This window comes from Lolium rigidum, chromosome 1 (assembly GCF_022539505.1).
Source record: "Lolium rigidum isolate FL_2022 chromosome 1, APGP_CSIRO_Lrig_0.1, whole genome shotgun sequence".
Lineage (NCBI taxonomy): Eukaryota > Viridiplantae > Streptophyta > Magnoliopsida > Poales > Poaceae > Lolium > Lolium rigidum.
In genome coordinates this window covers 244,727,625-244,799,169 of record NC_061508.1, presented here as the reverse complement: position 1 = coordinate 244,799,169, position 71,545 = coordinate 244,727,625, and the positions used below count along the sequence as shown (strand labels likewise).

Sequence of the window (71,545 nt, the reverse complement as noted above, 5' to 3'; positions counted from 1 at the left end):
TATATCAAGAAGACTCAAGCGTCTAAGCTTGGGGATGCCCAAGGCATCCCCTTCTTCATCAACAAATTATCAGGTTCCTCCCCTGAAACTATATTTTTATTCGGCCACATCTTATGTGCTTTTTCTTGGAGCGTCAGTTGTTTTTGTTTTTGTTTTGTTTGAATAAAATGGATCCTAGCATTCACTTTATGGGAGAGATACACGCTCCGCTGTAGCATATGGACAAATATGTCCTTGGTTTCTACTCATAGTATTCATGGCGAAGTTTCTCCTTCGTTAAATTGTTATATGGTTGGAATTGGAAAATAATACATGTAGTAATTGCTATAAATGTTTTGGGTAATGAGATACTTGGCAGTTGTTGTGCTCATGTTTAAGCTCTTGCATCATATGCTTTGCACCCATTAATGAAGAAATACATAGAGCATGCTAAAATTTGGTTTGCATATTTGGTTTCTCTAAGGTCTAGATAATTTCTAGTATTGAGTTTGAACAACAAGGAAGACGGTGTAGAGTCTTATAATGTTTACAATATGTCTTTTATGTGAGTTTTGCTGTACCGTTCATCCTTGTGTTTGTTTCAAATAACCTTGCTAGCCTAAACCTTGTATCGAGAGGGAATACTTCTCATGCATCTAAAATACTTGAGCCAACCACTATGCCATTTGTGTCCACCATACCTACCTATACTACATGGTATTTTCCCGCCATTCCAAAGTAAATTGCTTGAGTGCTACCTTTAAAATTCCATCATTCACCTTTGCAATATATAGCTCATGGGACAAATAGCTTAAAAACTATTGTGGTATTGAATATGTAATTATGCACTTTATCTCTTATTAAGTTGCTCGTTGTGCGATAACCATGTTTCTTGGGGAACGCCATAAACTCATTGTTGAATTTCATGTGAGTTGCTATGCATGTTCGTCTTGTCTGAAGTAAGGGCGATCTACACTGAGTTGAATGGTTTGAGCATGCATATTGTGAGAGAAGAACATTGGGCCGCTAACTAAAGCCATGATTCATGGTGGAAGTTTCAGTTTTGGACAAACATCCTCAAATCTCTAATGAGAAAAGAATTAATTGTTGTCAAATGCTTAAAGCATTAAAAGAGGAGTCCATTATCTGTTGTCTATGTTGTCCCGGTATGGATGTCTAAGTTGAGAATAATCAAAAGCGAGAAATCCAAATGCGAGCTTTCTCCTTAGACCTTTGTACGAGGCGGCATAGCGGTACCCCTTTGTGAAACTTGGTTAAAGCATATGTATTGCGGTGATAATCCAGGTAGTCCAAGCTAATTAGGACAAGGTGCGAGCACTATTGGTACACTATGCATGAGGCTTGCAACTTATAAGATATAATTTACATGATGCATATGCTTTATTACTACCGTTGACAAAATTGTTTCATGTTTTCAAAATCAAAGCTCTAGCACAAATATAGCAATCGATGCTTTTCCTCTATGAGGACCATTCTTTTACTTTCAATGTTGAGTCAGTTCACCTATTTCTCTCCACCTCAAGAAGCAAACACTTGTGTGAACTGTGCATTGATTCCTACATACTTGCTTATTGCACTTATTATATTACTCTATGTTGACAATATCCATGAGATATACATGTTACAAGTTGAAAGCAACCGCTGAAACTTAATCTTCTTTTGTGTTGTTTCAATATCTTTACTTTGAATTATTGCTTTATGAGTTAACTCTTATGCAAGACTTATTGATGCTTGTCTTGAAGTGCTATTCATGAAAAGTCTTTGCTTTATGATTCACTTGTTTACTCATGTCATACACATTGTTTTGATCGCTGCATTCACTACATATGCTTTACAAATAGTATGATCAAGTTTATGATGGCATGTCACTCCAGAAATTATCTTTGTTATCGTTTTACCTGCTCGGGACGAGCGAGAACTAAGCTTGGGGATGCTGATACGTCTCCAACGTATCGATAATTTCTTGTGTTCCATGCCACATTATTGATGTTATCTACATGTTTTATGCACACTTTATGTCATATTCGTGCATTTTACGGAACTAACCTATTAACAAGATGCCGAAGTGCCGATTCTTTGTTTTCTGCTGTTTTTGGTTTCAGAAATCCTAGTAAAGAAATATTCTCGGAATTGGACGAAATAAAAGCCCGAGAGGCCTATTTTCTCACGAAGCTTCCGGAAGACCGAAGACGAGACGAAGAGGGGCCACGGGGTGGCCAAACCCTAGGGCGGCGCGGCCCCACCCCCGGCCGCGCCGGCCTATGGTGCGGGCCCCCGTGCCGCCTCTCGACTTGCCCTTCCGCCTACTTAAAGCCTCCGTGACGAAACTTCCCGATACGAGAGCCACGATACGGAAAACATTGCGAGACGCCGTCGCCGCCGATCCCATCTCGGGGGATCCCGGAGATCGCCTCCGGCACCCTGCCGGAGAGGGGAATCATCTCCCGGGAGGACTCTACACCGCCATGGTCGCCTCCGGAGTGATGAGTGAGTAGTCTACCCCTGGACTATGGGTCCATAGCGGTAGCTAGATGGTTGTCTTCTCCCCATTGTGCTATCATTGTCGGATCTTGTGAGCTGCCTATCATGATCAAGATCATCTATATGTAATTCTATATGTTGCGTTTGTTGGGATCCGATGAATAGAGAATACTTGTTATGTTGATTATCAAAGTTATGCTTATGTGTTGTTTATGATCTTGCATGCTCTCCGTTTCTAGTAGAGGCTCGGCCAAGTTTTTACTTTTAACTCCAAGAGGGAGTACTTATGCTCGATAGTGGGTTCATGCCGCATTGACACCAGGACGAGTGACGAAAGTTCTAAGGTTGTGTTGTCTTGTTGCCACTAGGGATAAAACATTGATGCTATGTCTAAGGATGTAGTTGTTGATTACATTACGCACCATACTTAATGCAATTGTCCGTTGCTTTGCAACTTAATGCTGGAGGGGTTCGGATGATAACCTGAAGGTGGACTTTTTAGGCATAGATGCGGTTGGATGGCGGTCTATGTACTTTGTCGTAATGCCCAATTAAATCTCACTATACTCATCATGATATGTATGTGCATTGTCATGCTCTCTTTATTTGTCAATTGCCCAATCGTAATTTGTTCACCCAACATGCTTGTTCGTCTTATGGGAGAGACACCTCTAGTGAACTGTGGACCCCGGTCCAATTCTCTTTACTTGAAATACAATCTACTTGCAATACTTGTTTTTACTATTTTCTCTGCAAACAATCATCTTCCACACAATACGGTTAATCCTTTGTTACGGCAAGCCGGTGAGATTGACAACCTCAGCTGTTTCGTTGGGGCAAAGTACTTTGGTTGTGTTGTGCAGGTTCCACGTTGGCGCCGGAATCTCTGGTGTTGCGCCGCACTACATCCCGCCGCCATCAACCTTCAACGTGCTTCTTGGCTCCTCCTGGTTCGATAAACCTTGGTTTCTTTATGAGGGAAAACTTCTCTGCTGTGCTCATCATACCTTCCTCTTGGGGTTGCCCAACGAACGTGTGAAATACACGCCATCAAGCATATTTTAAGGCGCCGTTGCCGGGGAGATCAAGACACGCTGCAAGGGAGTCTCCACTTCTCAATCTCTTTACTTTGTTTTTGTCTTGCTTAGTTTATTTACTACTTTGTTTGCTGCACTAAATCAAAATACAAAAAAATTAGTTGCTAGTTTTACTTTATTTGCTATCTTGTTCGCTATATCGAAAACACAAAAAAATTAGTTTACTTGCATTTACTTTATCTAATTTGCTTTATTTACTATCGCTAAAATGAGTAATCCCGAAGTTGAAGTTCGTTCATTTAAGCAACAAGGGGGAGAATGTTTAAAAGATGCTTGGTATAGAATTAGTGATGCCCATAATAGGTGCACTAAGAAACATTCCACTACTATCCTACTCGGGAATTTTTATGTTGGTATCTCTAGCTGGAATAGATATGTTCTTGATTGTCTCGCGGGAGGTAACTTCCTAGGCGCTCCCGCCTTAGAAGCTAGTTGCATTATTGAGAGTTTATTTGGAACACCACCTGTTAATGAAACTAAAATTGAAACCTCCCTTGAGGATGTTATGAAAAAATTGGAAACCATAGAGAAAAATTGTAGTGTTGAAACTAAATTGGAAATATTACTTGATAATACTGATAAACTTGATAAAATCCTAGGAGGAATTAATGAAAGAATTGCTACTCTAGAAACTTGCGCTATCCATGATAATCAAACCCATAGAATTGGTAAACTTGAAGAAGCTATGGGAAAATTGAGTTCAACTTTTTCTTCTTTTAAATTTAATGAGAAAGCTTATGTGGGTAAGGAGCAAAAATTCATGTATGTCTCTAAGGTGCCTAAACCAAAGAATTACTATAGGCCTAAAATTGATAAAACTCCCAATACCCCTGGTAATAATGTTGATGCTTCACCCTTTGATAATACTTGATATACACTTTCTGCGCCTAGGCTGAAAGGCGTTAAAAAAGCGCTTATGGGAGACAACCCATGTTTTTACCTACAGTACTTTGTTTTTATTTTGTGTCTTGGAAGTTGTTTACTACTGTAGCAACCTCTCCTTATCTTAGTTTTGAGTTTTGTTGTGCCAAGTTAAGCCGTTGATAGAAAAGTAAGTACTAGATTTGGATTACTGCGCAGTTCCAGATTTCTTTGCTGTCACGAATCTGAGCCCACTGCCCTGCAGGAAGCTCAGAAAATTATGCCAATTTACGTGCATGATCCTCAGATATGTACGCAACTTTCATTAAATTTGAGCATTTTCATTTGAGCAAGTCTGGTGCCATTTTAAAATTCGTCAATACGAACTGTTCTGTTTTGACAGATTCTGCCTTTTATTTCGCATTGCCTCTTTCGCTATGTTGGATGAATTTCTTTGATCCACTAATGTCCAGTAGCATTATGCAATGTCCAGAAGTGTTAAGAATGATTGTGTCACCTCTGAATATGTCAATTTATATTGTGCACTAACCCTCTAATGAGTTGTTTCGAGTTTGGTGTGGAGGAAGTTTTCAAGGATCAAGAGAGGAGTATCATGCAACATGATCAAGGAGAGTGAAAGCTCTAAGCTTGGGGATGCACCCGGTGGTTCACCCCTGCATATATCAAGAAGACTCAAGCGTCTAAGCTTGGGGATGCCCAAGGCATCCCCTTCTTCATCAACAAATTATCAGGTTCCTCCCCGAAACTATATTTTTATTCGGCCACATCTTATGTGCTTTTTCTTGGAGCGTCGGTTGTTTTTGTTTTTGTTTTGTTTGAATAAAATGGATCCTAGCATTCACTTTATGGGAGAGATACACGCTCCGCTGTAGCATATGGACAAATATGTCCTTGGTTTCTACTCATAGTATTCATGGCGAAGTTTCTCCTTCGTTAAATTGTTATATGGTTGGAATTGGAAAATAATACATGTAGTAATTGCTATAAATGTTTTGGGTAATGAGATACTTGGCAGTTGTTGTGCTCATGTTTAAGCTCTTGCATCATATGCTTTGCACCCATTAATGAAGAAATACATAGAGCATGCTAAAATTTGGTTTGCATATTTGGTTTCTCTAAGGTCTAGATAATTTCTAGTATTGAGTTTGAACAACAAGGAAGACGGTGTAGAGTCTTATAATGTTTACAATATGTCTTTTATGTGAGTTTTGCTGTACCGTTCATCCTTGTGTTTGTTTCAAATAACCTTGCTAGCCTAAACCTTGTATCGAGAGGGAATACTTCTCATGCATCCAAAATACTTGAGCCAACCACTATGCCATTTGTGTCCACCATACCTACCTATACTACATGGTATTTTCCCGCCATTCCAAAGTAAATTGCTTGAGTGCTACCTTTAAAATTCCATCATTCACCTTTGCAATATATAGCTCATGGGACAAATAGCTTAAAAACTATTGTGGTATTGAATATGTAATTATGCACTTTATCTCTTATTAAGTTGCTCGTTGTGCGATAACCATGTTTACTGGGGAACGCCATAAACTCATTGTTGAATTTCATGTGAGTTGCTATGCATGTTCGTCTTGTCTGAAGTAAGGGCGATCTACACTGAGTTGAATGGTTTGAGCATGCATATTGTGAGAGAAGAACATTGGGCCGCTAACTAAAGCCATGATTCATGGTGGAAGTTTCAGTTTTGGACAAACATCCTCAAATCTCTAATGAGAAAAGAATTAATTGTTGTCAAATGCTTAAAGCATTAAAAGAGGAGTCCATTATCTGTTGTCTATGTTGTCCCGGTATGGATGTCTAAGTTGAGAATAATCAAAAGCGAGAAATCCAAATGCGAGCTTTCTCCTTAGACCTTTGTACAGGCGGCATAGCGGTACCCCTTTGTGAAACTTGGTTAAAGCATATGTATTGCGGTGATAATCCAGGTAGTCCAAGCTAATTAGGACAAGGTGCGAGCACTATTGGTACACTATGCATGAGGCTTGCAACTTATAAGATATAATTTACATGATGCATATGCTTTATTACTACCGTTGACAAAATTGTTTCATGTTTTCAAAATCAAAGCTCTAGCACAAATATAGCAATCGATGCTTTTCCTCTATGAGGACCATTCTTTTACTTTCAATGTTGAGTCAGTTCACCTATTTCTCTCCACCTCAAGAAGCAAACACTTGTGTGAGCTGTGCATTGATTCCTACATACTTGCTTATTGCACTTATTATATTACTCTATGTTGACAATATCCATGAGATATACATGTTACAAGTTGAAAGCAACCGCTGAAACTTAATCTTCTTTTGTGTTGTTTCAATATCTTTACTTTGAATTATTGCTTTATGAGTTAACTCTTATGCAAGACTTATTGATGCTTGTCTTGAAGTGCTATTCATGAAAAGTCTTTGCTTTATGATTCACTTGTTTACTCATGTCATACACATTGTTTTGATCGCTGCATTCACTACATATGCTTTACAAATAGTATGATCAAGTTTATGATGGCATGTCACTCCAGAAATTATCTTTGTTATCGTTTTACCTGCTCGGGACGAGCGAGAACTAAGCTTGGGGATGCTGATACGTCTCCAACGTATCGATAATTTCTTGTGTTCCATGCCACATTATTGATGTTATCTACATGTTTTATGCACACTTTATGTCATATTCGTGCATTTTCTGGAACTAACCTATTAACAAGATGCCGAAGTGCCGATTCTTTGTTTTACTGCTGTTTTTGGTTTCAGAAATCCTAGTAAAGAAATATTCTCGGAATTGGACGAAATAAAAGCCCGGAGGCCTATTTTCTCACGAAGCTTCCAGAAGACCGAAGACGAGACGAAGAGGGGCCACGGGGTGGCCAAACCCTAGGGCGGCGCGGCCCCACCCCTGGCCGCGCCGGCCTGTGGTGCGGGCCCCCCGTGCCGCCTCTCGACTTGCCCTTCCGCCTACTTAAAGCCTCCGTGACGAAACTTCCGATGCGAGAGCCACGATACGGAAAACATTGCCGAGACGCCGTCGCCGCCGATCCCATCTCGGGGGATCACTGGAGATCGCCTCCGGCACCCTGCCGGAGAGGGGAATCATCTCCCGGAGGACTCTACACCGCCATGGTCGCCTCCGGAGTGATGAGTGAGTAGTCTACCCCTGGACTATGGGTCCATAGCGGTAGCTAGATGGTTGTCTTCTCCCCATTGTGCTATCATTGTCGGATCTTGTGAGCTGCCTATCATGATCAAGATCATCTATATGTAATTCTATATGTTGCGTTTGTTGGGATCCGATGAATAGAGAATACTTGTTATGTTGATTATCAAAGTTATGCTTATGTGTTGTTTATGATCTTGCATGCTCTCCGTTTCTAGTAGAGGCTCTGGCCAAGTTTTTACTTTTAACTCCAAGAGGGAGTACTTATGCTCGATAGTGGGTTCATGCCTGCATTGACACCGGGACGATGACGAGAAAGTTCTAAGGTTGTGTTGTCTTTGTTGCCACTAGGGATAAAACATTGATGCTATGTCTAAGGATGTAGTTGTTGATTACATTACGCACCATACTTAATGCAATTGTCTGTTGCTTTGCAACTTAATGCTGGAGGGGTTCGGATGATAACTCTGAAGGTGGACTTTTTAGGCATAGATGCAGTTGGATGGCGGTCTATGTACTTTGTCGTAATGCCCAATTAAATCTCACTATACTCATCATGATATGTATGTGCATTGTCATGCTCTCTTTATTTGTCAATTGCCCAAGCTGTAATTTGTTCACCCAACATGCTTGTTCGTCTTATGGGAGAGACACCTCTAGTGAACTGTGGACCCCGGTCCAATTCTCTTTCTTGAAATACAATCTACTGCAATACTTGTTTTTACTTGTTTTCTCTCGCAAACAATCATCTTCCACACAATACGGTTAATCCTTTGTTACAGCAAGCCGGTGAGATTGACAACCTCACTTTGTTTCGTTGGGGCAAAGTACTTTGGTTGTGTTGTGCGGGTTCCACGTTGGCGCGGAATCTCTGGTGTTGCGCCGCACTACATCCCGCCGCCATCAACCTTCAACGTGCTTCTTGGCTCCTCCTGGTTCGATAAACCTTGGTTTCTTTCTGAGGGAAAACTTGCTGCTGTGCTCATCATACCTTCCTCTTGGGGTTGCCCAACGAACGTGTGAAATACACGCCATCAGTGGTATTCCAAATCTTCCGGATAGGACATACTCCAAGATGTCCTATATGGTTCTTGAGTGTTCACTTCTTCCGCAGTATTGACCGTCAAGGCAAGGTTTGTACCTCTTGCCATTACAATAGCACAGTTGCGAGAATCTTGAGAGTTTTATTTGGCCACCTTGAGGGCTTGCAACTCGTGCACCACTTGTTGGGAGGTGAGAGAAGGATAGCTTTCTCTCCCAGGGAGACTCTTGACATCAATGGGTTCAAAAGGCATCATGCAATTAATATACTTGTCCTTGATCCAAAAGTCATCAATATGTTGGGCACCCACATCCCGAAAAGCATCGGTAACAGTGATAAGCCTTCTATACATCTCTTGATGATCTTCATCCGGCAACCTCATGAATCCTTCGGCTTGGTTCCAAACAACACTATACTTGTTTCTCTTCATTCTTTCACTTCCCAAGAAGCTTATGTCCAAACCCTCCCAAGCTTCCTTGGTGGTTGTGAATTTCCGAACAAGGGCCAAGTCCTTTGTCCCACACTAGTTTGAATCATGTGCAAGGCAATGGAGTTGAGTTGGTTATCAACTTCTTCTCTTCTAGTCAACCTGTCGGGGTTGTAAGGCTTGTAACCTTCCAAGATGATTCTCCAAAATTCATTGGAGGCACTGCAAACATGAGAGCGAAACTCAAATTTCCATGTACTAAAATCTTGATCATTGAACTTGGGTGGATCACCCCTAGTGTTTATATGAGGATGGGGAACCGGAATATCGGGAGAGCGGAAAAGTGGAGCAACAGTATTGTAGCTCGCACCCACACTTGTTTCCCTATGAGAAGCATTGGGGGTTTTATTTTTGTCTAAGTGATCACCATACAAGGGCTTGCTAGAGGAGGGTAATACCGAAGCATCTCCCTCTTGTAACGCGCCCTTGTACCTTTCCTCTATGACGGGGATGGCGGGGGGAACCGGCGACATAAGCCCGGAAATCATTATCTTTATACTTTCCATTTGAGCTTCCATGGAGGACCTCAAAGATGTTTCCATAGACTTGAGATCATCCATGGAGACCAGCTTAGCGGCCCCTTCCGCACCATCATTGTCTGGCATACTCTTAGGTGGTTAAGCCCGAAATAAGAGCCGAAACTCTGATACCAATTGAAAGGATCGTATGCCGCACCTAGGGGGGGAGGGTGAATAGGTGCTAACCAATTTGTAGTTCTTTTTAAATTTAGGCTTGACACAAAGGTAAATTCTCTAGATATGCAACTATATGAATTTACCTATATGACAAGGTCAACTACTAAGCAATATATAGCTAGACAATATATAGAGGAGATAATAAGGATAGAGGTAACCGAGAGTGGAGCACGCGGAGACACATAGATGATTCCCTAGTTCCTTCCTTTTGAGGGGAAGTACCTCTACGTTTGGAGGAGTGTGGTCGCCATGAAGGCCAGACCAACGCCACGGAGGCTTCACTCAGGTCTCCTATGAGCAACGTCACAAAGTCCTAGCCCACTTCCACTAAGGGATTTCCTCGAGGCGGAAATCGGGCCTTTACAAGGTTCTTGGGGCATACATCCAGAACCGAATTGGAGGCTCCCAGTATCTGTAACAACACAACAACAACAAGAACAAATCAACCACAAACAACTAGAGTTTCCAAAGAGGAATACTAGCAAAGGGGCCCTCAAGCATACGAGGGGGAAATGCAAATCGCTTCGGTGAAGATGTAGATCGGGGTCTTCTCCTTCGATTCTCCAAAGATCAAGAGCTTTGGATGGTTGGAGGAGGAGATCTTGTGATTCTTGTGTTTCTTGAGGTGGCTCTATTGGTGGATGAACTTGAGCAGGATTGAGCAACCTGAGCTGGAAGAAGAAGGGGGGTATTTATACCCCCACCAAATGTAGCCGTTGCTGACTTGTAAGGCCAGAATTTCCGGTGTAAGTTGGAGCCGTAATCCCCCCCCCCCCCCCCGGAATTTCCTCCCCGTCGACACAAATGTCTGGGCAAATTTCCAGGAGGTGTACTGCGTGTCTGGCCCTCTGGTCCTTAGCGAATTTTTGGGGCCCGGATATTTCGAGAAATGTCCGGCCCGGAATTTCCGCCCCCACCCCGAATTTCCGGCCCTTCGACAGAAATGTCCGGGCAAATTTCCGGGGGGGGGGATCCAGGGGCTCTGGACCTTAAGTCCTTAGCGAAAATTTGGGGGACCGGAAATTCTCAGAATTTCCGGCCTGGAAATTCCAACCTTCTTTCTTCCTTCTTCCTTTTCATCCACGACTTTCCCCTTTTTAATACTTCTCACCTCAAACCCTAATGAAGATCAAATCTACACACTAAGACACATTAGATCATTACATATGTTGTCATCAAACACACAAAATATAATTATGAAGAGTATTCTTTCAGTACCAAAACAGCTAAAATCCATCAAAAACATTCCAAGAAAACATGTTTAACCAGATATCTAAAACTGGTATTAGACGGTTTATATAGCGCATCAATCAAGTATCCCTGCAGCTTTCAGTTTTTGCTAATCGGACGGTTTAGAGATGGTTCGTTCGCTCGCACCGATTCAGTCGAGTTTAGGTTTTGTGGAGGGAGGCGAACTCACCAAACCAAGGGGAGGGACTGAATCAACGCTTGTTTTGTTGGGTACAGGTAGGACTTGCATGAAAAATGGATGAATTCCAACTGAAATGCACTTTTAATCCTAGGTGCTTATGCTCTCTTTACTAAAAAAATCGAAATTAAAAAATCATGGAAAAAATTCCTCGTAGATCTTCACATTCTATGTGCTTTCTTAAAATTCCGTAAAAAACTGATTTTTTTTATGGCATGTTCAAAAGGGACAAAAAGGCTCGCAAAAACCCTATTTTTACAACAGTTTTATCTTTTTTACACATGCCACATAAAAAATCGGGGTTTCTTGACACCACATAGTGAGCAGTAGATATGAAGATGTAGGCATAACATTTTCTTTAGAAATAGTAGAACACTTTTATTATGTTTAAAATGTATTCTAAATAAACAGAGCATATACATCCAAGAGCAAAAAAGGCCACTCATGAATTATAATCCAGTTTTACAATAAATTTCCTTTTGGCTTTGTGGGCAGCTTCTAAACGAGCTCTAATTAAATAAAGTAAAAGAATATCTTGGATCCAGGTGACCAAATCCATGCATCCATCGGTTGCGGGCAGCTGAGGCAACTAAGAGCAATTCCAATAGTATAGCCAACTGTTGGCTATAACAAGATGTCATATCATTTGTAGTCATCATATAGCTAACATGTACAATAGTTGGCTATAAGAATGTAGTACTTTACTAATATATGGCCCACCTTTCACTCTCACAAGGTGCCTAGGAGCACGTGCAAGAGCTGGCTATTGCATAGTAGCCCACCTCCCTTCTCTCTCCTCTTCTCTCTCCTCCAACTCATCTAAAATATATTATTTAATGTTTTATAGTCAGCTGACTGGATTTTATTGTACTTGCTCTAATCAATGCACTGCATCGTCACCCGAACCCACACAAGAATGTGGCTTTCTCTCTCCTAGGGTGAATGGCGTATTGCAGCCACTAGCCATATCCACGACGTCCAACACATCAGCGGCACGCGCGAGCAGCCTACTGGTTGTTGCTCCTCCTTCAATGTTGATCCTCCTCTACCGTCCTCATCTGTTGCCCCCTCCTCTTCCTCCACATAGAAGGATGCCTGCAATGATGGATGATCTCAAATCAAGGTTGATGTTAGTGTGGACCTCAAGAAAATGGGATTCCAAGCGGAATAGATTCAAGGTCGCTTGATCTGACTTTGGTGCTAACAAATTTAGTGGACTTTCTTGACACTATGGGTGGCTAAACTAGCATCTGAGAATGATTTTTTGATATTGTACTAGAAACCGCATACAGAGCATGCTAACGAATTTAGTGATCATGTATAGCATGGAAACAAAGCATATATATATTAAGCAATAGTATTCTCTTTGACCAAGACAATGTATATATCGGTTGCTAGGATAAAACAATATAATACTCGTAGGCATTTGAACTAAATGTTAATGTGGGTAATGCAAGGTTATTGTTAGTCTCTCTCCATTTAAGGCCCTAGAAGGCTACAAGTTCTACTAGAGCATATATTGTCTAGAAAGGCAATATTCTAGTAACAAATATCGGGCATACACATGTCATCAACATATTATTAAGCTCACTGTTACATATAAGATACACTTGACCCAAAAAGGGACAACACCATCACAATTCTCAATGCCATATATACTCTTCATTTTTTATATTTGGGTATATCTAGTTAGAAACAATAAATTTATGTTAATACATTATCTAGTATACAATATAAAGATCTTTATTAAGATATATAAGGATACACGCAAATATATACACAATATCCATGCTAGTATCATAAGTTAATCCAAGAAGGCATGGGATATTGTCTTTTATTATTTCCCCGCACTTGAAATCATTTGGATAATTAAATGTGTTTCTAATGCGATATGTATAAAAAATAATGTGATTTCTATTTATTGCACGGTAATATAGAACATCATGAAATATGTGTGTGAATTGAAAAAAGAGTTATAAATAAGTATACAAGTTTAATGTAAATAATTGTAAGCTTACCTTATAAGAACATAAAGAGGATCAAACTTGGTTATATTATAAAATATATTGAAGTAATATCATGTATATCTCTGTATATAATGCAAACTATATATAATGCAAACTTAACACGAATAAAAACTCATATGCAAATTTTAGAGGAGGCCAAAATACCTCAAGATCATTAGATAGTGGAGTATCGTTGTTAAAACCCTTTTCAGGCACAAGATATTGTTGATTGCAATGGTGACATGGGGATTTAAGATCATTTACTATGTGTGCTTCATAAAACACCATGTAGTTGTAGGGTTCGTAGCATATAAAACAAAAAATTCTACCGCAAAGACGAATAAAATCAAGATCCAGTCTATGGAAAAGCCAAGATCTATTATGTGAGAAATGTGCAACGAGATAGATGAGAACTAACCCTCAAAGATCTAAATACTTAACGAGATCCAATCTCGTGGATGGTGAAGACGATCCTTCAGATATTGTGATCCGGCAGCACTTCCGCACTCGGTCACACGTACGGAGTCGATGAAGACCTTCATCTCCCTGTTCTAGTCAACCCAATAAAATATCAAAGGAGAATACCACAATATTATACTTTTATGATGGAAACAACACATGATTTCTTTCAATGACACATTATGCACTCTCAGCTATTTGAGACAAGTCATGCTACAACAATAAATACTAAGCATATAAAAAGAATAACATCTAACATGACATGCCAAAGTCTATGCCACAGTCTAGACAAGCTCCCGTTTGCATCACTATAGTCATGAAATATTTTACTCGTATCCAACACCAATCAACATATTTGAAATAGCTCTCAGAGGTGGAATATAATATTGACAAGAGAGCTAATCATGCATAAATAAATAATACTAACGAGCTCTGAAAAAATTCAAGTGAAAGAACAAGAGCTAAACGCAGTACTAGAAAACTAGAACACTTGCGGAACAATAAGAGCGAAAACTAGAGCGTTCTATGCAATTAAAACAGAGAGGGTATTTCTCCAAAACAATATGCCGGGATCCAACATATGCTACAACAAACAAAACTAAACTAAACTAAAAACAAAAATAAAGACGCTCCAAGAACAACACATAGCATATGAGACAATAAAAATATAGCGCATAGAAAGATGATTGCTTTGTTGATGAAGAGGGGATGCCTTGGGAATCCCCAAGATTTGACGCTTGTAAGCTTTTGTCCATTCTTCATCTCATCACATCATTATTCTCTCCCTACACTTGAAAACTTCATTCACACAAAACTTCACACAATTCTCTATTAGCAGCATTAGTACAATCAAAATAAACAAATCCACTTGGGTTCAGTTCTAACATATATCAAACATCTATTAAAGCATTAGGTACTGTAGCAACCTTTTAAAAAGCTCTTTGATCAAAGAACTCAAAAAGAAAGAAATTTAAGAGGCAAATGCAAATAGTGTAGAAATCTGTCAAAACAGAACAACAGATAAATATCGATTTTTAAAAAAATCCTCTGTTGCTCATCTCAAAAAGTGGTCAACTAACTAAAGTTAGATAATAACCTGGGGCATATGCATCAAAAATGGTAGCTCAAAATTCCGCTCTGGATATTTTTACGAATTTTTATGGTGACATCGCATAATCTGTTTTCAGGACATCAACTTTCCCAAATCCTACTTTCTTCCTATTAGAGGCTATTCTTGGCATAAAAATGAAATAAAAATGATAAGGAGAGATTATTACAGAGTTAATAACTTCCAAGACTCAACAAAAAGAAAAATTACAGTAAATAAACATGGGTTATCTCCCAGGAGTGCTTTTCTTTAACGTCTTTCAGGTAGGTGCAGAAAAAGAACAAGCATCAAGTATTATCAAGTGAAGAAGCATTAAGATCAATGCGAGAAGTCTTTTCAACAAGGATTTGTATTCTATCAATATGAGTTTTAGAAGTCCCTTTCTCTGCACTTTTAGGTTCACTACTTTCATCAAATGGATTTTCAGGAACAATCCAATCAAAATTCTTTTCTCAAGCTTCATGCATTGATAATAGTTTGAAAGGTATTGGTATCTCACTTTCTCTCCTATTTTTGGTTTTGTCTATTTTGCCAAGTGCACCAAAGATATCTACACATGAGCCTAGCATCTCAAACCGATCAAAAACTTTCCTAGCTTCCATAACAACATCTTTAAATTCTCTAAGCAAAGTTTCTAGGATAAAGTCTTTATTTTCATCATCCTCAATTTCATGGAGTTTAAGAAATATTTGATGCATTATAGGATTAAGGCTAAAAAATATGGCCTCCAGCATTTGAACTAAACAAATTGCAGCAGTTTCATAGTTAGGAGCAAGTTCTACTAGGGATTTATCCTTAATATCTTTATGCTTACTAACATGATTAAAGAATTTTTTAATGTTTTCTTTCCCAATTATAAAACCACTACTTAGAAATAGGTCCTTCAGATCGTACTTAGGGAACAACATAATGAACTAGAAACAAAATAACAACTATAAAAGAAATTAATTTTTTATGTTTTTGATATAAAGAAGAGTATAAAAGAAAACTATTTTTTATGTTTTTTATATAATAAAGCAAACAAAACAAAGTAAAGTAAACTAAGCAAACAATAACAAAGTAAAGAGATTGGAGATGAGAGACTTCCCTTGCAGAATTCATCTTTCTCCCCGGCAACGGTGCCAGAAAATCTTGATGGTGCTCCGGTGATGGCGCCAGACAATCTTGGTGGCGGTTGCTGTGGAAGCGGTTGGGAAACCCCAAGAGGAAGATGTGATGAGCACAGCAGCAAATTTTCCCTCAGTAAGAAACCAAGGTTTAATCGACCAGTAGGAGAAAGGCGTGACTTCTGAAGGTGTTGCTAGCTGGCTAGTGGCAGGGCGCACTACCGGCGCCAGCAACAACGTGAAACCTGCACACAACACAACCAAAGTACTATATAAACAGGGACGCAAGCATCTCATCTCCTCCCCACTAAACCCTAGCCGCCGCACAACCTCCACCGTAGCGCTGCTGCCGCTCAGCCTCCACCGGAGCCACCATGAGCAGCGTCGGCCACGGCCAGGCTGCCGCGCCTCCACCTCCACCTCCACTCAAACTCCCCCGACGTCGAGCTCCGACGAGGAGTTCGACGACGATGACAACACCGACGACCTCCTCGACCCGATCAGGGACGCCAAGGCCCCGGCTGAAGCGGAGAAGGAAGCAGAGGAGGAGCGGGTGGCCCACGCGGCGTTCAACGCTGAGATGGAACACCGCAGGGTGGCGGCTGCCGCAGCCGCAGAGGACGATAACTCCGACATCTCATGGTCTTCCGATGACCCTGATGCGCCTACCCCGGAGGAGAAGGCGGCGGAGCAGAGGGCGTTAGTCGAGTCCTTCAAGACGCTCAAGGACGACGCCGGCAACGCGAGGCTGCGATAGTGCCTGCTAGAGGACGCGGCGGCGCACCGAGCCCTAGCGGTCGCACGACAGGCGGTGGAGAAGTAGACGAGGGAGGGACGCAACGACGGAGTCGGTCCGTCAGGCAGCAAGTAGTCTAAAATTCTACAACTACTTTGTATAGTTTGAATGTAGTATTTTCTATGCTTTCTAAATATATTGCAAATCTAAAAATGGGTCGCCCACTGGGAGCACACCCAGACGCAAACGGACGCGCGGACAAAATTTGTCCACGGGGCTTTTGGACGTCCAATATGCATCGCCCGTTGGAGATGTCTCACTTGGAGATGCCTCACGGCACATGATCATCAATCATCACTGAAAATTCGTCGTATGTGCACTGTGCAGCAAAAGTAGCAAGTTTTGGATAGGAAGAGAGGAACGCAGGCCTCCTTACTTGCTCGTCATGGCTACAACTGCCAATACCGAACAGAGCGGCTATCAGAACTAGCATCTTGCCCGTGCTTCGCTACGGAATTACAATAAATCTATTTAATAGTTATTTTAATTAAGTTTTTCTTTTAAATATAAAAATGATCCAAATGCGATTTTAATCGACAGATTGCTTTTTCCAGTGCATAATATTGCCGTACGGTGTCGACAAATACTCTAGACTCAGATTATAGATGACTCAGTGCAGCTTTGATAAATAGCATAGACTGCTTGTAGATATGGTTTCGATAAATACCGTAGACTCTAGTTTTTTTTTTTTTGAGAGACCGTAGACTCTAGTTCTAAATGAATCAACTACTCAACATCGGTTGATTACACACAGCAGATTTTAGAACTGAATTTTTTTTAGTAATTAACACCCATTGAACAGAGGATAAATGCACAAGCACAGTAGCACACAATTACAAAACATCTGCTCATTCTGTATTTTACACATCACCAGCGTTAAGGCTAAGTGGCCATCCAACCCAGTATCTTCAGAATCAGAACGAGTCACGTGTGCAAGTACGGAAACAATCAGGACCACAGCATCGCTATGCTCTGTACTATCTCCGGCAATCCGTCTCCATGGTCTTTCTATGTAGAAGAATGGTGATCGCGTGAGGCTACCATCAGGCCACGGTCTAGAGCGACGGCCGCCCCTCTTCCTCTTTTCCCCAGGCGTGGAGGCGGCCCGGCCATCGCTCTTGGGCCAGTAGCAGTATGTATGGGCAGGATCACAGGAAGGTATGGACGGCCGGGGCTCGAAACTTTCCGATGGCCATAGTTGTGCAGAGTTGGAGCAGGACAGCCGTGGTGGCCTAGGCGCCGGGGATGTCAGGCTCGGCGGTCCTAGGAGGTGTGGCGGCGGGTGCTGGAGGATGAGATCCGGTTTGAGGCCGTCATCTGACAAGAGGAGGGGATCGATCTGGAACAGCGGGTAGGAAACGGGGACTGGGACACTGGGTTAGGCAACAACTAATTTTTTTTACCGAGCTGATTGGGCTTTTCGTCAATTACTGGGCCGTTTCTGACTGGGTCGCGTTCGCGTTTTATTAGTACAGACAGATACAGATTATCATTCTGATATATGTTGGCGGTTGAATTGTGAACATAACCACGCATCAAAAACAAACATCATCCACTGGACTTTTCCATCTTGGTTACATCATCCAGTAGAGACTTCTCCATCTTTCGCTAAAAACGTCAGTCATCACCAAGATTCAATAGTCATAAGTCAATTACCCACCCAACAGCACAGGCCAAACAACTGTTACATTATACTGAACTACCGTAATAACAATACTAAAATCAATGATGGGAAGAAAGCTTCATCAAGGCCCCTGCGTGAGTCTCTGTAGCTGGCTTGGGTCACCCAGCGTCTCCATTAGGAGACGGGGCGCATACTGAGCCTCCCCATCGTGCTCCTCTGCATCCTGGCAGAACGACATGATTATCGTCTCGACCCCCACCTCCACCACCCCGAAGAAAAGCTGAGCCACCACGTAACCAAGCGCCCAGCATAACTGCAAACGCCGCCGATTAGTTAACTTCGGATGCGTATGTATTCATCAAAGATGAATGCTGTGTTCGACCGTGTTTCGAAATGATACAACTTGCTTACCAGCACAGGGAAGAGTGGAGATGATATCTTGTTGTGAGCAGACCTGTACTTGTGGTTGTCCAGCATCAGGAACGCGAAGAGCGCGCTGAACAGGCTCACACACAGCTTTCCCAGGAAGAGGATCACGTCCCCTATGACGTTCACTTGTCCGATGCGCAGTATGTTGTTCATTATCAACCCGGTCGCGAGCTCAGAAGCTTTGCAGAATCCCTTCCCTGTAGTGGCAATCTGCACTAGCCATTCGCAATGGTGAGAAACCCATTCATATCCCACAGCTACACAAGCTAGCCTAACAAGGGAAACTAAAGCAGCACATATACTGTCAACAAGATAACATACACAGTTAAGAAGGAAACATGTAGGATAAGCGCTGATACTTACCACAATATAAGCATTCCGGTTCACTGATTTGATGGTCCAATCTATGCAGCCCAAGCAGCAGTTAGACGAAGATGACACTGTCTTCTGGAAGCTGCTTCCACCAGCTGAATCAACCGTTTTCAGCCTACGGCGTAGTGATTTAAGTATCGACTGCACCCACTCTACGGTGGACACGATCAGTGAACCTAGAGCCACAGATCCAAGACTGTAGCGCAGCAAACGCTTCAGTGAAGACACCACGGTATGAAACGTTATGTCATGCTGCATAACATCGTTGTGCTGCACAAAGTAGTACCTTCTAGTGTTATCTAGAAAAATACTTAACTAGGTCGAGGTGATGAACATCACTGGGAAGTTCACGTCTATTATTGTTTGCCAGAGCAAGATTTGTGTGGTGCTTACCGACGTTTCACCACGTGCCCAGTAGTATGAAGCAACTGATCCAGCAATTACAGTTGAAGAGCATGCGATGAAGAATTGTGTTGCCCAGTAACAACCAAATAGGTGGAAAAAAATGGCAATGCCAATATGAGGGGTGTAATGGACACTGTACCCACAACAGTTGTCACAATTCACTTTTCCCTCCTTTAGATCAAAGGTACAGCAGTTTGCTTTGCAATCATTTTGTAAAACTTGACCAGAGCTGAAAAGATATAGTGTGGCTGCAAACCAGAACATATAGATGATAGCAAGGGCGAGGTATGGTACGACCGGAACAATAATGAGTTCCTGGACTTCACCAATGACCTTTGCAGCCACCTGCATCCAATTCATCCTGATGAGTGCTCAGAAAATACAAAGCTTATTGAGGGAGACAATGTGCATGTGAAGCCAGTTGATTCAGCACCATACGCACCTTAAGGACAGATGTCGCTTTCAGTATACGCCGAACTATAGCTATTGAAGTCAATAAAGCAATGATCATTACTATTGTCATCAATACAGCAGCAACATGAAGGTGGGTTATTTCCTAACAAAAAGATAAATGGTGAGATAACAAGAAGCTTAGCAGTATAGTGCTAAAACTACTCCCTCCGATCCATAATAACTATCGTGGTTTTAGTTCATTTCTAGTCAAATTTGAACTAAAACCACGACACTTATTATGGATCAGAAGGAGTAATATCAATAGGAGGCACAAGCATACCCGTCCACTTATGCTGACATATGGATCACTTGGACCGATTACAACAGTTAAGGGATCATTGCCAATCCAGCCAGCTGAGCATGTAAAATAGTCAGAATATATGAGAATATGTATAAGACAATCTGCGCTGATAAAGATCACATGATGCCATTTTACCAACTATTACCTCTGTTCCGAAATATAAGCCTTTTTAGAAAGCTAAATTAGCTTTCTAAAAAGCCTTACATTTCGGAACAGGGAATAGTATAATACTAGTATCAGTATTTATTAGTTATTACTACCTCCATTCCATAAGAGAAGGCATATAAATTTGGTCAAAAGTCAAACTATGTACAGTTTGAGCTAACATTTAGAAAAAACTATCAACAATTATGAAACTATATTCATATATTATGAAAAATGTATTTCATGATGTATCTAATACGATTGATTTGATATTATAGAGTTTTTCTTTTTTGTATAAGTTTGGTCGAACTTTATCTAGTTTGACTTTGACCTAATTTATATGCCTTGGTTTATGGAGCACAGGGAGTAGTTATTACTTACGAGTCGATTGGTGCATCCTACCTTTTATATAGAAGAACATTGTGACGGATATTACAAGGGCATTGAAGAGGATCACTGTTATCCATGGCATCCCCGCAACAAAATAACGGATCATCGCTAACCATATCACTGCTAGAAACTGTGGGAGAAACCCCCCACAAAAGATTAACACAGGCCAGGATTTCCCAATATCTGCAACATATCTCTGCACAATATAAAAAGGTATCAGTTCCAAGAATCTACACGTGGGCATGCAACCATGTGCAAGGCTCTCAGTTTTTTATCTATTTATTTGCAGGACCATAATTCTCCAATTGAATCTAATAAATTTAGCCAAATAATATTAATCACACGTGGCTGCTAGTTTTTTTAGAAACACATGTGGCTGATAGTTTATTTTAGAAAGACATGTGGCTGCTAGTATTTCCTTGTTGTATGAACATTTAATGTTATGTAGCTTGCAGAAAAATAATGTTCAACCAGAGAACAAAACTATGCTTTTCCTATACATGGACAGACCTGTCAGATAGGCACAATAAATTTCTTGTGAGACAGATAGATGGACTGACAGTGCAAGCAGTACAAAGACAAACCTTTAAGACAGAAGATTTATAATTGATGGTATTGTGAATAGTCTTGTCTATTAACATGTTTTCATCGATGCTGGCACCACCCATCCGCTGCCAATGCTTCAGAGAGACATTGGATGGCCGTGCAATAAACTGGCAGCTCCAGTAGACTGCGGTGACAGAAAAGGAATAAAATTAGCGGATGTACTTTGCATTCCTCAGATATTGGCAGCATCTTGCTGAGTATTCGCGGACTTGATATTCAACTATTCATGCCAGACTTACCATTTATACTTGGAAATATGATGGGGTAACAGGGACCCTGCAACTGAAGAGAAGTGTTCCTCATCTCGGGAGTGAGGTACTCAAAATAATCATAGTCCCTGTCAATCCAATCATCAACAGAGAGCCGTATGTCACCTTCCGGGTAATCACAGACAAAGTTCAGCCCATCTTCTGCAGGGTAGGGGCATTCCATCAGGCAGATGGACTTAGCATCAGCTAGATCAATTTTGCTATCCTTTAGCCCACTTTGGTACACCTGGTTGGGGTTCATCCAGTAACGGACATCCAGCTCACTCAAATCTGGATCAGCATGTTTGCTGCCACATATGTTCCCTTTGTAGTCTAGTCCATAAGTTAGCCTGCATGATCAGAGCAGAAAATGTCAATTATATATGGATATCTTCGCCAACAAAGGCCACTATAAATTCTAAAAACATTTTTTAATAGCGCAAAATGAGTAGCACACGAAATGTTTGCAACAAAGCGAATATTTCGTGCTGCATAACTCTCACCCTGTACAATCACCAGTTTCTTTGTGGGGACTCAATGTTCGTAAGAACAGACAACTACATCAATATATCTCTGCAGCTACTTAAAAGAGCTGGGCCAAAAATGGGAACAGCAATACATGAATGATGGCAATGTGAGCAACGGACCGTTTTAAGGACCACACTGATTTGCTGTCTTAGTGTGTGTGCTGAATTGGAGGGTGGAAGCAAGGATTCTCCTCGTTTGGTCAAAACCTCATTTCTAAGATTAGTGAAACTAAGAATGCATTGCATAGAGTGGACGAAAGCTCCACAATAGGCAACAAACACTTCTTGCGTTTTCTACTGTCAGTTGGAACTAGCAAACATCAAAAGGGGGCTAAAAGTAGAATTATAAAGGACCATATTCTTTACTGCGAGGGTACCGAAACTAGGGGGCAAATACATGGTTTACTTCGAATGAATTGAGCATAGATTCAGCGCTACGGAAGCTCCATAAGGAAGCAGACAGTAACTGTAACTGAGAGTAGAAGAAAGGAGCAAAACTGAACGAGCATGAACCATTTAGGAGTATCCTGTTTTAGCCCCCTAAGCTTAACTTGTCCTCGAAAGATCTACACGAAACAAGAGCGAAATTGAAAAATGCGGCACCCAATCACCAAAAGGAGTCACCCCTAATGGATTTTTTTTAATGGAAATTAAGCGGCACCGACAGCGGCAGCAAGAGAATGCAAGAAAAAGGTGGGGAAGGAGAGCGACCTGAGCGGGTTGCCCTGGTTGAACCCGAAGCTGGAGTTGACAATCATGGCGACCGAGAAGGCGGCGAAGAGGGCGAGGAATGGCAGGTCGCGGCACTTCCGGTCGTGCCGAATGACGCCGGTTGCGGCGTCATCTCCTCCTCCTCCGGCTCCGGCTCCGGCTCCGGCGCCGGCGGAGAAGTGGCGGCCAATGATGTCGTCGATGGGCCCTCGCATTGCACCTTCCCCGAGCTCAGCTCAGCTGCTCTGGATTGGAGCAGTGCTGCCTCCTTCCTCCTCGGGTTAATGGGGAAAGTGACGCTCGTGCTGCTGCCGCCGGCTTCCTCTTCACTGGGACTGAGAAAGTGATATCGGAGCTAAAAGCGTATAGCACAGTTTACGCAACCTGGCACAGGAAGACGGTGACACTATTGTTTACGTGAATGAGGTGGCGAAAGCGGTGGGCCGCGTGAAGTGACGGCTCCTCGACGATTCCGGCGCAGACAGACAGACCAGATCGCCCTGCCGGCGGGGAGCGATGGTGAAGGCGGTGGTCGCCGACGAGGCGCGCATCAAGGCCTTCGAGGACGGCGTCGCCTCCTCCGGCGCCCCTCGAGCCCAGGTCACTTCGCCTTCCTCCCTCCTTGCGCTCGTCCGACTGCATCTCAGGCCGCCGCCGTCGTGGAAGCGGATGTTTGATTTGACCGGTTCTTCCTGCGTTCAGGTGGGGCTGGTGGTCGGCAAGCTCAGCGCCTCATCCGACCGCGCCCTCGTCTACTCCCTGCTCCCCACGCCGCCCACCGACGCCGGCGAGCCCGCTTGCTCCCTCCGGGCCGCCGCCCCCTCGGCTGGCAAGGCCAAGTCCAAGGGAGGCGGCAAGGGTGGCGCCGCGTCTTCTTCCGACGCGCCGCCGGCGCTCCAGTTCGATGTCGATTGGGTCGCTGAGCACGCTCGACAGGTGCAGTCTCCTGTCATCACCTGTTACTCTGCACAAACTCCTGACATTACCCAATATCACAAGCTTTAGGATAGCACTGGCACTCATCAACATTGACAATTCAGAGTCTGTTTCGTTCCTAGATGCAAACTCAACTTACAGAGTCTGCAACAAAATCTGGCTTCTATCATTAGTTCTCTCTTGTAAGTTTCAGGCCTGAGTGTTGCAAACCAGCAATATGTGTCTGATGTGAGTCGCTTGGTCAATTGCATTCAAAATTCAGCCATGTTTTGATTCTTTTGCTCGAACCCATTCCAGGGTAGCACAACCTTTCTGTCATTTTGACTAAGAATAACTACGTATATGAAAATGCCGCTCAAATCCTCTCCTGGTCTGCAGGTGTCGAGGATGCTTCTTGGAGGAATGAGTGTCATAGGTATATATGTATGGGCTTCTGAGGGATCCTTCAAAGCGACTTCTCCTGCTGTTTTATCACAGGTACTAATAATAATGTCCTAAATAACTGTACTAGTGCTTTTGTTTGGCTGCTTGACGCCTTGACCACCTTTGAGTGCTGTAAATTTGCTCGTTCACGGGTTGCTATTTGGAACGAGATGGGCATATATACTTATTATATAATAACAAAATAAGGTTATGAGAGGACATAATATAACTCAAAGTTATTGCCCATAGCACTTTAAAAAGGAGAAGATTTTTGCAAATTAGGCTTGGTTAGTGCTTCATATTAGATGTTCCATGCTGTACTTTCTGGTGACAACAAAATATTTCTAGTATAAGATGATGCTAGCAAATAATTAACGCCTGTCAAATCGAGTAGGCATGCTCTTGTTGGTCTTATCTCTCTTGTCTGTGGAATAAAGCTCAGCAATTAACCAATTTGATGTGCTGATCTGGGCCAACTATACTGCCCTAACTGTCCCAACTATCCTCCCTTACCTGGCCTTTCGACTTCCTAGGTGGTCTGGTCTTTGCTGTAACTAAGGATGCAAACCGCCAATCCGCAAAACAAGTTTCTAAGTATACACCAAGTCAGCTTAGTATAATTTCTTTCTTGACATTACATAAGGTTGACTTATTATATGTTTATATGTGGGCTTTCGCTGGTTTCGATTGCACTCCTAGCTGTAAGAATGTTGGCCTAATGAGTCAGCTTTAATGTAACAAGTAGGCTACCTTTACCTTGTAATTGTAACAGCCTTTTACAATGCCATAATGACCTTTAGAACAATGGGTACCAACTTCTTGTTTGATTCATTTTTATGAATTTTGGGGTCGGTGTACCTTCTGCTGGCATGTGTTTAGATTGTTTGGCCAGTGTATTTCTGATCTTTTAGGCATATACAGTGACTACTTTATAATTCTGTTGTTCCTTGTACTGGGATTCTAGGGCATCCCATTGTACATATTATCATACTGATGTTATTTTCCAGGTAATTAGAGTGGTTTCTCAGGCAGTTCCTTGGTACGGCAGTGACTTTGATGAGAGGCTGCTCATTCATCTCTCTTACAGCCCGAGAAGGTGCTGTATTTTTTTGCTATCTTACTTTGATTTCCTCTCCCCCAATAAGTAGATGTGTTAGGCTGGCAGCATCTTCTTAGCACTTTGGATTGATCAAACTTTAGGAATCTGCCGAGCTTGGATTTCAACAATTCGTATCTGGTTTCTTTTATTGTGATTGTCCTAAATTTTTATGTCAATAATTGTTACTGCTCATGTAAAATTTTCATTGCTCAGCTACATTCTGATTTCAGTTCCATTCTGGAAGGAACAAATACAGTTAATACACACGCAGGTCATAAGAAATTTTATCCATTACAGGTGGGCCTGTCGTATATGTGAGATGGCATCAGGAAGTTTAAGGCCATGTGACTTCAAATTTAGCAAACTGTTAACTTCACTTCAGACTTTCAGATGCACATACAATTTTGAGACAAGGTACTATTTTCGGAATGCTGCCTAATACTTATCTGGGAAATCCTTGTGTCATTTATGTCATAAAGCTAGAAGGGTGTCATTTTAGGTGAACTGAATTTTGTTAAATATTAAATTACCAAAACAAACAACTATACTTGTCAGTTTATTGTCGCATGTGCTGTAGCAAATCCGTGAATTTGGCAATGTTACTTTTCCTTGTAGTGGGCTTTCATCTGTCTCATTCTGGACTGATTATATACTTACAATGCTTATTGACATAGGTTGAATGTTGTTCAAGCCGAGTCTTTTAAGAAAGTTATGTCAAAGGCAATCAGTCATCTCACAAAGGAAGTGCAGAATGCCAAAGCTTTAGTTGATGGAGTTCTGGTAAATTACCACTCCTTGGTCTTTTTGGTTGGAGAAGTGCAGTAAATCCAATAATGTGCATCACCCTAAAAGACTGACAATGAATTCTTTAAGTTCTTGTTTGTGTATAACACCCAGTTAAGCTTATAGTAATGTTCTCTATGTTCTCATCTAGTTGTCAGATGATATGACCATCACTTCAGAGAGTTCACACAAAGTCGATTTTCTTGTACCTTTCAAGACAAATTTGCCTGCCGGAGGTGCCTCCCCTAATTCTGTTTTTTACTGTGCTATATAGTTCATTTCTCTTGTTATTATTTCAGAGCCTAATAGTTAGTGCTTACACTAAAGAATGCAGTTTAGAGGGAGTTGCTGGGTTGCTTGTCTTTGCTGGATCTGTCAGTGCATTGGCATACTTGGGCCCAAAAGAATCTATCACAGAAGCTATATCTGATCTGAAGGTATTTATGAGATAAAATTCCCACTGATATCTGAGTTGCCACTTTCTTATAACATGTGTCTTTTTGAGCTTGGAACCACCAAATTGTATGACTGGATATCAACTGAAAAATAACTTGTCATGGTGAAAATGAATAGGCATTTCGATTGACATTTCCACACTGGGTTGGGATTTTTAATAATCTGATTCTTCATGAGTTTACTGAAGTTTAACAATAGGAACCCTTTATTAACTATATATATACTGCATAATTATTCGGTGTCTGCAATGTAGAACTGTAGATGTTTATTTTCACTTAGTGGTACTTTTCATTGTTAGCCTACCCCTACTTGCTTGGGAAAAAGGCTTTGATGTTGTTGGTGCTTTTCATTGTTACTAGATTTTTCTGCAAGTTACTTGCCACTGTAGTATTTACTGCTCCTTATTATAGTTGAATTGAATCTTAACATGATAAATCGGTCCTGCATTGGTTTATTTCTAGTCATTTTAACTTTTTCTTTTATAAGATAGTCATTTTAAATTAGTTGTTAGAATTAAGCAATATATTTTAATGGTTAGTAAACTAATAGTATTGCATGCTGCCTTTTTACCAATCCTCCTCCCTATTAAGGCGGACATCGTTGCGAGCCTAAGAAGCAGATTGGATATCATCCTCGATGATGATGAGGTAGATGATGACTCGACCACTAATGATGTGGAGAATTCACCATCTCAGAAGGCCACACAAGTTATATTTCACGAGTTGAGGTATTTGCTATCTTCTGGGCAATATTTCTGTTTTGAATAGAACGAAAAGTGCACCGCCATATTTTACAGTTTTACACCCAACATCCTCTGATTAATGTATCCAGAATCATAACTACAGATATATTTTTCCTTTTATTATAAGTGAAAAAAACGTGCAGGCCAACTGATGCAGTGTGTAGCATCTCTGCAATGCATGTCTCTTCTACGCAACTGATCACATCGTTTCTTTTTGCAAACAGAGAACCTTATAGTTTCTCATTCCCTAGAAGGATTCTGATTCCTTGGTTGGATAGCTCCTATATATGCGACTACTTGCAACAATCAGAGACAACAAAGGTACTCTTGTTCTCCTTGCTAAAGTTTGAATGCACCAGGGATCTCAGTTATCAAACCCAAAATAATAAACTCTTGTAGAGTACGTGAATAGCATGCCTATATCCCCTATATTTGTTCACTGGTTAGTCTGGTGGCATATGACTCTGTCTCGCATACTGCTAAGAACAAGTATATGTTGGGCTTGACTCACCTTGTGTGTGCTACCTGCAGGACGCACTAGAACGCTGCAAGGAAGTGATATCACTGGAAACAGACCTGGAGGACTCTTCAATCCTAGAACCAGAAGTCGCAGCAGCTTCCGCCACACTAGAATCATTCTGGGATGTGGTGCCTGGAGCTTCATCACGTGCACGTGCTGATCCCAGTTCAAAAGATGGGCCCTCTGAACAGGCGAATAGCTCAAGGAGAGCACAAGGCAGCAGTTTCAGCATCCTAGCTGCTTTGTTTGCTCTCCTGGTTGCTCTTTTGGTTGGGTATATGTTTGCATTTTCCGCCAACTCGAAAACGTGACTAATTAATTGTATTACATCACCCAAACCAAGATGACATATTTTGTGTATCTTACATTCTTGTCCAAAATCCAACTCTTGAAGTGAAAAGTGTGGAGTCCTTTTCTGCGAACTGTTTGTAGGTGCTGCGGCAGCTGCGCATACATGAACCATCCTTTTCTATGAGAGGGACAAATCTTATATGGAGTATTTTTTGGGTGATGTAAGCTGTGGGGTCGTTCTCATTGTTTGGGCATTGAGATGTGTGATGCCTAGACTACCATAGTAGTAGGAGCTCATGATCACGCTTGAGGACGAATTCCCTCTCTTTCCAGTTTGCACCCACCAAAAGAAGAGAAAAAGCATCTGGCCTGAGAACAGATGGACGGCTCCTAATTAATCTTTCTCCTGTTTGGCTGGCAAACATTGGCATCGAATGTGTTCTCTGCTGGTAGTATAGTTGTTAATCATATGCTAAGTTGACGCTACCAGTGAGTGTTGGCCTAGGGAAGTAGGCATCTGACTGTTGACGAGAACCACCTGAAATGAAAGTCAACCAACAGCAGCCAATCTCAGTTTCTCAGATTGGGGTTTGATTTTGACATGTCAAGATATCTCTGTCTGCAGCTCTGAATATCATCCAAATATTTGTCGCTGCTGCCAAGATGAGAACACCCTTAAATAAGCTGTAGCTTACATACATGCACACTAGGCAATAGACGCTGACTTTCGCTGCCCTGCCTGTGCCTGCCTCTTGGTGTGTCAATGAGCCAACAAATCACCAGCAGTTCAGTTCAATTCCCAACTAGGCCCGGATAAAGATAAACTGACATAGTACTACAAGGCAACACCTGCACTCGCTTAGGTATAGCCTCTGCAGAGTCAACTCACATCTTAGCCTCTCTGCACTTGGATCTCTTCTTGTTTTATTCGCTACCTGTTCAGCATTCCACAAAATATAATACAAGAAAGATTTACATTATCAGATTTTTTAGTTTGTCAACATGAAACGTACAGTATTTTTTTCATCCATTTTGCTAGTTCTAGGTTAACAGAGAATTAAGTTACTTCTAGATCAACTCTAAAACCGTAAGATTTGCTTCAAGATTCGTGTACATTAGAATTACATATGAGTGCGCAATTACATGTGGGTATGCAATTGCATTTTTTCCACAAGTACACACAAATTGTGTATGAAATTGGGTGATCGAGAATCAAATTAATTCTAGGTCGACCGAGAACTAGGGGCGTCATTTTTTTGAAATGACCCTTTGGCGGAACTAATGCCTCATCTGACCCTCGGTGAAACTATTTCAGAATCTAACCTCACCGACTAGTATGAAGTTGAAGTAGTGCATATCAGCGCCAAATATCTCCGGTGTTCAATCAAGTCGGCGCCACAAGGTCTAGGGCCAGCGCGGTGCCTAACCGCTAAAAATATCTCGTGTCGAATTTACTCGACGTCTTGTCAAATTTTCTTGGCGTCGACCTGCAAAATTTTGGCTCCATCGATCCCCATTAGTGTTCAATCCAGTGGTTAGATTTCGAAATAGCTTTGTAGAAGTTAGACAAGGCATTAGTTTTGCCTACGATGGCAATGGGTACCCATGATCCGCGTCCCCACCGGATAAAAACCCATTAGGAGCACGGGTATGGGACAAAATATTACCCATGGATAGGTCAATGGAAAAATATCATACCCATCAGATAGAGCGGGTACGGGTATGTGATCATAAAACCCATACCCGCGTACCCATTTACCCGCCTAAAATTTGACAAGTGTATCACCGGCATACTTAATTTTTCTCCTAATCACATTCATGTAGCTAGGCCAAACCTCACGCTTCCCTATCCCATAATGGGTGGAACGTCAGTGAGGATTAGACCCTACTTAGGACCGCTTCACCTCCTGTCATGTGAGACTGCTGTGGTTTATATACTCTTTACGTGATCACATCCCGATGTGTTATTGTTTACGGAAAAGTGTTACAACTTATAATATACTCTTTTCATAATTATGTTTCGATGTTTATAATGTGTTATTTTTATAAATTATGGTTACATGTTGTTATTTATGACTTTTTTTTGGGTCAATTTGTTGTGTTGTAAGTGCAGGTATTTATACCCGTGGGTACCCATTTAACCTGCCGGGTGACGGACATGGAAAAATCTTGTACCCGTCGATGGGCATGGGTACCCATTTACCTTGCCGGGTGACGGGTAAGATTGAAGGTGATAGGTGCGGGTAATGGCTCGACCCGTACCCATAACCTGCAGGTACCATCCCTAGTATAGTTTTGCCAAAGGTCAGATCTGTAAAAAAAATACAAGTGTACAACAGTTGCAAGCAAGTATATACCAAGTAGAACAAGTAGCACAGACGTCACTCGTGCTAATGCTTCCCTCCTATAAATCCTGCGCTCTGTTTGGCGCCTAATCTAACAACCTCACTGCCCCCCCTCCCCAACACAAACATGACATCGGCACCGGCGATGGCCACCACCACCGCCGATCCTGAGGCGCTCACCGGCTTCCACGGCGACGCCTCCAAGCAACCGACGTCGCTGCTCGGCCGGGCGCGCGACAACCTGACGTTCCGGTCGGTGTGGTCGGAGCTCAACGGCGCCATGGGCGACCTGGGCACCTACATCCCCATCGTGCTCTCGCTGTCGCTCTCCCGCCACCTCGACCTCGGCACCACGCTCATCTTCACCGGCATCTACAACGCCGTCACGGGCCTCGTCTACGGCGTGCCCATGCCGGTGCAGCCCATGAAGTCCATCGCCGCCGCCGCGCTCTCCGACCCGTCGTTCGACATCCCCGAGATCATGGCCGCCGGCATCCTCACCGCCGCCTTCGTCCTCCTCCTCGGCGTCACCCGCCTCATGAAGCTCGTCTACTGGTTCGTGCCGCTCCCCGTCGTCCGCGGCATCCAGCTCGCGCAGGGCCTCAACTTCGCCATGGCCGCTGTCAAGTACATTCGCTACGAGCAGGACCTCAGCAAGGGAAAGTCCGCGGGGAGGCGCCCCTGGGCCGGGCTCGACGGCCTCGTGCTCGCTCTCGCCGCCGTCTGCTTCATCATCCTCGTCAACGGCGCCGGCGAAGACCAAGTCCACGTGGCGCCGGGCACCGTTGCCGCCGACCAAGAAGAAGAAGGAGGACAAGGAAACAACAGCCGCAGGAGCTGGAGGCGTCGCTGGGCGTCGGCGATCCCGTCGGCGGTGATCGTGTTCGTGCTGGGCGTGGTGTTCGCCATCATCCGGCATCCGGCGGCGGTGAAAGAGCTGCGCCTTGGGCCATCGAGGATGCGGGTGGTGCACATACCGAGGGAGGCGTGGAAGCAGGGGTTCATCAAGGGCGCCGTGCCGCAGATCCCGCTCTCGGTGCTCAACTCGGTGGTGGCCGTGTGCAAGCTGACGCGCGACCTGTTCCCGGAGAAGGAGGCGTCGGCGACGTCGGTCTCAGTGACCATGGGCGCCATGAACCTGGTGGGCTGCTGGTTCGGCGCCATGCCGTGCTGCCACGGCGCGGGCGGGCTGGCGGGGCAGTACAAGTTCGGCGGCCGCAGCGGCGCGTGCGTGGCTGCACTTGGCGGGCTCAAGCTGGCGCTGGGGCTGCTCCTCGGCGGCTCCGTGCTGCGCGTGCTCACCAACTTCCCGGTCGGGCTGCTCGGCGTGCTGCTGCTCTTCGCCGGCGTGGAGCTGGCCATCGCTGCCAGGGACATGTCGACCAAGGCGGAGGCGTTCGTCATGCTCGTCTGCACCGCCATCTCGCTCGTCGGCTCCAGCGCCGCGCTGGGCTTCCTCTGCGGCATGGTGGCGCACGGCCTGCTGCTGCTCAGGGCATGGACAGTTTCTTCCATGTAAAAATGTGAACTCTGCATACATGTACAGTAACCAATTTAAGGCTATATGCATCTATCGATGCATAGGCCAGGCGTAATGAAAGCTTCCAATTTCTAAAAAGAAAAGTATAGACACCAGCTATTGGACCAGATAAACCAAATTAATCAAGTGTTCAGATATATATCATTAGTTCATTACAGTTCATCTCTAATACTCTTCAGAAACAATCTAAGCTCTCTCGCTTTCCTCTCGTGATCATCATCTTCAGGAGACTTAACACTACTGTCAGCTTCGCTAATGTCTATGACATTCTTCTCAAGCTTAACGTTCCTTCTCCTGTTGACAATTGCCGGGGAAGGAGAACACAAATCAATGGCGTCAGCTTCTGATTCCGCCAACGAATTACTTCGGCTACTGGACACCCGGGCCCCATGGACGACTGGCGACGATGCTTCCACCGGCACACAGCCGTCGCCCGTTCCAGCTTTACATCTGTCATCATCTGAAGGGCCCAGCATGCTGCTTTTCTCAGGAAGATTGCTTAGATCTGTCAGAGCTCTTCGTTCAGCTTTGTTGCAGGGTGGCAAGTCTTGCAAGCTGCAAGGTCTATCAGCAACCAGAGGCAGAGGCGACGACAGGTCTATCAGGTCATCGTCCAGGGTGAACTTCAGAGCATCACTGGACTGGCTGCTACTCTGTGACTCCAGATACTGAGCATCACTGGACTGGGTGCTACTCTGTGACTCCAAATTCTGAGCACCACCGGACTGGGTGCTACTTTGTGACTCCGTCATATCAGTCAGCAGACTCTGGCACTGCAGATCAATCCCACTCGTGGTAGCTGTGGTTGATCCGATGAACTTTTGGGACTTGCAAGCCCGGAGGGGCGGTGATGGAGAAGACAGATCAACGATATCCATGCCAGGTACCACGGCATGTCCGTCTGCTGTCTGAGGGCAACTGCTTGCAGGCGGAAACATGGCACACTCCGACTCGATACCAAGCAACAATTCTTGGAGCCGAGCATCAACATCTTTTACTTCAGCTTGTTGTGCTGATTTCTTGGGCCTAGCTTTCCTCTTCTGCTTCTTCTCTTCATCCTTCTTTTCCAAAAACTCAGTTATCTTTTCTGGGCATGCGCTGTAATTGCACAGGTAGGGCACTTCAAAAGGTAAGTAAACTAAATCCTCCTTATAATATGATCGCACATTTAGATAAGTATATCACATTTGAACTTGAGCACTCATAATAGCGACAACATATAATAGCGACAACATAGACTAATTTATACTTCTGAACTTCTCTTACAGGATAAGAATTTAAGCAAATGCTTGGCTGTTGCAGTATAGGAGAGGAGGGATGAAATTACTACTACCTTCTGATGAGATCCCCTGGAACCACTGAAGTTTGGAGCCCATACATGTTTCTCCATGAAACTTCATAATACTCGCTTCCATGAACTTTTCGCTGCTTCGTGATTGCCAATACAGGGCATGGTACTGGAATCTGCAAATTAGATGCTTCGACTTGATAAGTAGAACTAGAATGTTTACTTCAGAAATGCCCTGAGCATGTAAAGCTACTACCTCATTCAACATTGGTTTCACCCCAAGAGCTGAAGACGTCGAGCGAAGATTTGAAAACCTTCGAAGTTCTCTCTCAGCTATCTTAGGAAGGATGTATTCATCTGTAAACATACTCAAGGACATAAGTAATAGTGATAGTACATTCCTATGGCATATAGCTGCTAAATCCAGGCAAAACAGGCTAGGATTTCAAATACCAGTCTTCTCTGGGGTCCATTCAAAATATTTCTCACACATCTGTTGGAACTCTGACCGACGAAATGGGTGCTGGCAGCAAACCCTATGGACATGAAAAATATTAATAATCAAGAGAAAACCGTACGATGTATGTTGCAAAAGAAGAGAAGAAGAGAGCTAACTGAAGAAGCATGTTTCTGCATTTTTTAGGAGCCTGAAAATAACAAACCAAAAAAGGCAGTACTTTATCCAATAATTAATTACCTCTGCACATCTTCGGAATCAGGTGAGTGACATTTTGGTTCTAGAAATGCGTTTATTACCTCACGGAATTGACCACCAGAATCTTGACTCATCCCAACCTCTGTAAGTAAGAAATACAGTGCATTATGTGTGTGGTAACAATGTAAGATGTAGCTACATAGCTAAGGCTGGCCATAGTGCTAAGTATCATATAGTAGTATCATGCATATGATACTTGTGTATGATACTATCTCTATAGTGGGTAGTATCATGGAGTAGTATCATAGTTATGTTATATTTATTGCTATTTAGAATCTCAATGCAAATTGATGTACAAGATTTGTTTGGCATTAACTTTTCTCGTGATGTGCGCTATGATACAGTATCCACCTAAGATACTCTAATCTCACCTCTCCTCCTTAATTAGCTGCCACATCAGCATTTTTATGGGACCAATGTGCATGATACTAGCTAAGATACTACCACTATGGCTAGCCTAAGGAATACACATTACAAACTTGTTTACCAGAGGTATTCGTTTTTTTGCATACGTCACCATCACCAGCCTTGTTTTGGTTAATGCCAACTTTTTTCCCTTTACATTTTCTTGTAGCTTTTACTCCATCAGATAAAATCTGATCAAGGATGGAATCATCTCCCGCAGACTTTACAAGACGACATGCTGCTTCCTGAAGCACTTAAGAAAACGATTATAGGCTATAGAGTATAAGATAGTTAAGTATAAGAACTATTCCAATACAATCACGTTGTACTTCGTTATAGAGTATTACAGAGTCAGATGTCCAAAAATAAACACTATGCATTCCGTACTTACCGGACCAAAACCACGAACTCCATTAGAATAATCACAACCAAGAAGCAGTGCAAGTGATATCTGGAAAGTTCAAAAGAATGTATCAAATTTGTGCATTCTAGGACTAGAAACTAGGAAGCAATTTAAAACTCCTGATGAAGCAGAAACAAGTAAAATACTACAAAGGTGAGTTTTTCATTAGTTAATGGGGGCAGATAGCATCATTCTATTGCTGTTGAATATTTACCGGACCGAGCAAACAATGGTACAAGCCGGCTTTATTTTTGTGCAACCCCCCATGACCTTTAGCTAACTATAAACCATTCCATGCTAGCTTACTGACAATTTTTTAATATCAAAGGTAATTTTATTAGTACCTCTAAAATAACTCTATGTGGAAATTATCTACTTTTAGTTTTAGTGTGCCAGATGAACAGAACAGAATCATTGCGAATATAATTGCTGCATCTCTTTGGGGTATTTATCAGAATTTTTTCTTTTTGGTCATATTGAATTTAATGGAAGAGTCAAATTATCAGTTACAAGATATCCCATAGGGTCAACTAAAGCAGGATAGGACATGAAACATACCAGCGATTTTCTGCCAAAACCAAGTTTTTTCTCTATGTCCTCCATTTCATAGCAAACGACATAACCACCATCCCCTATTTTGAGAGAGAATATGAGCAAATCACAAGAGTTTAGGCTATACAAATAGGGCAGCTTTGAAATAAAAAAAATAAACAAGCAGACAATGCAATGTACCTATGAAAACATCTCTGTAAACTGTCCTTGCTCCAAAAAGAAAAGCATCTGAATCTGATGTAAAACAGCCTTCCTGAAATAACATAAAGAATAAATAAGTGGCCCTGCATGATATCAGGTGATTAGGAGAAGTATTGTACTTACACACACTGAGGTTAAATTTAGCAATGCACACTGTGCTTCTGCTTCCTCCACGCTGTTAAAGAAAACCAAGGAATACAGTTACAGGAAGATTTTCAACAATTTCAGGTCTATTATCAATTAATGGATTGACTGGAGCAGAGAGAAACCTACCCATCCAAGCAAGGGATGCCCAGGGCCAACCCTAGATGCTTCGCCTCTTTAATCATGCGTGAGAATTCCGAACTCTTATTCCGACGCAGCGAGGTCAATGGTTGCGAACTCGTCTCATCACAATTAGCCTAAAGTGAATCAAGCAACTGGGTTCACACAATGAAATTGGCCGCATCATATTCCAGGAACTGTGGAGTTTGGTTAAATCACAACTGACCTCAGAACTGGATCCCAGCCTACGTCTATAAGTAGCCAACTTGATTGAAGGTATTGCCCCATCTGCAGATAAACAAGAACATCCAAGAACTGAATTTTATGACAAACCCTGAACTGGCATCCCATTTCATCCATCCTACTCACTAAATTTGCAGTCCTAGGTGGGGATCCATTAATAAGGTAAGTCGAGGGATATTTCGGGATTGACCTGTGACGAAGATGAGACTGCAATTGAGGGCGAGGAGGGCGCGGATGCGGTGGAAAAGGTTCTTGAGGTAGACCTTGTCCTTGACGAAAGCCGGCGAGCGATTGGCGGTACAGAACTGCACGAGCCAGCAGGAGAGATCTACGCACACCTTCTTGTTCCTGAGCCGCCAACCATGGAGAGCACGGAATCAGCGGGGGCAGGTGAGGGAGGGAGGAACACGCACGCGAGAAAGCGAGCGAGGGGTCTGGGACTCACTGGAGGTGATTGAGCGGCAGCTTCTGCTTGCAGGAGTCGAGAATGTCCCACAGGTTCTTGACCCCCATGGCCGCTACCGCCGCCCCGCACTGCCGGAGCCGGAGGAGACGCCGGCGGCGACGACGACGGAAAGGGGGGTCGCCGGTGGTGGTGGGGATTTGCAATTGGGTTTCAAAATTGGAAAAACGGCTGTTTTCTGGGTAATAATTTTTCGGGAACGCGGCGATCCGCGTGGCACGCCTCTTGCACAGGTTTGCGTAATTTGAAAATACGCTTTCAAACTTCGTCCACAGATACATAGAAGGCGCATTCAGTTCATTGATGGATTGTGTATACATCAACCACAAACCCTCGGCCTGGCGATTTCATCGTTTTCAGTTAAACTTCCACCTGCGTAGTTGTTTCAACATGGTATTGCGTGCGAAAGGTCGTTCCATTCACCTTCTTACGAATAGGTTATCTCATAAGTTCTTTTGATGGACAATTCGGTTCGTGAATACATGAAAAATGTCTCAGTCAGCTCTATTTCTGGGATGGGTTATAAATTGCATCAACCACATCAATTGTAACCATGACTCTAATTTTGTGTTTATTAGTTTATATTGGGAATTATTTTGCGAAACTTCTCTCTCAAATCGATCTTTCCTGTATTCACTTGAGACGATGTTGGGTATTGCTGGAGCCGGAGGAGATCCGTCCAACACATGGCTGGTGGTGGGTTTTGGATTCACATTCAAGATTCAAAATCATAAACCGCTGTTTTTGGGTATTTTTTTCGGAACAAAGTGATACGCCTCTTACACAAGTGTAGGTAGCTCTAGAAGTTACGTGCTCAATATAGCTCATCATATATGGATACGTTGCGGGTGCTTTTGGTTTTAAGCATCAACATCATTTTGTGCCCTCTGCTAGGTTCGGAAACACTCGATTCGATCATTTGGACTTAAGCACATCCATTGGATCGTAAATGGTGGCTAGATTCTCAAACATGGTCTCCTTCTCTGATCCATTGCGCACAAATCTGGTGGGGGCTTCTCCGGGGTGTCATGTGGCCCCGGGGGGTGAATGCACGTCTCCCCCATAGCATGCTCTCCTCCGACAAGTAACAACACCGCCGATGCATGCGGTCGGAGGCGGCCCGCGTACTTGGCTCGTATGTGAATCCTCTTTCTTAGAAACACAATGAACTGGACTTACTCAATCACTTACTTTCACATGGTAAATGATGCCAACATCTAACAAGCGTATTACTTTTGTTACCTCTTCCTTCATTTGAGTCTTAAGTTTTCTTTGGAAGTCGGCAATCGGTTCGGCTCTCTATCTAGGAATACTCGATGGGTAGCTATAGTTGGATTTATTCCATTAAGATCAGCTAATGAATACCCAAATGCCTTGCGGTGCTTTCTCAAAACAACCATGAGTTTGATTCTTTCTTCTTCTGAAAGGTCATTACTAATAATAATCGGATACTTATTTGAATAATCTAAAAATTCTTACCTTAATCCATATGGTAGAGGTTTGAGTTCTAGTGGTGGAAATTCTTCATGTCCCTTCCTCTATGGCTCTTCATATTCTTCACTCATATGAGATTCCATTATAGTTACCAAGTCAAGGTACTTGTTTTATTCTTCCTTCTCCAGATCTTCAATTATACCCTCTTCATTCTACAAGTATTTCTCTGTCCCATCAATGGGAGTACCATATAATATAGCATCTAGATCGGCAATGGTTATACCTTCTTGATCTTTAAGGTCACTGTAATAAGGTTGCTCTCTAAATTTTAAGAAGTGGAATTTCACTTTCTCTTCCCCAAACTTAAGAGATGTAGTCTCTTCTTTGCAGACAATCTTAGCATTCACATGGTTTAAAAGTGTTCTCCCAAAGATAATAGGACATATATGATCATGAGGCATATCTATAACAACAAGCTCAATGGGAAAAGTTTAAGGACCAACATTTAAGTAAACATTCTTAAATATTCCCAAAGGTACTCTAAGAGCTCTGTCGTTATTTGAATAGTAATACCAGTATTACAAATAACTGATGGTTCTATATCCTCTAAAATCTCATGGTAAAATTTATTGTAAATAACATAAGTAGCAGATCCTAGATCACACAAACCATAATAGGAGACTCCTCCAAATGAACATGGAAATAAAGGCTTTTCAAACTCCTTGCTCTTGATCTTTACCATAGTTTCGAAGTGTCTTCTTCCATTTTTACTAATTTTCTATTTGGGAACATACATTCTTCAAGACTTTTTACCTCTTAAATTACCTTAGGAGCGAGCTTATCTTCTTCAACGAGTTTTGCATGTTGGTGGGCTTTATATGCTCGTTCATGCATTGTTTTTGATGAGGGACAGAAGATAAAATAAAATAAAATAGAACCAACTAAAATCTAGTAGTAGCTTCTACACACTTCTATTATATCTAGGTAGTTTGGTCCTATAGTCATATGTGTTGTAGTGGTTTCTAGAGTGTTCTAGCTATGAGTTGCAACTAGGTTGTGTGTGTTTCTTTTCCTAGCTTATGTAGTGTTATCTAGAACACTCTAGTTGTGAGTAGAGCTAAGTAGTGAAGGCTCATGCAGCCTATAAATACAGGTCCAACCTCTACCTATGAAATCGGACTATGTACCCCTATTTATCAAATAAATGGAACCTTGTGTTCTGTCTTAAGATCTTGGACTAGATCTTGTGTGTTGAGAGTTTTGGATTGAACTCTTGACAACCCCGCCCCTAGAGCGATATCTAGCCTACGCCCCTAGAGCGATATCTATCCTACGCCCCTAGAGCGATATCTAGCACAACACGTTGAAGCGGTTCCTTCAACAATTGTGCTGTCACGTTGTAGCAACACGGTGGAGTTGTTCCTCCACAACATTGTGCTGCTTCAGGTGGTATCTGAGCCTTGCTGATCCGATCCAGCTGTTGGTCTCCTCATTGAGAGCTGCACCAAGCAATGGAGGAATTCGGGAAAAGAGTGAATGTTGTAGATCCACAAATCCAAGCGCTCTGTGATGATCTTAACCGCAGATTTGATCAGCTATTTGAGATGGTAAGAAAGGGTGTTCCTCCTGTTGCCAATAAAGGGTCATCAAAGGAGGCAGATGATAGGCGTCGAAGAGTGAGAGGTCATCTTGAAGTAAAAACACCCCATCCACATGTTGTTCAGCGTACTTCAAGGAGGCCAATGTATGCTGAAGCTTCAGAAGACGACGAATATGATGAGGGCCTTGAAGAACCTGATCTCTATACATATCCGAGAGTACACAACACTACATATGCTAGAGATTCATATAAGGTGAAAGCTGAGATCCCTACTTTCAACGGAAATGTTGATATTGAAGGGTGCCTTGATTGGTTATGAGGTGGAGACTTTCTTTGAGGTAATGAATATTCCAGAAGACCGTAGAGTTTCTTTGGTTGCATACAAGCTGAAAGGGGGAGCTGGTGCATGGTGGCATCGCCTTCATGAAGACCGCGGACTAAGAGGAAAACCTCGTGTGCGATCTTGGCGGCAAATGAAGAACCTATTGAAAGGGAGGTTTTTGCTTGCAGATTATGATCAGATCCTATTCATTCAGTTTCAGAATTGTGCCCAAGGTAATAGGACTGTTTCAGAATATACAGAAGAGTTTCTAAGGCTACAAGTGAGGTGCAACCTTGCTGAAACCGAAGGTCAACAAGTTGCAAGGTATGTCAATGGTCTCAATGATGCTATCCAAGATTGTTTGATGACGCAACAAATTTGGTCCGTTGATCAAGCACAAGCTCTAGCCTTAAAGGCTGAAAGGTTGGTGTGGACAAGAAGGGCAAGTAAGACTCCATACCCTCATACAGAAGGCTCATCCAGGAATTACTCCCATGGAGATGAGGAAAAATAAGTCCAACCTAAGGTACAACAACCTGTCCCAAAGCAAGCTGGAGGCAAGAGTAGGGCAGAACCAATGATGAAATGCTACAAATGCGGCGAAGAGGGACACGTATCTAGCAACTGCCCATTGACGAAATTTGTCAACACAACAATCCATGATGGCAAAGATGACGAAAAATATGAATCTGAAGATGTAGAAGGACAAGATGTTTGTGAAGAGGAGGGAGAAGAGGTGATATGCATGATTCAGCCCCTCGTGTGCTCAACACCACAACCCGACAACACACAACGAAAGAAAATATTTGAGAGCAAATTCTCAGTGAATGGCAAGGTATGCAAATTAGTGATTGATAGTTGCAGCTGTGAAAATCTTATCTCTCGAAATTTGGTGAACCATTTAAAGCTTGAGACACATGATCATCCAAACCCCTACACTATTGGATGGATCAAGAAAGGAGTGGATATGAGGGTCACCAAACAATGCAACCTACCACTCTCTTTGGGCAAGTATTATCGCTCAAGTGTGTTATGTGATGTTGTTGATATGGATGCCAGCCATGTTCTTCTTGGGAGACCTTGGCAATTTGATGTGGATACAACACACATAGGGAAGAAAATTCTTACTCTTTCACTTGGAACAAGCGGAAGATCCTCATTCTACCAAACCAATCAAATCGTAATAGCTCCAAGGCGAAGGAGAAAAGTGACTACAAACGGAGGCTAAAATCATTCCAAGTTGGTGATAAGGTGATGGTATGCCTCCGGAAAGAAAGACCGCCTTAGACATTAAAGGGAAACTTAGACGTCAGACCCTTCTCTATTCTAAGGAAGATAAATGATAATGCTAAGGTGATAGATCTTCCAACTCCGATGGGAATCTCCAACACATTTAGTGTGGCAGAGTTGGCTCTTTATCATCCAAAACAAGCACTCTATGAAGATAACTCGAGGTCGAGTTCTAAACAACCAGGGGAGGATGATGAGGGACAGAAGATAAAATAAAATAAAATAGAACCAACTAAAATCTAGTAGTAGCTTTTAGACACTTCTATTATATTCTAGGTAGTTTGGTCCTATAGTCACATGTGTTGTAGTGGTTTCTAGAGTGTTCTAGCTATGAGTTGTAACTAGGTTGTGTGTGTTTCTTTTCCTAGCTTATGTAGTGTTCTCTAGAACACTCTAGTTGTGAGTAGGGCTAAGTAGTGAAGGCTCATGTAGCCTATAAATAGAGGTCCAACCTCTACCTATGAAATCGGACTATGTACCCCTATTTATCAAATAAATGGAACCTTGTGTTCTGTCTTAAGATCTTGGACTAGATCTTGTGTGTTGAGAGTTTTGGATTGAACTCTTGACAGCCCCGCCCCTAGAACGATATCTAGCCTACGCCCCTAGAGCGATATCTAGCACAGCACGTTGAAGCGGTTCCTTCAACAATTGTGTTGTCCACGTTGTAGTAACACGGTGGAGTTGTTCCTCCACAACATTGTGCTGCTTCAGTTTTGGTCTTAGGTAAGGGTAAAGGCTCCTCATAAGAAATATCTAGATCTGTTTTTGGGGGCGGATTATTCAGCCTGGAGCTGGATCTTCTATCAACTCTTCTTATTCCTCCTCTTCTTCCAAGCTTCCCATAGTCCATGTCGTTGAGGGATGGCTCAAACCTGCTTACACATAAAGTATCAGAATGAAGTAGCAAGCCATCCAATGGAGTGTCGAAATCGAAGGTAGTAAGGAGTGAGTTCACCTCATCTTGTTTCGCTTTGGCACGTGCTCGAGTCCTTGGTCCATTTGGATGACTTGGTGGTCCTTAGAGGCATCTCCCGTAGGACGGGCTGTATAACATATGGCATATCTTCAGAAAAAATAAATTGTCATTCAATTCGGGAGTCGAAAATAAATGACTAAATCTCCATATATGACCCATCCTTAGGAAAAATAGTTACCATTTGAGTCCCCACTCCGGAATGAAAGATTAGGTCGTGAGAATTCGAGACCTCGATAATTAAGAAAGCTATATTGATCCCTCAGATTGTATATATGGTTTTGGATAGTCCCACTAAGAAATACGACATTATTGATCGAATGAAAAGGTGGACCTTTGGCAAGAACATAAATATTTAATAATGTTGCTTAGTTTAAGGTATTGCTTCAAACTAGGGTGTGATACGTCTCCAACGTATCCATAATTTCTGATGTTCCATGCTTGTTTTATGACAATACTTACATGTTTTGCTTGCACTTTATAATGTTTTTATGCATTTTCCGGAACTAACCTATTAACGAGATGTCGAAGGGCCAGTTGCTGTTTTCTGTTGTTTTTTGGTTCCAGAAAGGCTGTTCGGGCAATATTCTCGTAATTCGACGAAACGAAGACCCAACATCCTATTTTTCCCGGAAGCATCCAGAACACCGAAGGAGAGTCGGAGAGGGGCCAGGGGGCCACCACACGACAGGGCCGTGCGGGCTCCACCCTGGCCGCGCTGGCCTATGGGGAGGGAGCCCTGGCGCCCCTCCGACTCCGCCTCTTCGCCTATTTAAGCCGTCCCGACCTAAAAACGCGACACCAATTGACGAAACTCCAGAAAGACTCCAGGGGCGCCGCCACCATCGCGAAACTCCAATCCGGGGGACAGAAGTCTCTGTTCCGGCGCCCTGCTGGGACGGGGAAGTGCCCCCGGAAGCCATCTCCATCAACGCCATCGCCTCCATCATGCTCCATGAGTAGTTCCCCCATGGACTACGGGTTCTAGCTGTAGCTAGTTGGTATTCTCTCTCCTATGTACTTCAATACAATGATCTCATGAGCTGCCTTACATGATTGAGATTCATATGATGTAATCGGTGTTGTGTTTGTCGGGATCCGATGGATTGTTACGTTATGATTGTCTATCTACAAAGTTTATGAAGTTATTGTTGCTGCAATCTTGTTATGCTTAATGCTTGTCACTAGGGCCCGAGTGGCATGATCTTAGATTTAAGCTCTATACTTATTGCTTAGATTGTATCTACAAGTTGTATGCACATGTCTATGTCCGGAACCAAAGGCCCCAAAGTGACGAAATTAGGACAACCGGAGGGGAAGGCTTAGATATGAGGATCACATGTTTTCACGGAGTGTTAATGCTTTGCTCCGGTGCTCTATTAAAAGGAGTGCCTTAATTTCCAGAGAGATTCCCTAGAGGCCCTGGCTGCCACCTAGCTGGTAGGACAAAAGATGTTGTACAAGTTTCTCATTGCGAGCACGTATGACTATATATGGAAAACATGCCTACATGATTAATGATCTTGATGTTCCGTCTTAATGCTATTTCAATCCTATCAATTGCCCGACTGTAATTTGTTCACCCAACACTTGTTATTGGAGAGTTGCCACTAGTGTAGATAGCTGGGAACCCCGGTCCATCTTTCATCATCATATACTCGTTCTACATGTCATTGGAAGTAGTATCAACTATTTTCTCGGTGCCATTGCTCTCATATTACTGCTACCGCTGCTCGTGTTATTGTTACTACCGCTCTCATATTACCGCTACTTTCACATCACCCCCGTTACTAGTGCTTTTCCAGGTGCAGCTGAATTGACAACTCAGTTGTTAAGGCTTATAAGTATTCTTTACCTCCCCTTGTGTCGAATCAATAAATTTGGGTTTTACTTCCCTCGAAAACTGTTGCGATCCCCTATACTTGTGGGTTATCAAGACTGTTTTCTGGCGCCGTTGCCGGGGAGGCATAGCTCTACTCATAAGTTCACCTGGGGAGTACACTCTACCCCTCTCTCTATTTTATTTTATTTTGTTTTGCTTAGTTTACTTTTGTTTAGTTTATTTGTGCTTAGTTTATTTCTGTCTAGTATTATTTTGCTTAGTTTACTTTTGTTTTTGTTTTGTTTTATTTTTCCTATATACCCAAAAATCCATAAAAATTTGAAAAACCGAAAAATTAAAAACTGTTGCTATGGGAGAACCTACAACCTATTTGGAGCTTATTGAATTATATAATAATTATAGAGAATCAAGAACGGGTAAAGTTATGAGTGTTGTGATAGAAAAACTGAATACAATTGCTAAAATCTTGCTTAAACGCCATGATATAAACTGTTGCTCTCAACAGGATACTAAACATCTTAAATTTCAATGTGGCTTTAGTGAGGAATTTTTAATTAAGAACTATAATCGGAATAGCTATATTCATTTTGGGTTTGAAGAGGTAGAACAATTTGTCATATTTATGGGAGCCTCTGAGATAGGATCCTTCATGGTTAAAAATTATGAAACTTGTGTTGTTTGTAAGGACCTTAAAGATTATGTCTCTTCTATCCTTAATTTTTGCAATGAAAGTTACACCGATAATCCTTATATCATTGATTATAAAGAGAGACTCATTAATGCACAAGAATGCACTCACAATTTGCAGGGACTCGTGGAAGAAGAAATTGATGAACCCGAAAGCTCATTGGATGAAAAAGAGGAAGAAATTGATGAACCCGAAAGCTCATTGGATGAAAAAGAAGAGGAGAGTGATGAACAAAAGGAGGAAGAATGGATTAGCTACCCATGCCAACCTTCTAATGAGAGTAACTCTTTATCTCTTACACTATTTGATTGTCCTCCATGCTTACCGAAAGAGGTTGATTGTTATGTTCCTGTGGATTCTCTTGAAATATTCCCTATGAGTAAAACTTGTGAGAATAATTATGCTACTGTTATCTATGATAATCCATTCTACTTTGATAAATTTTATAATAATGCTTTGTTTGTGCCTGATGTCGAAATGCATGGTACTAAAGAATTTTGCGTAGCAAATGTTTATGATAAAGCTCTTGATGATGGTCCTATGTTACTTGATAATATTAATTGTACTACTAATGAAAATGGGATTGGAGAGGTCTTGACATTATCTATGAGTCCCATATCTCTTGAGATTGATCAACCATCTTGTTATATTATTGATAAAAGTGTGTTTGAAAGTTTTAATCGCACTATTTTTGAGCTTGATAAAAATTATGTGTTTATGGATCATGAGAAGCATGCTTCATGTGATAGTTATGTTGTTGAGTTTGTTCATGAAGCTACTGGAAATTATTATGAGAGAGGAAAATATGGTTGTAGAAATTTTCATGGTACCAAAATACCTCTCTATATGCTTAAAATTTTGAAGTTACTCTTGTTTTACCTTCTTATGCTTGTCACTTTGTTCTTCATGAATTTATTTGTGTACAAGATTCCTATGCATAGGAAGTGGGTTAGATTTAAATGTGTTTTGAATTTGCTTTTTGATGCTCTCCTTTGCTTCAACTCTTATTTCTTGCGAGTGCATCATTAAAACTGCTGAGCCCATCTTACTCTTCTTATCTTTATTTTATTGCAATGTTGTGCCAAGTGAAGTCTCTAATAGAAGTTTGATGCTAGATTTGGATTTCTGCGCAGAAACAGATTTCTTGCTGTCACGAATCTGGGTATGATTCTCTGTAGGTAACTCAGAAAAATCTGCCAATTTACGTGAGTGATCCTCGGATGTAAGCAAGTTTCATTAGTTTTGAGTTTTCTGATTTGAGCAACGGAAGTACCTCTTAAAAATTCGTGTTTACTGGCTGTTCTGTTTTGACAGATTCTGTCTCTGTTTTTTGCATTGTCTCTTGTGGACTTTAAGCAAGGCTTTCTAGACGTGGAGAGCTGTAGCTAATGTTTTATTGAGTTCTTTCAATGTGTCACTACAGGACCAATGTGAATTCAAGTTTTTTGAGTACTAACCCCTCTAATGAAGTTTATGAGAAGTTTGGTGTGAAGGAAGTTTTCAAGGATCAAGAGAGGAGGATGATATATGATCAAGAAGAGTGAAAAGTCTAAGCTTGGGGATGCCCCGTGGTTCATCCCTGCATATTTCAAGAAGACTCAAGCGTCTAAGCTTGGGGATGCCTTGGGCATCCCCTTCTTCATCAACTTATCAGGTTTCTTCTATTGAAACTATATTTTTATTCGGTCACATCATATGTGCTTTACTTGGAGCGTCTATGTGCTTTTATTTTTGTTTTTTTTGAATAAGATCGGATCCTAGAAATCCTTGTTTGGGAGAGAGACACGCTCCGCTTTTTCATATGAACACTTGCTCTTCGTTTTACTTTTAATGTTCAATGATAAAAGTTGGAAGCTACATCACTTATGGTTATTTGGTTGGAAACAGAAAATGCCTCATATTGTCTTGAATAATTTGACACTTGGCAATTGTTTTGAGCTCTCAAGTAGATCATGATTAAGTTTTTTCATGTAGTTTAAACCTATTAGTGGAGAACTACTCGTAGAGCTTGTTGAAATTGGTTTGCATGATTGGTCTCTCTTAAGGTCTAGATATTTTCCGGTAAAAGTGTTTGAGCAACAAGGAAGACAGGTGTAGAGTATTATAATGCTTGCAATATGTTCTTATGTAAGTTTTGTCTGTACCGGTTCATACTTGTGTTTGCTTCAAATAACCTTGCTAGCCCAAAGCCTTGTACCGAGAGGGAATGCTTCTCGTGCATCCAAAACCTTGAGCCAACCACTATGCCATTTGTGTCCACCATACCTACCTACTACATGGTATTTCTCCGCCATTCCAAAGTAAATTGCTTGAGTTCTACCTTTAAACAATTCAAAATTTATCACCTCTGATTTGTGTCAATGTTTAATAGCTCATGAGGAAGTATGTGGTGTTTATCTTTCAATCTTGTTGGGCAACTTTCACCAATGGACTAGTGGCTTCATCCGCTTATCCAATAACTTTGCAAAAAGAGCCGGCAATGGGATTCCCAGTCCCAAATTAATTAACAAAAATAGACACTCCTCCATGGTATGTGATTGTTGGACTGGCACCCGAAGGATTCAGTTAGCCATGGCTTGAGAAAGCAAAGGTGGGGAGGAGTGTCATCATAATAAAACTAAAATAAAAAGGCACTCCTTCGTGGTATGAGATTGTTGGCAGGCACCCGAGGATTCGGTTAGCCATGGTTTGTGAAAGAAAGGTTGGAAGGAGTGCCACACAAAAATAAAAATAAAATGGGAGCCGCTCTTTGAAGGTTTGTCTGGCAAGGGGGTTAGAGTGCCCACTACCATTCGTTGACAACAACAAACACCTCTCAAAACTTTACTTTTATGCTCTCTTTATATTTTTAAAACCAAAGCTCTAGCACAAATATAGCAATCAATGCTTCCCTCTGCAAAGGGCCATTCTTTTACTTTATGTTGAGTCAGTTTACCTACTTCCTTCCATCTTAGAAGCAAACACTTGTGTCAACTGTGCATTGATTCTTACATACTTGCTTATTTGCACTTATTATATTACTTTATGTTGACAATTATCCATGAGATATGCATGTTGAAAGTTGAAAGCAACTCGCTGAAACTTAAATCTTCCTTTGTGTTGCTTCGATGCCTTTACTTTGAATCTATTGCTTTATGAGTTAACTCTTGTGCAAGGCTTTTGATGCTTGTCTTGAAAGTACTCTTCATGAAAAGTTTTGCTATATGTTATCTATTTGTTAGCAACTATAGATCATTGCCTTGAGTCACTTCATTCATCTCATATGCTTTGTAATAGTATGATCAAGGCTATGTAAGTAGCATGTCACTACAGAAATTATTCTTTTTATCGTTTACCTACTCGAGGACGAGTAGGAACTAAGCTTGGGGATGCTGATACGTCTCCAACGTATCCATAATTTCTGATGTTCCATGCTTGTTTTATGACAATACTTACATGTTTTGCTTGCACTTTATAATGTTTTTATGCATTTTCCGGAACTAACCTATTAACGAGATGCCGAAGGGCCAGTTGCTGTTTTCTGTTGTTTTTGGTTCCAGAAAGGCTGTTCGGGCAATATTCTCGGAATTCGACGAAACGAAGACCCAACATCCTATTTTTCCCGGAAGCATCGAGAACACCGAAGGAGAGTCGGAGAGGGGCCAGGGGGCCACCACACGACAGGGCCGCGCGGGCTCCACCCTGGCCGCGCCGGCCTATGGGGAGGGAGCCCTGGCGCCCCTCCGACTCCGCCTCTTCGCCTATTTAAGCCGTCCCGACCTAAAAATGCGACACCAATTGACGAAACTCCAGAAAGACTCCAGGGGCGCCGCCACCATCGCGAAACTCCAATTCGGGGGACAGAAGTCTCTGTTCCGGCACCCTGCCGGGACGGGGAAGTGCCCCCGAAGCCATCTCCATCAACGCCATCGCCTCCATCATGCTCCGTGAGTAGTTCCCCCATGGACTACGGGTTCTAGCTGTAGCTAGTTGGTATTCTCTCTCCTATGTACTTCAATACAATGATCTCATGAGCTGCCTTACATGATTGAGATTCATCTCGATGTAATCGGTGTTGTGTTTGTCGGGATCCGATGGATTGTTACGTTATGATTGTCTATCTACAAAGTTTATGAAGTTATTGTTGCTGCAATCTTGTTATGCTTAATGCTTGTCACTAGGGCCCGAGTGGCATGATCTTAGATTTAAGCTCTATACTTATTGCTTAGATTGTATCTACAAGTTGTATGCACATGTCTATGTCCGGAACCAAAGGCCCCAAAGTGACGTAAATTGGGACAACCGGAGGGGAAGGCTTAGATATGAGGATCACATGTTTTCACGGAGTGTTAATGCTTTGCTCCGGTGCTCTATTAAAAGGAGTGCCTTAATTTCCAGTAGATTCCCTAGAGGCCCGGCTGCCACCGGCTGATAGGACAAAAAATGTTGTACAAGTTTCTCATTGCGAGCACGTATGACTATATATGGAAAACATGCCTACATGATTAATGATCTTGATGTTCTGTCTTAATGCTATTTCAATCCTATCAATTGCCCGACTGTAATTTGTTCACCCAACACTTGTTATTGGAGAGTTGCCACTAGTGTAGATAGCTGGGAACCCCGGTCCATCTTTCATCATCATATACTCGTTCTACATGTCATTGGAAGTAGTATCAACTATTTTCCGGTGCCATTGCTCTCATATTACTGCTACTCGCTTGCTGTGTTACTCGTTACTACTGCTCTCATATTACTCGCTACTTTCACATCACCCTCGTTACTAGTGCTTTTCCAGGTGCAGCTGAATTGACAACTCAGTTGTTAAGGCTTATAAGTATTCTTTACCTCCCCTTGTGTCGAATCAATAAATTTGGGTTTTACTTCCCTCGAAGACTGTTGCGATCCCCTATACTTGTGGGTTATCAGGGTGGAACTGTAATATGTTTGCAACTAATTATGAATAAGATTGTTCTTTGTGAATTTATTGTGTATGTGGATCTATGTTGCATGCTTGTATTGTTGAGACCTATTTAAGAGCTTCAACGAATAAAAAGTACTCCCTCCATTTTATATTAGTTGTCACTGATTTGGATATATAATATAAAAGTGTTTAGGGTTTATGGATACACATTTTATGTATAGATATATCTGACCTTGCGACAAATAATATGAAACATATGGTGTATACAATTGTCCCATCAAACGAAAAATGGGATTCAAAAGACATGTGCTATATTATAGAGACTCATGCTCCACGTGCACATTTAGTATCCGTGAGATAATAAAATAAAAATTACTTATGGTCTTTACATGCTGAATACATTATTTGAATTTTTTCACAACACTGAATAATTGATGGTCCACCAAAAACAACCCCCAATACATAGACGCAGCTCCATTTCCTATGTTAAGATCTTCATTTGTTCAAAGAGTTAGAATTTATTGAGATTCATGAATATGTTTCTATCTCCGTATCAAAAAATCCCACTTAATGCCACCTAGAATTAAAATTTATTGAGATTCATGAATCTGTTTCTGATTCCGACACTCGTGCTCGAGGCACTCTAGAGGCCTCTGCTTCACTCTCCAATTATGTGATGACTTTAGTTTAATAAATTCCGACAAAGGAGCCACGCCATTAAACACCACATAGTTTTGGTGTCGCCGCAAGCACCAAAACAGAAGGGAGATTGTAATCTAAAAGATTCTCCATAACTTTTTATCCACCGGCCTCGATCTCCACCATTGTACAGGTGTAACCTGCATGAATAAGGCACCACGTGTCCGCTCATATGTGCCCGACAAAACTTTTAGTAGCATAAGGCACCACATATCCGCTCTAGAGTCATTAGGACGAGTTTTGCACCTCATTGCAAGTTTTAGCACTAGTTGACCCTATTTTTCAAGTTGTTTGCATATGGTAGTTAAACAGATAGGTTCCATTACCTCTTTGTAAGAATAAAGAGAAACAGTGCTCAGGTTACTTCCGCTGATCATCAACAAAAACTAGACCATAATAGCGCGCGTTGCTGCGCCCGTCCGTTTTGAGGATTGAATTTAGACTGGAAACATGTCAAGTTGAATTTGTTGGACTGTATCTAAATCCTGGAAGCATAAGCTGATCACTTAAGTGACCAGAACTGATTATTTCGGTCAGCTATGTATGCACTGCTATTCAATGATCTGAAATAGTAAATATAGAAAGTGCATAATATCATCATTAGTGCTTTCAGATTGTTTAAAGAATAAATGTACATCCTTTGAAAGAGCAAAATACAGACAGACACAAATCGCAATGTTTCCACGTGACAGGATGGTAGATAAGGGTGAATTGAAAACCACATAAATTTGTGGAAATCATTGTGATCAATCATGGACAGTCACTTCTTGTTAAGCGAGTAAAACATGGACACCCATTTGCAACAGCACCACAAAATTGGCATAGTTTTTGATGTGAACACATGGATATTTCACATATAATGAGTGACTACAAATTATTAAAGACAAAATGATGAAACATTTCATTTAATAAGCATATTAGCAAAAGTAACAGTGAGTGTGTATTAGCGCTTAATATTAAGTAACAGTAAAACTAAACCAGCTAGGAGCTTTCACAGCGATTTTGAGCCCTAAACCGTCGGATTAGCCAAACTAAGCATGCACAAGTCGAGTTGTGCATTACTTTCCTTGTGTTTTATCGTGAATAAAATCCATTAAGAAATTAAGCAGTAATCCAATTACCACTAAAATGATGATCAATCAGGTACGCTGAAACATTTTTTCGCACAAAAAAAAGATTGACTGAATAATTACACGGATACACAAAGAAAGTTTCTCTAATAAGTTTCTCTAATACTATGGTTCTGAACTTTCTCCAAGGTCAATATTCCTATCAAACCAAGTGGTAATGAATCGAGCGAATATAAGAGACGGGCTATAGTAATAAAGAGTATGGTTTATACATCAGTAGGTTCAAACCTAGATGGGCCATTATGCAGATGACAAAGTAACCTGCACACAAGTACAAAGTATTAGCATCAGGTATGAATACCCTTCAATATAGATCCATCTTCCCTAGTCAATTGGGCATATAATTAGTTGCTAGAAAGGATAACAAAAGTTGAATAATATCACCCACCAACATGGTAATCACAATACTCGGTTTCAATCTAGTTTCTCTAAAGCATTACCAAGTACTATCATATTGTCAACGAAAAGGAACCAACATATCATCATTAGTTCTGGTGTACCACAAAGTTGTATCATTAACCTCACCAGTTGAACAATTGAAACATTTGCAAATAGTCTGCATATTAGTAATAGAAACACTCGACAAATTATGCGATCGCCAAAACACTGGTACAACTATATCAACCTTTAGGTTACCAGACACTCATGATTTGAAAAATTCTCTTGAGAAAGAGCAGTGCTCATGGAGTCAAATCTCTCCTAGTTTCTAATAAGTAAGAACAGATACACAAGTTACTTGAGTCCTAGAAAGATGGTTAGGAATTATTCATTCAACTAAATAAGGAGCATATCGTGTCTGACACCAGGAATTGTTGTCAATGTTCTTGTCCACATTGGATATATGTATTTGCGAAGTTAGCAATGAGATTAAAAAAATGTGAACCAAGGAGTCAATAATGCTGCCATCCATGTCATGGACCATGCCTCGTGGAATCGTAAAGGCACAACTGAGCAAGGAACTTGAACAAAGAAGGAGCTAAATAAGTACAAAAGCAGTAAATTTACTCCAATTCTTCTACCCTACCTTGTGTAATCATTTACCACCATCCTTGCTTCAACAGGCAACTTCAGAAAAATGCAGAAAAAACATGACGACTGACAGGCTGAATGTTAATCTAGTTTAGACAGAAAGATAAAAATAAAACATGTTATACAAAGGAAAATAAATAGCTCAAGCAAGGATGAACCATCGGTTCTGAGTAATTCAGAAGATATAATACACCACCATAGACACAACTGTGGAGCTATAACTACATATAATAGATGCACCTCTAATCCTCATAAATTGAACCTGTCTATAAAAACTTCAGAGGAGAAAATACTTTTGATTTTGGCATACAGTTTCATAACTCTATTATCATTACCATCACATGGATTAATATCATACCAAGTTTGATATTTCTTATAGCATACAGAATCATGACCCACAAAAATAATAGGTGTACTATGGGCTTATTACAGGATCGCTTCATTTTATTTCATTTTCCCCACTTCTAACATAAACACATAATACAACAATACTACTTCCGGAATCACCAGCTATGCAACAAACACGGTTTTAATGCATGAGCTATTCAGGAGAAAACAGAGATATACTGAGTGGGCTTCATGAATCCTCGATATACTGATATAGAATGCAAAAAAAAATTAAGGTGGAAAAGAATAACATCAAGGGAGGCAGCAAGTTTTTATATTTGTTTCACCCGGTTGCTATATTAAACAAGAAAGAGCAGCACCGACGGACTAAGGCTTGTACATCTGTGGAGGCAAGTAGAAACCAACAATGCATCCATCCACAGCACTAGCTGGCTGAAACCTGGAACACCTGCATGCCAACGTAGCCAATTGCCATGATTACGGAGTTGAGCAACTGAATACTGATGATAAGCAACAAACTAATATTGTAGATGTATTTGGATCGGGTGAAAATCAGATAAGTAGGACATAATGTACGACTAATCTGAAGGTAGTATGGAAAATAATTAACAACACATGAGGGAACAAGACTAAAATTGGCTGAATATGCGTACCTGCCCGGGAGACATTTTTCGCAGATAGCTTTCGCACACACCCTGTGAGCAGCTCGAGTACGCAAATCCGGAACCCGGGAGCACGACAACTTCGAAACAAAGAATAAACCTGCTATCGGAGTGTGGGCGGTCTATCGGGCCTAGTGAGGAAATGTCAATAGGGATTGGATACTTTTCAAACCTATACAATAACCGATTTGCAAGGAACTAAAAATGAAGAATGCAAAGTAATAAAATTGGTGAGCAGATTGTGGTATCCTGAGAATGTGCGCACAAAGAAATATATGCATTAGCAAAACTGGAAGATGACCATACTAATTAGGATCTGAAGAACATGAACAGAGAAGAGGAATTGAAATATGTTCTCGAATGACTATTTGATAACGCTAATCATGTGGTTAGGGTTATAGGAAATCACCCCTGCAAAAAAGATATAGGAAATCAAACCTACAATTGCCTTTAAGACGCTGCCATGGTTACGGAGTGGATGGGCAGCCTACACCATCCTGGATGCATCTCGAGATTGCTACCAACCTCAAGCCTCCAGCCACTCTGTAAGTAATGAGATTTGATAGTTAGGAAATGAGACGCACGCCCACGGCGGGCGGTGGAGTGCCGACGCGTTGGCGGAGGAAAGCGGGGCATCAAAGGATAACCCGTCAATGGAGGCGGGAAGCGGAGCTTCAGAGGGCAGCGCTTCGATCATGATAGCAAGGAGAACGTCAGAGGGCAGCGAGCTTTGAGGAGATTGAAGACGGCATGGGCGTGCGACGCCAGTGGCGGCGCACCTCCGCCCTAAGATCGATGGGGGAGAGATATCGTGAGGGCAGTCGCTTCCTCTCCCCGACGATCGTAGACAGACGAAGGGCCGGAGGTTCGAAGCCCAAAACACATAGCCCATTAAACTATTTCGGGGCCCGAATACTCTGGTGCGGCCTAACACAATTTTGGGAGTAGCAGCCCTAAACGAGAATGGGCCTATAGAACGAAAAAGCCTTTTAACGGGATTCATCGCTAGTATGACCGTTCGGGACTGCTATCAAGGTTTTGGACCGTTAGATCGTCCGATCGGACGGCTCAAAATGCCTAATCGCTGTGAGGAGCTTCTGGTGGTTCCATTATACTGTTAACTAATACGGCCACCTCCTCCTAAACCTAGTATCGCCGTCACCTCCGCCTTCTCCATAGATCGGGCCCCCCTCCTTCGGCCGGCCTCACCGGCGTCGGGAGGGTGGGGAACCCGGTCTAGTGTGGAGTTTTTGATAAAAGTAGTATTCTTTTAGGGATTTGGTAGTCATCTTCTTTTTGGCACCCGCATCGATGGAGATGACATTGCCTACAATAAGTAATCTTCACCTCTTTGTGCGAAAATGAGATCTCCATCTTGACGTCGTGGTGTTAGAAGATTACAATTTTCTAGGTATGGGCTTTTAGATCCTGCTTCATCAGATCTATTTTGGATATTTTCTTATGGTTATCGCGAGGATGATTGTTCTCACAATATTTGTCCCGGCTTCTACGTTCCCGACAATGGTGATTCATACTCTCGGTTCGCAAGCGACGTTTACAAGGTTGTCCGGTAACTTTGCCATGTCATACCGGTGTTGATACTCTTGCCAATGTTGATTGAATACTTTAATGGTGTTGCGGTCAGAAACCCACCGGAGGGCAGCGACTGGCAACACCGTAGAGCCGGGAACAACTCAGGGCTGCGGCTGGCCCTAGTCCCTCAGAGCGACGACCCGCGAAGCCTTCTGGTCACACGTCCGATGCTGTCGCAAGGGCGTGCCACCTGACCTATACCCGGTCGGGAAGGTGTTGGATGATGCCTCGCTTAGTTTCCCGCATGGCATACACGTAAACGTTAAATACGAGCCTCGATCGGCTCTCGGGTTATCCCGTGAATCGGCTCAAAGAGCCGATCCACCCATGATTCGTACGAGGTGTACGAATATATGGTGGTCCTGCTTGATCAAGATAAAGCTAAAGCGATCTACGACGATTTAGGGTTTTCACCGCATAATCGGATCATCCTACTCACGATTGGGCCTCGCGCTCGCGTACGGTGATCGTAAGCCGATCCTAGACAGGGCCTAAAAACCAACACGAGGTTGATCCCCGGAACATCCTGTCTAGGGCTAGCAAACTACACCCTACACGCCGCTGGATCCTCCAACCCTTTGTAAGGCCTAACTATTGCGGATATTAAACTAATCCTTGAGGAACAAGGAGCAACCGTAACGGATCGGATCTACTAAACAATGATCAAGCGGGGTGCCGCCCCTACACCTAAGATAGGTGTAAGGGCGGCTAGATGTATAAGGGTTGCACTACGACAGCATATGATACGAAGAACAATGCTAACCCTAACACATCTAAGATAACTACGTTGCTCGCCATCAAAAAGGCTTCAGCACGAGCAACGCATGAACAATGTAATAAGCTTGTGCTGCCTAGATCGCAAGATGCGATCTAGGCAGCATGGTGCTTACCCGGAGAAACCCTCGAGACGAAGGAGTTGGCGATGCACCGAGATTGATTGTGTTGAACGTTGGTTGTTGTTTATTTCATAAACCCTAGATACATATTTATAGTCCGGGGGACTTTCTAATTCGAGCGTGCACCTAACCGTGCACGGGTTAAACTCTAACTAACCGACACGTAATCTAATATGTTACGTATACAAGGGCAAACTAGCCCAAATTTTGCATATAAGGCCGATTCACGTATTTCTTCCGTATATAATCTTTAAGCCCATCTTGATCGCGGCCCATCTCCGACTCCGGTCAAATTCCGGTGATAACACATGCCCCCTGGTTTTGGAAATGACATTTCCAAAATCATTATGCTTATCCCTCATCGGGTCATGTCATGGCGTCTTGCCTCCTTGACTTTATCACCAATCTAAAAAATTCATCTTAAAATGAAGGAATGTCTTCACTTAACTTTGCCGATAGCCAGAGTCAAGCACTCCCCAAAAGAGCCGATGGTACCACATCAGCCTTTACGATAAAACGGGAGCAAGACCAACCTAACTGCCCCTCCAAACGGTAACCCGCGCCTTTCATCTGAGAAACTCAGATCCCCAAATCGCCGCCCCGGCAGCTCTACGAATCTCAGATCTCAGCCGCGCCGTCCCGATTCCTCAGCGCATCCAATGGCGGAATCATCCAACGCCAACGCCATGGTCTCCGGTCTGAAGGTAATCCTCAACAGCCCCCTTGTCACGTGCATCAATGTTAGGAGTAAACAGCAAACACCTGAATTAATGTTCTATTCCACTATCAATTTTAGGTCTCAGACATCCTGCTGCCACATCCTTCTCTCGCAAATTCCATGTGCCTCGGTCCTCGTTCTTCCGAGAGTCCCGCCCTCTTAATTTCATGCGAAGCTAACGGAATCCCCTTCGTGAATCGGAACTTAGACCCGACCTCCCGGGCCGACCGCCTGCGAGCCTCGGCCTAATCCCCCGAGGGTTGGGTGACATGGTACAATAGAGTATCCAAAATCCATTATGCCACCCGGGAAGCCATAGGGATAGCCGATGCCCTGTCATTATCATTGTCTCCTCTTGAGAAGAATGAAAATATTCTGAAAACCATCGGCTACTTCTGGTCTGACGCACTGAACTGCTTCATGTTTGGCCATGGCCCTATGACACCAACCCTGCTGGACGTGGCCATGATCACAGGCCTAGACATTGCATCCCCAAGCCCTTCTGCATTCAAACTGCCGAAAGTCCCTTTCACCCTTTCTTCTAAAAAAGAGTGTACCAGTTGGGGTGCCTACCTCAATCGTTATATGAAGACCAAAGGCCCTGTGACAGAGAGAGAACACACAGCCTTCCTGAACTTTTGGTTGGAACACTTCATATTCCGTGGCCCATCACTTGCCCCTACCAAGAATTACCTTTCCCTAGCCTATGAACTGGCCAAAGGCACCCATCTCGGCCTAGGCAAGCCGTTTCTTGGAGAGGTCTATCGATCTCTTCAACCGATGTCCGTCAAACTGTTCTCTCAAAAGACGAGTTAAACGCGGCGGTCCCCGGTGGTTTATTCGGTTATGGGCGCAGCTATACTTTCAGAACCAGATCCCAGACTTCCCACCTTTGACCTCCTGCACCTTTCCAGATGCTAACGGAAAGGATATCCGATGCACCAGCTATGGCCAAGCTTTGTATGGTCTCCCAGGCAGCAGGTTGATCCCTAAGGAAGCAGCAGGGTGGTTCAAGATCTTCTTCCAAGGTTTGGACAATCCCCTGTTCTTTCCTTATACTGAACCGGAGAATTTTGAAAATCCAGTCTCCTTTCGATTGGATAACTTTGCCGATGACGATAGCACCCAACGATCCGTATTCCATCATGATTCGTCCTTGCTTCCTCCCCGTTGGCATGAGTACCTCGAACCGGATCATCAAGCCCGGTTATGAGTGTTATCAACCGGTAGTGGTAGCCCGACAGCTCGGTCTTGGGCAGGTGCCTCCACACTTCTTCTTACACCACCTGACAGCAAGCAGAGCTGAACTGCCTGACATCCTTACTGGCCAAAGGTGTTATACCTTCTTTGATGCTTTGGCCATTCCAATTCCCCACGACCTCCGTTTCTCCTTCACTACCGACGGTTTCGAGACTTGGTGGTCCATGTGGAAGACCCATGTCTTCAGAAGGGCTTTAGGACCGCTGTTGAGACAACTTGATGCCGAGTATGACGCCCCCGCAGACCAGGTACCATTACTCAAATATTTCTTGTAACTGCTTATGGTGATTGTCTGTGACCTGACTCCATCTCCTGGCAGCAACAAGATGGCCCAGCTCCCACGCAAGCCGACGACTCCCCCTTCGTATTCCTTCCTCCGGCCCTAGTGGTTCTCTTCTGCCAGAGCTCGCCACCTCTGAAGAAAGTCATAATGCAGAGTCAGCCGATTTCACCGAAATCGGCTCCCAAGAGTAAAGCGTCTTCGGGGCCAGTTGCCCCCCGAGCCTCGACTCAGGCGAGGACGGCAGTGAGGAAGGTGGCTGTCAGGAAGACCCTGAAGCGCAAAGCTCCTGCCCAGGAAAGCTTGCACGTAAGTTGATCCGTGTCTTGACCGAACACATTTGCCTTCCCAACCTTTGTAACATGGTTGTACCTCTTCTTTCAGACTTCCACTGAAGAGAACTCCAGTGAGGGAGCACAGTCCAGTCCAAGGGACTCCTCCCCAGGCGATACAGAAAGATCCACCACACAGAGCCAGACGGACTCGCCAACGTCGGCTTCTAGGAAAAGGTCGACTCCCGAGCCTGCTGTCCTTCAGGCTCCGATCCAAACGGGGTCACGCATGAAGCGTCGATGCGTCAAAAGGGCTCGCACAGGCCCACAAGTCTCCTCGCCGAGCCAGGAAGTTTCAAATGTAATTACCTCAACAGCTCGTGTTCCATATCGTCTCGTTACTAATTGGACTGTCTCACCATTTTCCTTGCAGACTAATGGGACCTCTAGCGGGGACGTTGAAGAGGTGCCGATGCCATCTGCTACCCTTGGCCTATCCAACTCGCCAAGCGTGACTGACCAAGTGGCTAACCCGGCCCAGACTACCGCAAAGCCGATTGTCACAACATCGGCTCCCCTTCCTTTCTTGGGAGAGGTAAGCTCCACTCTCTCGGGCCTACTCTTTTCCTTTGTCGTATGCTCATGCTGCTCTTGCTCGTCTGTCAGGGGTGTGATCCTTCAAGCTTGCTGACGTTCGACCCCGACTCCATCGAGCCAGCTGTTTCCAAAGCAGGTGAAGAGCCAGACCCTAGCGCGGTCGATGGCCCGCTCCAGCGTCTCAAAGTTTTGCTCTCCTCCTCGGTCGAAACCCTGGTCGAGAACCCCGAGGCAATCAAGGGCATCCTCGAGGACATCCAGCCCCGTCTCCCAGTGACGCCGCAAGTTAAGCTTTGGCCGGCGGTGACTTTGTCGGTTTCGGGTCAAGGGTGCGATCGGCTCGTCAAAGGATTACTCTTCGCCGCGCCCAACTCCCGTTGAGAGCCGATATTGCAGACAAATGTCAACGGCTCAACGAGAAGAAAGCCGCTTTAGACGCCAAGACCGCCACTTCTACCCATAGTGTCAAACTTGAGACCTTACGCAAGGAACTGGAGGACCTTGAAACGAGGGCCAGGGAGACCAAACAACTTATCCAAGATGAGGAAACCCTCATTGCTCGCTCCCAAGAGGAAGCAAAAGGTCTCACAGCTGATCTGAAGACCGACCTGGCTGAAATTCGTGCCCTGAGCAGCCAGCTGGTGATGGGGAGAGACGAGGAGGACGAGGCCGAGATCGCCGAGGTGGATCGAATCCGTGCCGATGCTCTTCGCGCCCTTAATGCTTTTCTCCAGTAGGGCCTCTTTATGTAAAATGATGCATGTAAACTTGCTTCGCTGTACTTGTCAAGTTGACTGCCGTGCATCGGCTTTCTTAACATTCTGAAGGCAATGTCTGTGCATCGGGTCTAGTTGCATGTATGTTTTTTTTACTGGCCGATTTCCCTATCGGCCACCAATATTTCTCCGCACATGCTCAATGGTGTCGCGCATGCTCATATGACTAGGTGCCCCCCGAGCCGATTCTGCCAGGTAACTGCTGATATCGGCTCTATGGTTAGCCAAGGTACTACGATGTGAACGTCGGCTTTGTTAGGAATAATGTGGATTTCTTCCAGTGCATCAGCCGACGCATCCCATTGCCCATTAGATCGACGTTGAACCCAGGCCGAATGCATGGTGAGGATGATTTTGGCCGATTTCTAGAATCGGCCTCCATGTTAGTAGGTCCATGAAGGTCTGGCGATGTTTCTTCACAGATCTCAACATATAATCTGATCCACTAAACTTTGTGAAGTCCGGGAGCCGATATTTGGGTGGTAGCGGGATCAATTCGTACTCGTTGGGGTACGGCTTGGTATAGCCGAATGTCTTCCTTTTCGGCATCATGCCGAACTGATCTTTCGAATTGTACAAATCTGATCCGCGGTGATGGCTGAAGGTGTCGAACCCCGAAGATTCGCCGGGGTGGCATACTTGGCCAGCCATGCTTGCTTTTCCAGCTTCCGAGCCAACCGCAGGAGCTGAGCTCCGGAGGTTTGTCGGAGTGGCGTACTTAGCTAGCCACGTCCGCTTCTCGAGGTCCGCTCCCGACGTTCCTCCCGCCGTTCCGGAGGTCCCCGCTCGTTGCAGCCCGGTTCGAGAGTGCCCGATTCATCGCAGTCCGGCACGTATGCGCACGCGTATCCGTGCGGGATCTCCTTGGGCGCCTCATGTAGGAATTGGTAGTCACTTGGGTCACCACCAATCTTGTAGACGACGTATGCCGATGAGTTCGGCACCTCCGGTGCTGCCAACGCGAACGGCGGCGGTGGACGGGACTCGGAGTGGCATCTCTCCTTTGTAAGTCCCCGCAGCTGGTCCCGACGGAGAATACCGATGGCTCATGATTTCCTGGATCACGCGCAGAGCGACACGCTCCAAAGTGTTCACCGAGGCTCTCGAGTGGCGGTGCAGCGAATGAGCCACCATGAAGTTGATCTCCCGACGCAGCGACCTGGTGCGTTCTTCCGATGGGGCGGACAGGTCCACTCCATCGAGCGCGCCTTCGGTGAGAACCCCTTCCACCCGATGCCATGGGAGCGGGTCCCGTGGAAAGAGCCGATGAGGTCGGCTTCGAGGACCGCCTTGATCTCGTCATGCTTCTTCTTGAGCTCGTCTGGTCGGATCCTCGTACTTGACCGGAGTGCTTTCCGCCATCTCGGATGTAGATGGCGATGCGGTGGATGTCGAAGATTGTCCCACCGGGTGTGTCGAAATGTGTTGCGGTCGAAACCCACCGGCGGGCAGCGACCGGCAACACCGTAGAGCCGGGAACAACTCGGGGCTGCGGCTGGCCCCGGTCCCTCGCAGCGACGGCCCGCAAAGCCTTCCGGTCACACGTCCGATGTCTGTCGCAAGGGCGTGCCACCCGACCTATACCCGGTCGGGAAGGTGTTGGATGATGCCTCGCTTAGTTTCCTGCATGGCATACACGTAAACGTTAAATACGAGCCTCGATCGGCTCTCGGGTTATCCCGTGAATCGGCTCAAAGAGCCGATCCACCCATGATTCGTACGAGGTGTACGAATATATGGTGGTCCTGCTTGATCAAGATAAAGCTAAAGCGATCTACGACGATTTAGGGTTTTCACCGCATAATCGGATCATCCTACTCACGATTGGGCCTCGCGCTCGCGTACGGTGATCGTAAGCCGATCCTAGACAGGGCCTAAAAACCAACACGAGGTTGATCCCGGAACATCCTCGTCTAGGGCTAGCAAACTACACCCTACACGCCGCTGGATCCTCCAACCCTTTGTAAGGCCTAACTATTGCGAATATTAAACTAATCCTTGAGGAACAAGGAGCAACCGTAACGGATCGGATCTACTAAACAATGATCAAGCGGGTGCCGCCCCTACACCTAAGATAGGTGTAAGGGCGGCTAGATGTATAAGGGTTGCACTACGACAGCATATGATACGAAGAACAATGCTAACCCTAACACATCTAAGATAACTACGTTGCTCGCCATCAAAAAGGCTTCAAGCACGAGCAACGCATGAACAACGTAATAAGCTTGTGCTGCCTAGATCGCAAGATGCGATCTAGGCAGCATGGTGCTTACCAGGAGAAACCCTCGAGACGAAGGAGTTGGCGATGCGCCGAGATTGATTGTGTTGAACGTTGATTGTTGTTTATTTCATAAACCCTAGATACATATTTATAGTCCAGGGGACTTTCTAATTCAGGCGTGCACCTAACCGTGCACGGGTTAAACTCTAACTAACCGACACGTAATCTAATATGTTACAGATACAAGGGCAAACTAGCCCAAATTTTGCATATAAGGCCGATTCACGTATTTCTTCCGTATATAATCTTTAAGCCCATCTTGATCGCGGCCCATCTCCGACTCGGTCAAATTCTGGTGATAACACATGCCCCCTGGTTTTGGAAATGACATTTCCAAAATCATTATGCTTATCCCTCATCGGGTCATGTCATGGCGTCTTGCCTCCTTGACTTTATCACCAATCTAAAAAATTCATCTTAAAATGAAGGAATGTCTTCACTTAACTTTGCCGATAGCCAGAGTCAAGCACTCCCCAAAAGAGCCGATGGTACCACATCAGCCTTTACGATAAAACGGGAGCAAGGCCAACCTAACTGCCCCTCCAAACGGTAACCCGCGCCTTTCATCTGAGAAACTCAGATCCCCAAATCGCCGCCCCGGCAGCTCTACGAATCTCAGATCTCAGCCGCGCCGTCCCGATTCCTCAGCGCATCCAATGGCGGAATCATCCAACGCCAACGCCATGGTCTCCGGTCTGAAGGTAATCCTCAACAGCCCCCTTGTCACGTGCATCAATGTTAGGAGTAAACAAGCAAACACCTGAATTAATGTTCTATTCCACTATCTATTTTAGGTCTCGGACATCCTCGCTGCCACATCCTTCTCTCGCAAATTCCATGTGCCTCGGTCCTCGTTCTTCCGAGAGTCCCGCCCTCTTAATTTCATGCGAAGCTAACGGAATCCCCTTCGTGAATCGAACTTAGACCCGACCTCCTCGGGCCGACCGCTCGCGAGCCCGGCCTAATCCCCCGAGGGTTGGGTGACATGGTACAATAGAGTATCCAAAATCCATTATGCCACCCGGGAAGCCATAGGGATAGCCGATGCCCTGTCATTATCATTGTCTCCTCTTGAGAAGAATGAAAATATTCCGAAAACCATCGGCTACTTCGGTCCGACGCACCGAACCGCTTCATGTTTGGCCATGGCCCTATGACACCAACCCTCGTCGGACGTGGCCATGATCACGAGGCCTAGACATTGCATCCCCAAGCCCTTCGCATTCAAACTGCCGAAAGTCCCTTTCACCCTTTCTTCTAAAAAGAGTGTACCAGCTTGGGGTGCCTACCTCAATCGTTATATGAAGACCAAAGGCCCCGTGACAGAGAGAGAACACACAGCCTTCCCGAACTTTTGGTTGGAACACTTCATATTCTCGTGGCCCATCACTTGCCCCTACCAAGAATTACCTTTCCCTAGCCTATGAACTGGCCAAAGGCACCCATCTCGGCCTAGGCAAACTGTTTCTTGGAGAGGTCTATCGATCTCTTCAATCGATGTCCGTCAAACTGTTCTCTCAAAAGACAGCTTAAACTCGGCGGTCCCCGGTGGTTTATTCAGTTATGGGCGCAGCTATACTTTGCGAACCGGATCCCGGACTTCCCACCTTTGACCTCCCGCACCTTTCCGGATGCTAACGGAAAGGATATCCGATGCACCAGCTATGGCCAAGCTTTGTATGGTCTCCCGAGCAGACAGGCTGATCCCTAAGGAAGCAGCAGGGTGGTTCAAGATCTTCTTCCAAGGTTTGGACAACCCCCTGTTCTTTCCTTATACTGAACCGGAGAATTTTGAAAATCCAGTCTCCTTTAGATTGGATAACTTTGCCGATGACGCTAGCACCCAGCATCTGTATTCCATCATGATTCGTCCTTGCTTCCTCCCCGTTGGCATGAGTACCTCGAACCGGATCATCAAGCCCGGTTATGAGTGTTATCAACCGGTAGTGGTAGCCCGACAGCTCGGTCTTGGGCAGGTGCCTCCACACTTCTTCTTACACCACCCGACAGCCAGCGGAGCTGAACCGCCCGACATCCTCACCGGCCAAAGGTGTTATACCTTCTTTGATGCTTTGGCCATTCCAATTCCCCACGACCTCCGTTTCTCCTTCACTACCGACGGTTTCGAGACTTGGTGGTCCATGTGGAAGACCCATGTCTTCGAAGGGCTTTAGGACCGCCGTTGAGACAACTTGATGCCGAGTATGACGCCCCGCGGACCAGGTACCATTACTCAAATATTTCTTGTAACCGCTTATGGTGATTGTCCGTGACCCGACTCCATCTCCTGGCAGCAACAAGATGGCCCAGCTCCCACGCAAGCCGACGGCTCCCCCTTCGTATTCCTTCCTCCGGCCCCAGGGGTTCTCTTCTGCCAGAGCTCGCCACCTCTGAAGAAAGTCATAATGCAGAGTCAGCCGATTTCACCGAAATCGGCTCCCAAGAGTAAAGCGTCTTCGGGGCCAGTTGCCCCCCGAGCCTCGACTCAGGCGAGGACGGCAGTGAGGAAGGTGGCTGTCAGGAAGACCCTGAAGCGCAAAGCTCCTGCCCAGGAAAGCTTGCACGTAAGTTGATACGTGTAAGGCCTAACTATTGCGGATATTAAACTAATCCTTGAAGAACAAAGATGCAACCGTAACGGATCGGATCTACTAAACAATGATCAAGCGGGGTGCCGCCCCTACACCTAAGATAGGTGTAAGGGCGGCTAGATGTATAAGGGTTGCACTACGACAAGCATATGATACGAAGAACAATGCTAACCCTAACACATCTAAGATAACTACGTTGCTCGCCATCAAAAAGGCTTCAGCACGAGCAACGCATGAACAACGTAATAAGCTTGTGCTGCCTAGATCGCAAGATGCGATCTAGGCAGCATGGTGCTTACCAGGAGAAATCCTCGAGACGAAGGAGTTGGCGATCCGCCGAGATTGATTGTGTTGAACGTTGGTTGTTGTTTATTTCATAAACCCTAGATACATATTTATAGTCCAGGGGACTTTCTAATTCAGGCGTGCACCTAACCGTGCACGGGTTAAACTCTAACTAACCGACACGTAATCTAATATGTTACAGATACAAGGGCAAACTAGCCCAAATTTTGCATATAAGGCCGATTCACGTATTTCTTCCGTATATAATCTTTAAGCCCATCTTGATCGCGGCCCATCTCTGACTCGATCAAATTCTGGTGATAACAAATGGTTGCGCGCATGTACATAGCCTTGGCATTACGTCTCAAATAAAATTAAAACTATGGGAGAACCTATATTGGTATTTACAGGTTTGTGGTTTTGTATTTCCTTTCCGCCGACTTCAGAAAAGTACAAGAGTATGTCATGGAAGAAGAAATAATATAAAAATCTCGAAGATTTACTTTTTTTTAGAATTTATTTTCTAATAGTTGGAGAGAGCTTATGCATCTCCACCATGTACTATGTGCTACTTTAAATATCACTGCTCCATGAAGTAAGAGTCATAAACCTGGTGAAACTTAGATTGAGGAACATAAAGTTATGATGAAAGAATTCGGGGGGGGGGGGTTGCTTTTGATCATCAACACAAGTTATTCATTTCTCTTAGATCATTTTCTGTTTTGAAATAACTAGTGATGTGGTTTATCATTTTGAGAGTTCAATCATTAGTTCCTTCCATTCAGAAGCATCTATACTTCTTATAAAGCAAAACTTCATTAACTACAATTAATGTTAGTCTATCTCTACATGCAAGCTAGCCATCCACATCATCTATTCCGTTAGCCAATCAAATGTACATGGCATCCCCACTAACGTTCACTATTGATGTATCCTTTCATGCAAGCTATTCATGTTACCATTTTTTTCATTCAATTGTCCGCATAAATAATTTATAGCCATGAAATGTACAAAAAAACAATATAAATTGAAGTTACCATCTCGAGTATTCTTGCATACTTGTATAGACAATTCATACTTCATGTGCATTATACCATTTCATTTATACAATACAATTTTTAGAAGATTCCCACAGCAACACGTGGGGTATCCTTCTAGCTTCTTATAAGAGTAAATTGCACCAAACGCATCTTTAGATGTCCTCGGGTGTACCCAAGCTCGAGAGCTAATGATACAAAAGACCCAAAATATACACATGCTAAGCAATTGATGAAAAATCCGTTCGAATCTTAATCTCCGGATGGAATGTTTCTTAGCATCGACTTAGAAATATTGTAGTTTTAATTTAAATTTAAACTAAAATTAGGACATTTATTATACATAGAAGGGAGTACTAGAAACAGCAAAAACCTAAATCAAATTGTTTAGGTACCGTTGCAACTGGTCTGGTAGCTTGAGCTTCTACCTTCTACCTCCCCTCCATCTTGGCTACTTTCCTTCGCACATCCTCTTCTCTGGCGGCCATCCTCGTGACCTCCTCGGCCGTGAACGGCGGCGGCAGCGTGCACGGCTCATAGGTGGCCACGTACCTCTCCCTGGACTGCATCATGAGCTCCCTGTCCCGACCTTGGGCGGGGCATGCCATGGACTCGGGGCAGAGCTCCACGGCCTTCTCCGGCACGGTGGGCGTATACCGGAGCAGGGCGGCGTACTGCTTGAGCACGTGCAGCATGTAGTCGTACACGTACTCCATGCTCATGTCCTCCCTGGCGAACCCGCTTCCCTCCTGGCCGATCCGCATCGCCTGCTCCGGGTGCGAGTTCCCCCAGTCGACGGCGAACTTGACGGCGCGGCACTTGTCTGCAGGGTCGATGGGCCAGTAGTGCTTGCCGGCGACGAGTCCCCGGGAGAAGAAGTCCTTGAACGGCGTGTCGATGGCCAGCATGGGCGAGTCGCAGGCGAGGATGTACTTCTCGCTCACCGACCACGACCGGCCCTGCACGTAGATCTTGTACGTAGATCTCCAGGTTGGAGTCCTTGAAGCCGTTCCGGATGGCGGCGCCCCAGTCGTGCGCGAACAGCCGCGCGTTCCACTCCTTGCCGGCGGCGGAGTCGTTGTTGCACCGGAAGAGGTCGCGGCGCGCCTCCGACACGCCGGCGTTCCCCTTCCAGAACGCGTAGGGCTCCCTGTCCTGCCACGGGAGGCGCGCGTTCTCCTCGCCGACCTCCTCGATGAGCGGCGCCCACGGGCGGATGTTCACCTCGGACCAGCCCCAGAAGGACCAGTCAGGCCAGAGGACCTCGAGCGAGGTGCCGTCCTTGCAGTACCGAAAGAGCGGCGGCGCGGTGGCAGGGTCCGGGTAGTCGGCGGCGCGGAACTCCGGCATGTCCTCGAGGTTGAACATGATGTCGACGTCCGGGACGCGGCCGGGGTAGCGGGCGAGCAGCTGCAGGATGCCCCACTTCGTGAACACGTCCCGCGTCTGGAAGACGCGGTGGTACGTCTCCACGTACGCGCGGCCGGACACCACAGTCAGCCGGAACGCAGCCTTCGGCTGCGCGCGCTCCACCGCCTCCCTCGTGATCCCGGAGTCGCGCCACCGCTCGAGGTCCGAGTGGATGTACCGGAAGTAGTCGGGGCACGACGGTGGCGGCGCCGTGGGTTGTTCGGGCGATGGGAACGGTGCTGGTGACGGTGGTGGCATGCCGCTCCGACATTGTGGCGTGGAGGACGAATTGCCGCAGCTGAATGGTATGGGCACGAGCGGTGATGAGCGGTGGCGGCGAGGAGGATGTTGCCCACGCCGGCTGATGCTGCCGCGGCCCTTGCCCGGCAGGAAGGACTGATCGATCGTCCACGACACATGTACAAGAGCAACACAGAGCAGCATTAAACATTATAACTAGTACAAGTATCGTAAGAAGTAAACTTCATTCATTTGCTTAATCTAATTCGTGTACAGGAGCATAATTTATTTCATTTGCTTAATCTAATTCATGTACACGAGCAAAATTTATCCATTTGCAACTATGCAACCAACTAGCTTGATATGTGTATTATTTGCCTTGCTTCTGAGAGCATCTCCAGTCGCGTCCCCCAAACCGTCCCCCAAACCGCGCCGGATTGAGCGTTTGGGGGACGTGTTTTGCTCGTGCCGCGTTTGGGGGACGTCGCTCCCCAGCCGCGTCCCCCAAACGCCGCCCCCAAATGAATATTTGTGCAGGAAAATAAAGGTTTTCATTCAATTTTGATTATATATTACAAAGTTTGAATGAAAACGGCTAGATTTCATCTAAACCTAGGCTACTGACCGCCCCGCCCCGTCGTCGCCTCCCCTACGCCGCAGCTCCTCCTGCGCGCGCCTCCTCTCCTTGCGTTCGGCGGTGGCCAGACGGTGCCGCTCCCGCCGATAGTCCTCCTCCGCCCTCCCCTGCTGGGCCGGCGGAGAGGAGAGCTCGACGGCGCGACGAATCTGCGCCTCTTCGTGGGCACGGGCGTCGTCCTGGAGCTTCTTCTCCGACTCGAAGGACTCGACGAGGGCGCGTTGCTGATCGGCCGTCTCGTCCGGGTGCGGGGCGTCGTCGTCGGACCAGTCGAACTCGTCATCGTCGTCGTCGTCCTCCACCTCGGTCTCCTCCGCCTCGGCCTCCTCCTCCATTGGCGCCTCCTCCTCCACATCTGTTGGCGCCTCCATCATCGCCGCCGCATACGCGTCGGCCGCCGCCAACTGCTCCGCCCGCCTCCCCCATAGCGCCGTAGCGCTGACTCCCGCCGTCGACGCTCCTCCGCCGTCGCCTCGCTGGCCGGAGCTCGATCGACTCACGCCGCCGGCGCTCGATCGAGTCACGCCGGTCGCGGAACAGCGCTGCCGCTCATCGCGCCGGCGCGCCGGCGCTCGTCAGCCCATCGCTGCTCCATCTCCTCCCGGTACCGGCGCCATCGCGCCTCTTGTCCCGTCGAGGCGTCGAACGCCGCAACGGTGTCGCACTGCTGCTCCTGCCACGCTGCTGCCGCCGCGGCCTCCTCAGCTGCGGAGGCAGGGCGGAGAACGCCGCTAGATCCGCCGCTGGCGGGCCTCCTCCTCGAGTGCCTCCTCGAGTGCCGCACGCCGCTGCCGGCTCGTCAATGGAGGAGACGGCGGTGGAGGGAAGTGGCCATCGCCGGGGCGGTTCGCCATTGCCACTGGTGATGGAGGAGACGACCGTGGAGCGACGAGGGCTGTGTTTGTTGCCGGCGGGGTGTGGTGGCTACCATTGATGAGCCGGGAGACCTTTTATAGACGCCGGCGTCGGGAAGAAAGCGCGGGAACGAGACGAGAAGAGGCGGGAAGATCGCGCGGGAACGGGCGGTGGCGTGCGAACGCCGGCGACGCGTGGAGGCCGCGCAGCACCGACGAGACGTCTCGCCTGCCCCTCCGTCGCCATTAAGGCAAAGATGCCGCCGTGTGTCACTGCGCGCGAACAACTTCCGTCGCGAGGTAGGCGACGGTTAGGTTAAAATTAACCGTGCCGCCGACGCGTCGGCCCCGCCACTCCCCGCCTCGCTTTCGTTGTGTCCGGCGTCCCCGGAGCGTCCCCCGTGGGACGGGGACGGGCTCGGGGCGCCGGACACCGTATCGGGCCGCGCCGGACAAAAAAGGGCTTTGGGGGACGCGGCTGGAACGCTTTTTTTGTCCGGCGCGCCCCAAATCGCTTTGGGGGACGGTTTGGGGGACGCGACTGGAGATGCTCTGACCATGCCATTATTTATCTTGCAATGTGCAAACGTCTTATGCTAGGAGATTTGAAAGGTCAGAACTATTTTTGAGCATGCATGTCAGGCCTAGATTTGCTACCTTGAAGGGTCACTTTCTTCATGATACTACATTGCAGGCTGACTTGGATCTCTTCTTTGCCTTGACAGCTTAGAATTTTTTTTTGAAACAAGGCAAAAGATTTGCCATTTTCATTGATTAAGAAGAAGTTTTAGAGTTGTTACAAACCAAGACTTGACACAAGGTCAAGCCCAAAACATAAGCCTACTCTCGCGGCATTACAATACTCAAGGCCTTAGTCCCGGCTAGGCTCCAAATGGCGGCTTCATCTTTTATCTTGGTCACCAACATACTTAAAGTGGAGGCATTGTTCCGAAAAACACGAGCATTTCTTTCCTTTCAAATTTCCCATGAGACCAACATTGCAAGGGACGCCATGGCCTTCTTTGACAGCTTAGATTAGCTTTTGCTTCTTTGCATGGTTCTAGCCTTAGCTCGTATATAAACTGTATGTAAATATTTTTAATAAAAGTTGAGCTATGGGGCTTTTGCCTCACAGTAAAGGGTCAAAAAATGTGCAAACGTCTTTAGCTAGCAGATATAACCGTCAAATAGCCAAAAATGTCACAACAAAGAGGTAGCTGTCAAATTGAATGCACCAAAAATCCAAACCGGTGAAAAGGGTAATGCGCATGGCCACACACAGATGACCTACTTATTACGCCAGAACTTTTTTGGTGCATCAGCATCTACTGCGATCCAAAATTAAACACGTTGGTGTGCTTCTGATCACTCCCACTTCCAGGATATGATAGCTCATCTAGTCCAATTAATCCTCACTCGGTGCCCTTCTGTTGGTCTGCTTGCTCTCATCGTTCTAATAGGGTCAGGATTTCGTTTTATAGCCCTTACAAACAATGAATGTATTGTAGGTACTATCACACATTTCATGCATCCAAAAAATGTCCCCCCCCCCCCCCCCCCGCCGATCCAAATTATTTGATTGTAATGTATCTACGACTAAAATGTGTCTACATATATACATCTATATTAGCATCAAGTAATATGTACTATAATTGATAATGACAAAGATCATAGCAAGTATAACTAAAAATTTCAAGCAGATCTTATACATAATTTTGCTTTGAGATTGTACAAATCAATTAATATAAGGAGACCATGCTACCGTTAGACTATTCATAGTGGGAGTAACATAGGCATACACCCCCACCCCCCAAGACATTTTGATGACATGACATGATAATAAATGAAAAAAAAGTAATATGGTAACTAGCTATGTTACCATAACATCACAAAACCTAAGTCAAGATGAGCTACAACATAACAAATGACACAATGCATAAAATCACATATAAGTTACTATCCACTATAGAGATAGTAACTTAGACTAGTAACATTGACACATGTTACTGAGAAACTCAATTTGGCTCCCGGGTGCGTATGATCCCTCTACCATAAAAACATATTTCCAAGTGTTAAAAAATTTTGATAGTAAAAAAATTTACATGTACATCTTCCTAATATATGTGTATTCGTCAAGTTTCACGAAAAAATGATATTTTTTATAGTCTAAGCGAAAAAGATAAAATTTATCTTGTGACAAGTCTTTGTTTCAGCACCGAATTTTGTTTTTTTACACACGCCACATGACATGTCGATTTTTTATGAAAT

The 71,545-nt window shown here is 44.2% G+C and overlaps 4 protein-coding genes and 1 pseudogene across 4 annotated transcripts; 2 read left to right on the top strand and 3 right to left on the bottom strand.

Annotated features, from left to right (window-relative positions):
* Positions 1 to 18,239: 18,239 nt before the first annotated feature.
* Positions 18,240 to 23,187, bottom strand: LOC124692125 (choline transporter protein 1-like). The gene is made up of 10 exons (XM_047225427.1): positions 22,958 to 23,187; positions 21,711 to 22,069; positions 21,450 to 21,595; positions 20,878 to 21,061; positions 20,311 to 20,384; positions 20,020 to 20,133; positions 19,566 to 19,922; positions 19,164 to 19,442; positions 18,783 to 19,010; positions 18,240 to 18,684 (listed from the first exon to the last, which is right to left on the bottom strand). Exons 1-10 carry the CDS (start codon positions 23,170 to 23,172, stop codon positions 18,493 to 18,495), a joined length of 2,148 nt encoding a protein of 715 aa, XP_047081383.1. The 5' UTR covers positions 23,173 to 23,187; the 3' UTR covers positions 18,240 to 18,492.
* A 271-nt stretch (positions 23,188 to 23,458) lies between these two features.
* Positions 23,459 to 28,432, top strand: LOC124692134 (protein odr-4 homolog). Its single transcript, XM_047225439.1, has 11 exons — positions 23,459 to 23,557; positions 23,660 to 23,893; positions 24,272 to 24,370; positions 25,324 to 25,412; positions 25,713 to 25,829; positions 26,090 to 26,195; positions 26,350 to 26,434; positions 26,526 to 26,635; positions 27,245 to 27,381; positions 27,621 to 27,717; positions 27,928 to 28,432. The coding sequence occupies exons 1-11, from the start codon at positions 23,474 to 23,476 to the stop codon at positions 28,225 to 28,227; spliced, it is 1,458 nt and encodes a 485-aa protein (XP_047081395.1). The 5' UTR covers positions 23,459 to 23,473; the 3' UTR covers positions 28,228 to 28,432.
* A 2,247-nt stretch (positions 28,433 to 30,679) lies between these two features.
* LOC124683431 (molybdate transporter 1-like) lies at positions 30,680 to 32,071 on the top strand. The gene has a single exon (XM_047217942.1). It carries the CDS (start codon positions 30,680 to 30,682, stop codon positions 32,069 to 32,071), a length of 1,392 nt encoding a protein of 463 aa, XP_047073898.1.
* A 173-nt stretch (positions 32,072 to 32,244) lies between these two features.
* LOC124683430 (single-strand DNA endonuclease 1-like) lies at positions 32,245 to 36,676 on the bottom strand. The gene is made up of 14 exons (XM_047217941.1): positions 36,609 to 36,676; positions 36,354 to 36,511; positions 36,147 to 36,208; positions 35,930 to 36,057; positions 35,780 to 35,831; positions 35,636 to 35,708; positions 35,462 to 35,535; positions 34,892 to 34,951; positions 34,583 to 34,745; positions 34,078 to 34,177; positions 33,834 to 33,916; positions 33,637 to 33,737; positions 33,426 to 33,556; positions 32,245 to 33,190 (listed from the first exon to the last, which is right to left on the bottom strand). Exons 1-14 carry the CDS (start codon positions 36,674 to 36,676, stop codon positions 32,245 to 32,247), a joined length of 2,199 nt encoding a protein of 732 aa, XP_047073897.1.
* A 29,689-nt stretch (positions 36,677 to 66,365) lies between these two features.
* The window catches only part of LOC124657013, a 10,187-nt pseudogene continuing 5,007 nt past the window's right edge, over positions 66,366 to 71,545 (bottom strand).

What these genes read in the sequence shown, in the direction of transcription:
- LOC124683431 (XM_047217942.1), top strand. Translation starts at nt 30,680, where the DNA reads ATGACATCGGCACCGGCGATGGCCACCACCACCGCCGATCCTGAGGCG.
- LOC124683430 (XM_047217941.1), bottom strand. Translation starts at nt 36,676, where the DNA reads ATGGGGGTCAAGAACCTGTGGGACATTCTCGACTCCTGCAAGCAGAAG. An exon ending in TAAATTTAACCTCAGTGTGT is followed by an intron (nt 35,709 to 35,779) that starts GTAAGTACAATA and finishes ATGTTATTTCAG; the next exon opens with GAAGGCTGTTTTACATCAGA. An exon ending in CAAAAAAACGAATACCTCTG is followed by an intron (nt 34,178 to 34,582) that starts GTAAACAAGTTT and finishes TCTTACTTACAG; the next exon opens with AGGTTGGGATGAGTCAAGAT.
- LOC124692134 (XM_047225439.1), top strand. Translation starts at nt 23,474, where the DNA reads ATGGTGAAGGCGGTGGTCGCCGACGAGGCGCGCATCAAGGCCTTCGAG. An exon ending in TCGCTGAGCACGCTCGACAG is followed by an intron (nt 23,894 to 24,271) that starts GTGCAGTCTCCT and finishes CCTGGTCTGCAG; the next exon opens with GTGTCGAGGATGCTTCTTGG. An exon ending in ACATACAATTTTGAGACAAG is followed by an intron (nt 25,830 to 26,089) that starts GTACTATTTTCG and finishes TTATTGACATAG; the next exon opens with GTTGAATGTTGTTCAAGCCG.
- LOC124692125 (XM_047225427.1), bottom strand. Translation starts at nt 23,172, where the DNA reads ATGCGAGGGCCCATCGACGACATCATTGGCCGCCACTTCTCCGCCGGC. An exon ending in AACCAGGGCAACCCGCTCAG is followed by an intron (nt 22,070 to 22,957) that starts GTCGCTCTCCTT and finishes CTGATCATGCAG; the next exon opens with GCTAACTTATGGACTAGACT. An exon ending in AAGCGACATCTGTCCTTAAG is followed by an intron (nt 19,923 to 20,019) that starts GTGCGTATGGTG and finishes AATTGGATGCAG; the next exon opens with GTGGCTGCAAAGGTCATTGG.